Below are 65,841 nucleotides of genomic sequence, written 5' to 3' on the forward strand. Positions count from 1 at the left end.
TGTCCAAATACTTGTTCACAAAATCTGGATTATATCCAATAACAGGAGTTATTTTCATATTATTTTTTGACATGACATAAATGTCAATAAAAAATATGAAAATAACTCCTGTAATTGGAGATAATCCAGATTTTGTGAACAAGTATTTGGACACACTAAAAATATTGTAATTTTCGATGACTCCACGAAGGAATATGATTTCAAAATATATGAAGGAAAACGAACGAGATAGAATATGAACGAAATGTGAAGATTAAAGTTTATTACGAGCACTTAAGTGGCATGAACAAAAACGAAAACAAAAAGTTTTATGACTCGCGACTCTATATTTACGAGTAAGTAAGTCTTAAGAATTTTTATGTTTGGTTTTGTCATCGCACAAAATTATATTTGTCATCACAAAATTATAAGACCAACTGTAAAAAACATAACCTTACTGCCATAATTTGAAAGACTACGATATCGCTCACTCCTTTCAAGAACGTCATAAATCAAAATTCGTCAATTTTCAGCCGTGCATGTTTTCGGAATGCCCAGAAAATGTACTATATCCCATCAAAAGAGGCATATTTTGAACATAATATTTACCCGCTACAGGGCAAAAAATGTTGTTATTGCATTTTGAAGAAAAGGTATTGTTTAGACCTTTAACCTCAGAGACAAAACAATCATGTCTGATAACGTAAAGGCGTCAAAAGAGGATAAAAGCGAAGTCCCGTTTGAACTGTGTTGAACCCGACTGTGCTAGTCTGGAAGTTGGAAGTTGGCCATCCACAATGACGAGGAGCTCAACAAGCTGCCCTCCAGCGTGACGACCATCGCTCAAGAAGGCGTCCTGCCCAACACCTTGGCCATTTTCCAGCCCATAGGATCAAGAGGAAGGCGTTTTAATTTGTCATCTTTTCCCCGCTCCAGACTCGACGGCCCGAGACCGATTGACGACGTTTTAATCCATTTATTTTTTGTATATCATTATCATCATCATCCTATTATTATTATTATTATCTATGTCTTTATAAGCGCCCTTGAGGTAGTATTTTACGAAAATGGCGCTATACAAATTATCCAAATTATTATTATTATTATTATTATTATTATTTAATTATTTTTTTAAATATCCTAAATATTTTTCAAATGGAGAAAAATTCTTCAGGTTTTACCTAAAAAGATCTGTTGCACAGTAAAAAGTTCAATAAATGACTTGATATTTATTTTTAATACATTGTGTTATATTTTAAAACTTTAAAAACGTTCTGAAAAATCAAGTTTTTTGATTTATGACGTTCTTGAAAGGAGTGAGCGATTTGTCATCACAAAATTATAAGACCAACTGTAACGAGCATAACCTTACCGCGATAATTTGAAAGAATACGATACGTTAAGCGTGATCGTGAAGGTTGTTGTCAGTAAGAAAAGAGTGGGACTGAATAAATTTGATTTATTGTCGCAAAACTGAAACGTTGGAAAATAAACATTTTGAACCTAACAAAAAGTGTGTATCTATTAGGTTACGCGCACTGTACAGAATGAAGAACATTTTGAGAGTGTCCAAATACTTGTTCGCAAAACTTGTACTTTTCATCTCACCAATAGATGTCTCTAGTGAAGTTCTAGTGATTCAATAATGATGTCTCAAAATTGGTTCATATATATATGTAGAACTTCCAAGAATTTGAGTAGTGTGGTTGTCAATAATAGGTAGAATTGGTGAATGTTACACGTGTGTAAAGTGATCACTTAAACCAGCCTATGACTGTCGTCAGCCCCGTAAATGCCCAGACTTCCATATTCTTCTTCATCTTTGATGACACGTCAAAAAATAATACTAATCAATTATGGCTATGTGGTCAATGAAATCATTCAAACTTTAAAGTGCATCCCAAGAACTAAAATATGAACCGTTTAAGGCAGCTGTTTTAACGGATCGTTGTCCATACAAATAAAGTTTATTTACAAAACAAACCAAAAAAATAACTAACTGAACGCTCTCGACTTTTGTTCTTGTTTAAACTTCATCTTCGGTTCCATACAGAAAACAACGCACGACCGATGAATGGATAATAGTTGATGAAGTATGTAGTCGACGAGCCTACTAGTTATTCGTGACCTGGTCCCGCGCTAAGAATGACAGTAACATTCATTCATCAGACGCCAGTTAACAGACAATAACAATATTGTTTCCAATTCATGACAGACGACCAATAAACCTCGAGGGTCAAGGTTTGACAAACACCATACCAAAGTATACAACATATGACGATCACAACGCATTGCATTCGGAGAAAAGGTGAGTAATTGAAGTATGTATGTACTAAACACGTATGATAGATGTGTGAAAAGAAAAGAATGCAAGGCTGATATAAGCATTATATCAATAAATTTAAGAAAGGTGTGTTTAGATGTGTATTTTTAAGATGAGAATTGCGGTTTATTATTTACCTTACTTATTATGTACAAGGTTTATAGATCATCAAGTGGATTTCGATTTTAGACAGGAGGGATAATCTAGTGTGTGTTAATCAGGAACATATCAGCGCCAGCGTTTGCTAATTGCTGGTAGGAAACTACGTCAAACTCCTCATGACAAGCCGGACTGTTGACTGTCTTCAACAGATCTTCCGCTCCACTAGATAATTTGGACACGTGGAACGAATGAGTGAGGAGAAAAGGGTTACAAAAAATATGAGGCGAATGTAGTTGGAAACAGGAGCAGAGAAAAAGCGAGGAAAACTTACCATGATCAAATATATCAAATACATGAAAGTGTTCAAAACAGGAGTCAAAATAACCGGCAAGCTTGTATGAGATGCATGAACGAAGAGGCGAAGAATTTTTGCAAAGACAGGTGGTGTAGCGTTCTTTTCTCTCTGCCTAGCCTGCGGGGAAGCGGCGTGACAGTTAGTTAGTCGCACAAATTGACAATTAGAAACATTGACTTGTTTTCAGAAGGATATGATAAATATCGGTATATTTCTACTACAGCGAAAGAATGTAATGAATACATTATTATCATAAACATATGCACGCTGGTGCATGCTTCATATTCTCTTAGTAGAAAAAACGAGTCACGCGTCGTGACTTTGGGTCCAATTATAGACCCATATCACTCATTCCCAGTTGCGTAAATTCCCGGAGAGTTTCTCATTTCCTGCGAAGAGATTTTTTTTTTTAGCTAGCGGGTCGGCGACAAGCAAATGCCTGTGTATCTAAACACAAGTCGTCCTGCGAGCGACGCGTTGTCGGGGCGACGCAGTGTTTATTTATAAAGTTGGAGACAAGGGAATCATTATGATTCATATAGCGTCTGCAATAGGTTTTGATAGCACTTGAAGAGTCTAAGCCTGTGGTATATTGCAGATTTTACACGCACAATAAGATAAAAACAGGAAGTGGTGATGAACAAGCGTAGACATTCAATATTGACGAATACATTAAAAAGTTAATGAGTCATTATATTCACAATTACAGGGGAGCCGATCAAACCCCTAGCTTCTCACATACCAAAATCTTGAATATCACAAAATATCAATAATATCTTGAATATAACATATCTTAAAAATCACGAAACACAAAACTTCAAATAAAGCCAGAATGATAAAAAAAGAGTATGATAGAATAAGGACCGTAGTCCATTTGATCTTCACATTCGTTTGATAATGCCCTAACAAGGCGAAACAATTGTCACAATATAATTTTTTATGTGTTTTTTGTTAATAAAATACAACTAAGTAGACTCAAAAAATCTGTGTTTGATTTAAAATTAATACATAAATTAAAATGGAGTTCTACAAATTAAACGCAAAGTCAATAAATAAAAAAAGAGGTTGAAAATTACAATTTACTCACAAAATGTATGAAAGGAACCTACACATTAAGATGATATTACTCCACGAATTTTCATTTATCACCCAAACTAATTTCCGGTAGGCAGAATTTTCATATAAATACGATGGACTCTGAAAAATCCTAGCGAGTGTTTTCGCCTAGAATTTTCACTCATGAATCACATGAAATTATAGTTACTTCAAATACAAAGAGTAAATCCATTCACGAGTAGGCATAGGCTATGAAACTTGAAACGAAAGTTGAAGCCTGAGTAGGGTCATAAGCGGTGTTGCATAACCGTAGCTAGATTTAGTTTTTACAGTAGGGTCATAACCGTAGATTTAGATTTAACAGTAGGGTCATAACCGTAGCTAGATTTCAGAGTCACCTAGACGTTAGGTAATTTAAAAAAAAAATGGAACAAAATTCATATCAAGAAATTCAATAATATCTTTTCATAAACATAGACCACGCCTGAACAATCCAATATCGGATTTTTTCTTTTAAAAATATCGGGAACACATGTCTGTCTTCTCGATTTATTTTTACATACTACAATCAGCTTCGGTAATCAATTATTCTTGTGTGTATGTGTGTATCTCAAATGGGCTAGGTATCAAGGTACCCCTGCCACAGTCGAACCCGCCTAGGATCATTTAGTAACAAATGAACACCCAGATACATGTTCCCTGGCATAATTAGTCACCAAATCATGTTGGAATGGCTCGGAAATATAAATTGGTTCTCCGTAAATGATTCGAGAACCATGCAGAGAGGGAAATAAATAAACGAAACATTTTACATGCACAGAAGATGAACGAGTTGAAAAAATATACGTCAACGCTAATTACGGGGGGCGAACGTTAGCTGAAAGTCTGGTACTCGGTACTTAATACTCGCAGTATCATTCTAAAACCGCATATTTGCAAACACATATTTCAAACTGTTGATATACCGAGAGTGCTGTTTGACAATTTCCACGGCATGCGGCGAGAAACTGGGAATACAAAAATCTAAGTAAAAAATGTCGATAAATTAATTGCTAAATCGAACACAGTTTTTTTTTAGTCTATTTTGTCGTATTTAATTGTTAAAAAACGCATAAAAATCAATATTGTGACAATTGTTTCGTCTAGTAATGGCATTTTCAAACGAATGTGAAGATTAAATGGACTGACGGTTCGTTTAAAAATGCAATAACTAGGCGAAACAATTGTCACAATATTAATTTGTATGTAACAATTAGTACATAAATTAAAATGGAGTTCTACTAATTAAACGCCAAATCAATAAATAAAAAAATCAATATTCAAATTCAATATCATTTCTATATTCGGTGATATTTAGCACATCTCACGCGGGGCCGATCGAGCGTTAGTTAGTGAGTGACACGGGACTGAAAAACTCGCCTCCCGCATGAGATGTGTTGATCTCTAGTATTTCAATGTTTTCAGCGCAAATTTGAGATTATGCACAATAATGCAACGCATTTTTACCTTCATACATGAATTCATTAGTTCTGATTCAGAGAATTACACCTGACGTATCCGGTATGACTAGACAACGCCGGAAAAGACGATAATGCGATGAGATTTTCAAAGCGAGCGTATTGTCGCGTGAAGTAAGAAATATAATTTGTGAAGTCGAAAAACAAAAAGACTACTTATAAAAAAGATCAAACGGATAGTACATTAAAATTCTAAAATTATTATTATTTATTCTACGACACACTGGATTATTGGACTTCCTACGGATGATATATAATTATTATAGGTGTCTCAACTTTAGACAAAAACATATTTCTTTTTTTTTATATGAAGGAAGATGGAAATCTGAGCATCTTCATTTAAAAAACGATAGATGTTTCATCTCATGTTGGGACACCTATAATAAAATCAAAATACTAAAATTTCGTTTATAAATAGTTTTAAAAGTATTTATTGTTTTGATAACAGGATAATCCAATTTGTAATTCCTGGCCGTACAACACTGAACACTGTAAAAATTTAACGTACAACACTATTTAGGAATACATCTTTTAAAAATATACATTGTAAGAATCTAAAACCGAGGATTTCAAGACGTTTTTTCATGTGATGAATTTTATCTTTCAGAAGATAAAAATTAATAAGGCAATTTGCCTTGATGCTCAGGTACATATCCTAGATACAGGACTATAATCATCCATTATCCATTATCGATATAAGAATTTGTGTTTATTGCGAGAGATGTCAAAAGGGATTAAAACATAACCAGTTAACAAAAAAAACGTTTGAGATGTTTGATACGATGTTTTTTTGGCAACAATCGACCCAACAATCAGGTCTAGTTAGTAGTAGTTGCAGTGGATGTTGATACAACACAGTCGCCATGCCATCGGCCATCCACGATAGTCGGGCGCGAGTGCATTGGCCGGTATGTAAACAATATTAATAGTGAGGTCCACTCACGACCATTGCCAGCGGAAATGTAATGTAAAATGTATGTACATATTTATCCTATGCACTCAAAGCACGGAAATAAGCCGCAAAGCAACTAATCGAACAGAGGCTTAATACTCGTCGGCCGTCCAACTAAGTAACTTGCATTTAGTGGGTACTTACACATACTATATATATATGTGTCGCTCACTTTCAAAATCCGCCAGATCCAATTTTATAAGATTTTCAAATAAATATTCTTTCGGAATGCCAATTGTGGGTTTTATTGTTTAAAATATTTATATACTTTAACCCCTCCTAGGAAATACTTAAAAACAACGTTATATTTAAAATTCAGCAATATTCATGAAACTTGCCTCCTGACCCATATCGGTCAATCAGAGAGTCAAAAAATATGACAAAAATTAAGATGACGTCATTATCGGTTTGTGTCTCATGTTCTTTTTAAATACTAAAAAAAAAAAAAATGGGAAAATTCTCTATTTCATAATATTTTATCTAAAGATAGACAATTATTTGAAACATAAATGCTACCCGGAGAATTTTGCATTTTTTGTCATATCGACTTACATGGATATGGCGGATTTTGAAAGTAAGCGACACATATATAAATATGGTTTGTATGTGATATACAATTAAGAAAAGCATATTTCATTTTAATTTCAGCATAAAACAAGTGAAATGGGAAAACAAACAACCTGAATGGATCACATTCTTTGCTTCTCTTCATCCACACACTGCTCAAGACACTGGACCGGAAGACTAGATGAAAACGATGTTATTGTCATATTTAAACAGAGCGACGCATCTGATACCCATTCGGGGTAACATTTTATCAAATAACTAGCTGTACCCGGCCACGTATTATTGTGCCTAAGTGTGATCAAATGGAAAAGAAGAAAAATATAAAACACACATCTCTTATATGTTTCATTTCGCAATGGTTATATAGCAATAAGAATATCAAAAAAAAAATAAACAATGCAATCGAAACATTAAAAATGCTAAGTGACACCAGCTGTCAAGAAGCATGCTGACCGCCGTGAGCAATGTTTAGTATTGCTGTAATGTACAACAGATGGCGCTGCCATTACGAAAAATAACGTCTTTTTACCTGTCGCAGGTATGTAAAAATACGCGCGTAGGTACTCGAATGAAACGCTGTGTCAAAACTTCAAAGCAGTCGGTAAATTACTTCAAGAAATTTAAGATTAAAAGAAACGAGCACTTACATTTTTATTTATGTAGATTTAAATGACAATACAATACAAGTAGAATCAAGAGTGGGACGAACCACTACACTACGGAGTAGAACACAAATTATTACATAATAATCCTCAATCTTCTCATAACTTTATTGATTGATGGATGGACCTTTATTTATTGATAGATTATATCGTCAATATACAAGCAGAATGCACTAAGTCAAGAGAACATGTTTCGAGATAATCGATTATTTAAGATTCGTTACTAGTAACATTACGACTTTAATAAAGAACTGGCAGCCGACAGCAAAACCTGGAGGCAGTTAGTGGACTTCATACGCTCCACATAGGAAACGGATAAGATTGATAATAATACTTTTTAAATATATTTTTAATAACCTTTTTTTGTACATACTCGTATTGATTTGTACATTCTATCAGAATAAAGAAACAAAAATTACAACATATACAGGTGACTGGCGTTAAAAACATAAATTTGAAAAAAAAGAATTTGAAAAACATGCGTTTTGCATGTATACAAATGACATTCATCCCTAAAATAGGGTTTGTTGACTGATAAAAACAAGTTCTCATTTTAAGCAGTTTTTAAATGAATGGCAGCGCCATCTGTTGACAGTAGAATCAATACACGTGAAACTAAATATTGCTGATGGCAGACAGGGTGTTTTGTGATAGCTGCTAAAATATTGTTAACCCACAAGCATTATAAAATTCAACGTAACAAAATTTATGCTCTCTTTTTTTACATTTAACTAGACAGAGCCGTAGCAACGCTTTTTATTAATTTTCCAGCTGGCTTTAAAATGATATCATTAATTCAGTAGTCACTTAGTGGTAATATCTATCTATTTTTAATTTAAGTTTTAATTGATAAATACCACTATTTCTTACAATCTATTGTGACACGTTTTTCGATGGATTCCGCATCATTTTCAAACATCGTAAACGTGTTTCGATGCGAAATGCATCGAAAAACGTGTCTTATAGATTTTAAGAAATAGTGGTATTTACCAAGTAAAACATAAATTCAAAACAGATAGATATTAAAACAAAGCGACTGCTGAATCAATTGATGAAATAATTCTAAAGATAGCTAGAAAATGAATAAAAGCGCATCGCTATAGCTCAGTCCGGTTAAATGGAAAAGAAGAGAGCATACATTTTGTTACGTTTAATCTCATAATGCTTGTGTTTTACAATATTTTTGCTACAAAATGATTTAAAGAAACAGAAAACGTTAACGTGCAATTGCACGACATTGTATTCGGAGAAGAAAAAATCTAATTGCGGCTTCTCGTTTTATTATCAAGACCGATAATCCGTTGATTAATGGCCAGTAGCACACCTATATGGGGCGAGCAACAGACAAGAGTCACACTCAAGAAAGCTGCTCTCCGCGCCTTGAGAATTTCACCCCAAGTCAGTCACAGTTAAGAACAGAATTTCCGTGTCAAAGACTCGAAACTTGTTATTAAAACACGCGATAAATCTTCCGCAGAATCCGGATAAAAATATCCATACGTATAGTTTACGACCAGAAGAAAAAAAAGCTAATCGCTTAATAATATTCGTCCGTGAACTTGCCACTTATAGAAAGACCGTTATACGTTTGGGGGTCGGACACCGCTTTAAAATACCAGAGCATCTTCAGTTAGCTTATATTTCTACTTCAATATATATTTATTTTTTAAATGTTGATTAAATTAATTTAAATGTCACCTATTGTTTTTTTTTTTTATTTAAAAGAGAATCAATCAATTCTACATTATAACCATTATTCAACGCAATCTGTTTCATCGTATTAAGCTCGGTGTAAAAGTTATATTTGGATAGTGAGAAATTCACTTAGCGAAGTCCTAACATTACTGACATTTTTGTAAAAAAACACAAAAGTAAAAATGACTAACCACAAAGTAAATGCTACCAAACCTTCTTTATTATTAATTTGAATATTAATTGTAAATATTTGGGCATTCTATCGTTAAAAAAAATATATAAAAAATGGCATCTTATATATATCAGTCTCTTTTGTATAGGTATCCATTTGAATTATTTTCACATTTTTTTATATATTCTTATATCTATTTTTAAGCATTATCCTCAGGGCTTTTTTTTTAATTTTACAGAACAGTTACATCAATCAAGTTATTCACATAAATAAGTACTTGTACTATTTCAATTACAAAATTCCACATTTGTAAATTTGTAAAAATACCTGGAAGAGGGACGGGAGGGAGGAAAAGGGAAAGATCAAAGCTCAAGTCAAAGACAGATTATACGAAACGAGGGACACACTACGATATCAATGTCGACGTACAATGTTAGTGATCTCAGCGCTGACAATGTCGAGTTGAACATCAAAATCTTCATATTCATCGTTGACCAATTTTGATGAACGATAAATATAGAAACATTGTTAAGAGTTTGTTGTACTCTAGGTAAGCGCTAAGGTGTCAGTTAGCCTGGTGATTCTACCGGGAACTCTAAAACATATTTGTCTCATACTTTCAAAATCTGCCAGATCCAATTTCATAAGATTTTAAAATAAATACTCTATCGGAATGCCAATTATGGGTTTTATTGTTTAAAATATTTATATAGGTACTTGAAAAACCCTGCTAAAAATACTTAAAAATAGCGTTGTATTTCGAATTCCGCTATATTCATGGAACTTGCCTTCTGACCCATATCGGCCAATCAGAGAGCGGGGATAGGTCAAAAATTAAGATGACGTCATTATCGATTAGTATCTCGTGTTTTTTTTTTTAACAGTGAAAAAAAATCTTTAAAAATGTTAAAATTCTCTATTTCATAATATTTTATCCAAAGATAGACAAATCTTTTAAACATAAATGTCACCCGGAGAATTTAACATTTTTTGAAAAATCGACTTATATGGATCTGGCGGATTTTGAAAGTAAGCGACACATATACGTTCCAGCAATTCTGGTAAGTCAATGTGCGAGATGAGCAATTAATAAAAGATGGTCACATCTGCTGATTTTCTGCAATCATCCAGAGAGTTCATCTTAAAGAAGATCGCAGAGTCTATACCATCTGAGTGTGGCTTAAAATTCTAAAACATCTATGGTTAAGATACTTTTCAAAAGTCTCTGATTATTAAAACAGAAATTATATACTCCAAAGTATGACGAAAAAATCTTGCATTGAGTGAATCGTGAATAGAGCTAGCACCTCGTTATTTCGAGTCACGGTCTGAATCCAATTCATAGTTTACCTACAAAAATATGCATCTGTTTCACGCTAAGTGTTAATCAGATGCTGTCAAACTAGAGAAGAACTGATTGAGAGATCTGGCGATGAATAATTTTGATGTGGTTGGAACATAATTTAACAAAATTCATACATAACATAAGCTTAGTACTATTTACAAAATAATATCTTTAAACTAACTATTGAGGGTTGGCGTGACGTAGGGCCGAATTGCATGCATGCAATTATCTTCATAAATCAAAATGTAAATGTAAGTTATTTACCGATTGGTTTGAAATTTTAATACATTTTCATTCAATAAGGAGAATTTTTATACATCTATGACAGGTGAAATTATGTTTTTTTACCTCCATGCCAGCGCCATCTACTGAATATAACAGCAACGCACGCAATACTAGACATTGCTCATGCCGGACCCGTGCTTCTTGACAGCTGCTGTCAATCAGCATTGTCAATGTTTTCGATTGCATTGATGTTACATAGATTTTTGATATTTTCATTGTTACACAAGCATCGTGAAATGAAACATTTTAGTGTGATTTCTATTTTCTTTCTTCACCATTTAATTATACTGAGCCACATCAACGCGTGGCCAAGTCCAGCTTGTTAACAGTATAAAATAATAACAATTTAACAATATCAATAATCATAATATATTAAGACCTGAAGATGGAAGCATAGCATCCGAAACTAATCGTTATAAAAAAAATGAACTCATGAAAATATGAAGAAAAAAAAATGTGGTAAAAACAAATGTTTTTCTTTTACAATTTCATCATGTCTTGCCACTAAGTGAATGCCGAAACAATAAATAAAATATTAGTAATTTATTAATCAGTTTTAAAATACGTTTGTAGATATAAATAAAACGAGATTACGTCTTAATCATATTGTTAGTTTTGAATTGTATATACTATACTCTTATATTTTTCTATTATTATATTGTCTACGTACTCACACAATACATAAGTATCTGAATGATCGATTTGAGTGTCAATCGAGATTAGTAGATTGCAAACACGTAATTCAAAGTAATTGTAAGAATGTATATATTATATTTACCTTAATTTATGCAATAGTATCATTCGGAATTGCATAAGTGTATACAGAAATGTTTATTTTGTTGTCATTAAAACGTCTAAATCTAAAAAAAAAATACGTTAGCTGTGAGGTTTGCTGTTATCTTAAATGATGCTTATTTCCAACATAATGCTGAAAATAGGAACTTGTAGGGAATGAAATTGTCGACAATTTTAGTTATAATTTTATTTTCTCTCTAATATCGATTTTTTTCGAATTGTAAAAGGGAGGTGAAATATAATGATTATTTTTTAGATCTGGGTAGTTACATTTTCATCGATTTTATGATACTTGACGACTGGAGTAACACAGATTACGATATATATTTTTATTTTATTCGAACTTTATTTTCAATTAGGATTTCATACGGGATTTCAAATAAAATGCGTTAAAAAAATTACAAACCAAAAGCATCCAGCACAAATATGAAACATAATTATTTTTAAATTCGAAATAAAGGCAACAAACACTTTTTTCATCAATTAACGTGAGATTCAATTTCATATGATAATAAAAATAACAAAAACACATATAAGTGGGTTAGAGTTCTAAATATTATTCAGAATATATTAAAACGCATAAAAATATACAACAGCATTATTATTCAAGAATAAATAGTTTTATTTCAATAAAATCGCCAATTAGTAACTTAATATAAACAAGAGTAATGGAATTTTTGCCTTCCGATAAAAACCGCTACAAAGCGCATCAAATAAATTAAAATTCCGGAAAATACAGCTATATTTTATTACTTACAGAACTATCCAAATTTGCTAATAATATTCAGAAAACCGTTAAAATTGAATATTTTTCTCAATAGCGAATCGAATAAACATGCAGGCAAATATTTTTAAGTATTATATCGGCGAATAAATCATTTCTGATTTGTGTGAATTTCTATTTATTTTTGTATTTTTTAAACCGTGATTTTAGCTTTATCAAATAGATCCTCGCAGGGGTAGGAGGATGGAACGCCACACTCTTCTATCATAAATACACTTCTCGCTCCCTTCACATCTATGCGGCTGTCCAAACTCAAAACACAGTAAGGGACATTTTTTTGTTGTACGTTTTTTTGCATTTTTGGACTGAGTAGATTCTACTAAGTCCAAAAAAGCAAAAAAAAACGTACTACAAAAAAATGTCCCTTACTGTGTTTTAAGTTTGGACAGCCGTATACATCTAGTCAAACATACCCTCCGATTGAGCAGACTTTTGACACCATTTAAATACATTGTAATAACAATAAATAAAGGTTCTAAGAGGAGAAAAATAGGAGCAAAAAAATACATTCATGAATACATCATATTAAAATGAAATTTTGTGAAATTGGAATAAGCATAATTTTAGTAATAAAAATTCGTTATATTTCATCTTCGGTAAAACACAATGTATTATTACAAAAATATCCCAAAAATAAGATAGTAATATGATATTTATCTGGTGCAGGGGCGCGTAGGATATTATCCAATCAAAGCTAAATCGACGGAGCAAACGAAAAACGATTTCAAGTTCCATAGTCGTATAGTATAATGTGCTCGCGCCCATTATCATTATATGTATCACCAAATAGGAGCAGTAAACCATATCTCGGAACCTGTTTTCGATATCCATGTCGGCTATTACAATATTGGGAGGTTCACTCGTGTCCGTATGTACTCTACAATAATTCCGCGGGATGTGGGCGACCGGGGACTGGGACGAGAGAGAGATAATAGTAGACCTAGGAAGGCGGGGCACTGAACAGTGAAAATAACATTTAAAAACATAAATATTTTTCAAATTATTTGCCAAATGCAAAATAAATTCAAGAAAGATTCATATTCATTTGTTCTGGGTGTTTGCGATGTATTTTTTTACATTAACTTTCCGTATACTTACTATCCTACCTGCAGACAAGACAGTAGAGGCTTTGCGGGTTATTTGTTTTTAAAATAAAGGAAAAAGACACAAAGAAAAAAACGAAACTAATATATAAGAATAACTTTAAAATGGAAAAAAAATGAGTTTTCCTAGTAAAATCCTGTGTTTAAAAAATAACTTAAAATATGAAGTACCCACTTTACTAAATTTTACCTGCAGACAAGACTAATAGAGGCTTTGCGGGTTATTCCTTTAAAAAATCTAAATACCACTATTTCTTAAAATCTATTGTGCGAATACCTAAGCGACTTATACGAAGACATGGGCTGCTCGACGTATGATGAGCTGAAGAGGACTTCCGAAAATAGGCGAGAATGGCGAAAGAGATGTCATCTGTTGCAAACTAATCCGCAGGATTGAGACCAAAGAAGAAGATTGTGACGCGGTTCCGCGTCATTTTAAAATACCGTATGTGAAACTAAATCTAAATTTTAGAGTTGTGTCCTTGGGACGTTGAAAGTTGAAGAGGGGTAGGCGCTGTTTCTTAACTACAAATGGATAGATTTTACCACAAAGTGACTGCCAAATCAATGAATGAAATATAAATAATGTTGATTATATCAGACACTGGATTATTGACTCTACGTATGAGATGTCAATATTATAATCATCTCTTCTTAATATGAAACATCTATCGTATATTTTTATATATAAGAAGGTTGAAGTCTGAGCATCCCACGACTTATGACCTGGAGATCACTTTATATACTTATGTAACGTTCCAAATGTATGAGCATCTCAAGGCTTATGACCTGGCATTTGGAACGTTAGTTCCAAGTCCTGGGCTGTTAAGATTTCTCTCTTCTTTCATACAAAGAGGTACGATAGATGTTTCATATGAGTGAGTTTCATTGAGACAACTATAAAAGTACGTTTACTAGAAAAATTGTTCAGGAAACGGATTTGGGTCATTCCATGGTCGTTAACATCTTTTTTTTTACTACGTTTCACAATAGCAGAGTAAACGAGCGAAACGTTTTCAAAGTCCAAATAACTTAACCCCAGACCACGAGACATGATTCAATGTATCATAATACGAGTCTTTCGTAATATTTACGACCATAAGAAAAACTCACATTTTACCGATACGTTTAATAAAAATATTTGAAAAAATAAGTGCAACTTGCTTTTTGAGAACATTATATAAAATATTCGTTAGTCCTAGGTTCGATTTCCAGGGGGGTCAAATAAACGTAAGTGATTTTTTCACTATAATATTTATTATATATTACCTTGGACTGGTACTAGAGGCGGAGGTCTGATAACCTTTCCTTCATGTGTCAACGAACTAGATAACACTGCGTTTATATGATGCAGTGCCCTATGCACCATTGGGTGCGGATAAGTGTTTGAAGAATGAAGAAGATATAAAATAATAATATGGGTAAAAAATTAAAATACATGCTAATTGGCACTACATTCTTTACATATATTGCCTTGGTGCTCCCCATAGATTGGATATCCGTCGTAAATTATACAAATGTCTTAAAAACAAAGTTCAATATGAACACCTTTTTTTATAAATATGTATTTTTACAAAATGGTTCGACAGTTTTTCGTGAATATCTTAGAAGCTGTTGTATTAGAGAATTTATTTATTTAAAATTAATACCCAGCGCGGGAAATGGTCGCCGGTTGGGTGAGGTTTGGAGAAAAAAAAATAAGAAGAAAAATAATGAAAGGTTCGCATATCAGATAATGAGATCGAGTTGCACTTCAGTTTGAGTAATACGAAGCTCTATAAATAATGCTGATTACTTAAAATAAAGAGACCCGTTTGTTAGAATTCTTGGTAAATAAACATGAACCCCATTCTTTAGTGTTTCAGTGTAAAAAGATACCGCATGTTGATTCCAAGGATTAAATTTCTGATGTAGTATTTATCTTGTGCATAATACGGCATATTATTATAAACTTCTTACCTTTTCAATAAAGGTCCAAACATTAAAAAAAATCTTAATAAAACGCTTAATAAAAAAAACAATAAATAAATATTTAAAAAATTAAATTCTGTCACAAGTTATAATATTGTTCTTTTAGTATTTTCTCATGAACAGGACCTTTGACAAACATAAAATCTGTGCTAATATATTAAAATTAAAAACGTCGTAAATGCTGAGAAATGTGTAACTCTCAATTCTACCGAAATTTGTGATAGGGTCATTAAAACTAATAAATATCAATAAAAAAACAATAAATATTAGCTAGTTATGGTACGAAATATTGAAAAGTCGTTGGTTTGTGGGAGGAATGAGTAGTCAAGGGAGGTTTTTTTTATTATTTAATATATTAACATTTTTATTTATAACATAATACATTTGAAACATTTATAAATATGGAAAACTTTTATATTTCGATTCGCTGTGCCTCTCCAAAAAAGAGACTGAGCTCTTGTGCTTGGAGAGGGACTTACACTCGTAGTTTAATGTTATATAATAAATGGTATAATAGTCTTTTTTATATTTATTTTGAGGTATTTATTTTAATAAATTAAATTAAGGTAGGATGGTTAGATGGCTGAATAAATTCAGTACGCCAGAGGTCTTCAGGTGTTATGCACATATTAACGATTTTAAATTAACATTGTCATTTTTAAGTGCATCTGAGTAGAATTCTGCCAAATACAACAGGCCTTAAGGTCTTATGCAAATATCGAAGATGCAAAAACGGTTTTAAAACTACATTGTCAGTTCTAATTCCATATGAGTACAGTTCTGTCATATATAGAAGATCTTAAGGTTTTTATGAAATTTGGATGAAGTAAAAACGATGATTTGAAGTAAAAACGATGATTAAAAATGATGGTTTTAAAACTACATTTTCAATTCTTGCGTACAATTCTGACGGTTTCTATAAATGCAAAAAATATACAATAAAGTTTTTTTATATTTAAAATACAAAGAATACCTGTAATAGCAAATAAATAAAAATAAAACAATTAAAGATTTTTCACTCTTCATTTAGCTAGATAGTGTTGACGATTTGAGAAATCAGATTGTAAAAGTATTTACATAACTGTTTTCAGATCTTATTGTAAAGAAGTATTTATTTTCTTGACAAAACATATACCAGCCGATAATTGACACCTCCACCCAACCTAAAGTGACAATTCCTTTCGAGCATAATCAAGATAACACTTCACTCAAGTGGCCTACGGAGATAATGAATGCATCATGTCACATTTCCACTAGGATATCTGTCACCTCGAGCACCCCAGTGGAGATTTGACAGACGGCTAAAATAAGTAGACGAGTTTGTCAACGAAGTCATAATATGATTTAACAGTCGACACTAAAAGATGGTTTGATAATCAAGGAAATAATAACTCCACTTAGGAACGCACGAGTGTGTACCAGGAAATCCATTCGTGCATTTTAAAGAATTTCAATTTGATAAAATGCTTCATAGTTAATGACGCGATGCATTTTATCTTTCACTTTTGATAATCGAGTGTTATTACGTTATTTCCAATAAAATGTTGATTAAAATAAGAATTATTAATAAATTTATCGGATATTATGACGATTTAAAGTATTACTATTCAATCTCGCGTTCTGATAAATAAAATGTATCGAAATCAAGTGTATGACATCATGATTTCTTGATAAAATCTACAATCATTTATTATACGTAGAGATATGTATATTTCGTATAAATATAAACAGATTTTATAACAGAATATGCTTTTAAATCTACGCTCCAATTTATTGATTGTAATATTTTCGCAAACCATTTAGTAGATAGTTTGCTAAGAAGAAATAATATCTAAATAAATAATAAAAATAGTTCAGATTGGTGAGTTGCAAAAAGATCCTATGAAAAAACCTCAAAAGCTGGATAAAATTGTGTTGTTAGATAGTTTACTATGAAGAAATAGTATCCAATTAAAATTAGCTCGGATTAGCTAATTACAAAAAAATCCAGAGAAAAGCTTGGCGATGAAAATCGTGTAGTTAGATAGTTTAATAAAATTAGATTAAAAATTAGTTCGGAGTTACGAAAAAATTCTAAGACAAAAGCTGACTAAGTGATAAATCGTATTGTGAGAACTTGTATAAATAAAAATGACGACTGAAAAACCTTACCGTTTACTCTAAAAAACAATGGAAGACAAAATAACTATATCAATTTGTTGAATATTCGAATACAACGTTGTAAATTTATTAAAATATCAAAGCAATCAGTGAATCTAGGATTTTTAAGATTTTTAGCAAACGAATATTTACATTTTTATTTATAAGTACTTATATTATATATGGAAAATGGCAAAGCCATGATGCCAAATCTTTACCTTAATAGTAAAAGAAATAAATATGAAAATAATCATAACCAAAACAAAATACATATACTATCTACATCTACATATTTCGCATATCAGAGGCTGAATTGTGAGTCATGTGATGAAACGAGAAGTGAGAGTTCACTTCACGCTTCGCTATCATATCGGCTTCGGGGATAAGTAACTGGGTAAATTGTAACATATTTACGACAGCTGCATTCAGATGAAATACTGTTACTGCTTACTGGCAACAATTAAATTTCGCGAGTAAGCTCGAGTCAATATTATTACAACGCATAAATCTGTGATTCATGATGTGTACAAAACGTCGAAATGGGTTTAAAAAAAACTTTACTTCGACCCATTTAGTATCTGAGATTTTATGTGTCTACCAGGCAAAGAATTATGGGAACACGAAGAATATAATATACAGTCAAAATTAATATTTTATCGCTTTCAAATAGATGCATATATTACATAAAAATAAGTATTGTTATAATCAAATACGGATGTAATTGAATTCATGTTTTTTTCTGAAATACGATACAATTACTAGTAGTATATTTATAAGTTATATGATTCTTAACTCATTCTAATGATGTATTATGATGTTTAGTCTGAAAAAATCTTAGCAAGGCATATACAAGTATACGTCAATTTTAAGCTTTCGTAAGGACGCGTTTGTTAAGCTTAAGCGATTTTTGCATATATATTTCATTACAGAATTTCCTGTACTTGACGCAGGAAAAAACAGTTGTTAATATTTAGTCTTCGTTGGATTGTTCAATAATTTTCAATTGATATTGAAGAATATTTTTGATGTGTTTAATATGTGGTGCTGGAGGCGTATGCTACACTTCCTTCGATAAAGAAGAAGAAAGATTTTTCAAAATAACCTCAACGTATACAGCGGCCAAAAACAACTCCAGTCTAGTCTCTACTTTGAACCGACCTCGGAAGTTCAAATGAGTGTCGTGTAAATTTCAATTCTCGTCCATGTAATCAACTTGTTGCAAAAGGACAGGCTAAGGGCGTGGGTAGGAACCGCTAAGGCGTGAGTGAAAAGAAAATCTCGAACCGTTCACGTGTTACGACGATGTGACCATGTACACATAATATCGCGAGTCGTTATGATTGTCACATCTCCGGTCACAGGCCATTACGAAAATAGCAACAATAATCACAAAATGCGCACAAATGTTTGTTTTGATTTCGCTCGTCGTCTCGTGGGTGTGCGAAAATTGTCAATAAGGTTAAAATAATAATAATAAAATACGCGCCTAAGCCATATTGGGACCCATTTTACGATTTAATTTATAGTTTTAATCGTAATTCAAAAACAAATGTTATACCATCAAAATAATTATTTAATGGGTCGCCATTTTCATTCAATACTACTTCAAGGGCTCGTTTATTAAACTGTGAAGTAGAAATGTGAGTAAATGAGAAAAATATAAAAAAACACGATTGAACAAATAAAGTTTTAAAATGCTACACAAAGCGATATTACTAAAAAAATCGATGATACAAATATATTTTTTTCTCATAGATTACCTGTAGATTATTATAACGTACCAGCGAAATACTTTTATAAAATACTAATTTTTCTCTATGTGCCATTTGACATTTTAGATGTACCTTTTACCTTTAATATACAGATATGTATTTAAATTTAACACTGCTTGTTGACTAAGTGGGCCGTTATTAAAAATAGGAATCAAGCTGTGCGAAAATGGGAGTCAAACCCTGACTCAAGAGCCAGCGAAATAACCATGAGACCACAACCGAAATTATGGAATGAAGAATTCTAGTCTTGAACTTCATCTTTATTTTGTAAATCACAACATATTGACAGAAATCTATACTTCCTTCTATGTGATATATGCTGAGAATTATGTATTTACTATATAAACACACTGGACTTACAAACGAAAGTATCAATCTAGTTTGTATAAAAGTAATTGATTAACACTATTACATTTTTTAATGAGCTCATTTTATTTATATACCCATATGTTTTTTTTGCATTTAAAAAATATTAATCTCTAAAGAAATACAATCGCTGACCTCGTTTCTTGAGAGAAAAAGATCTTAAAATTCGCGGTCATACCAGGAGATTAGCAAGTCGAGGAGATTTATCGACAACAACAAAAAAGTGTTCCGTTAGCTTTTACAGCGTTTACAACCCCGTCGGCACTCTGTGACGTCTCGGCAGGTTGGTTCACAAGAGGCGGCCAGTCAACTGTAATTGCCATCCAGCAGGACCGCTCCCAGATGCTGACGGGACAGCATAACAAAAGTCGTCGACACCCGATCAGGTGTGACGGTGAAACCGGAATCCGTCCGTGGGTAGGCTGGACGTATATTGTGTATCATTCTGCATTCACGGATGTAGGTACCATACCAGCTGGTTTCCACACAAGGGCAAGGAGGGGGTACGGGTACAGATACAGATGGAAGAACAACATAGACGCGGAAGGTTCTAGAACAGAGATGGCGAACCTGTAACACGCGTGCCATAGGTGGCACGCGAGACGATTTTGCATGGCAAGCGAATTAAGAAAATAAAATAGAAGTGATACATAAAAAAGTTTAGACTTACAGACGAAAGTACTACTGCTTGTATTATATTAAAAGCTAACAGCTATACAACAACAAAAATTTCACTTATAATGAAGCATTAAGGGTTCTACGTGTTTTTTTTATTATTAATAAGTCTATATTTTTATTTCTTTATTTTTGCCATTAATAAGTGGGTACTTAATTATTTTTTTTCGATGTATTAATGCTTTGTTTATATTAAAAATCTTATGTTACACAAACATTAGATGTATTATTATTTCCATGGTATATGGCACGCGACATATTATATTTAAAAAAGGCACTCGGGCTCAAAAAGGTTCGCCATCCCTGTTCTAGAATCTAGACAGAGCCAAAATGTTTTATCGTCGCTGAAAAAATACGTGCGTCATTTTGTCAAATTTCCACGTTCTGGATATTATGACAGATTGCATTGTTTGCGCTAGCAATCGCAATAATGATAAAATATTGACCTTTGTAAATATAATATACGCGTATTTAGATTACGATTAATAATCACCTAAAGAAATGTTCTAGAAAGTTCTGTACACGCTAAAAAGATGATTATTTTTTTAACATTCATTGGCTTACGACCTGTCATTGGCTGGTTTGAATAATTACCTCATACACTGTGTAACATTCACTTTCTATCCACGATTAATAACCGCAAGTTTTCGGAAGTTATTTACAGTTAACTTCCCTATAACGCTGAGATATGTACCGCGTTTATCAATGGGAACGTTGTACGTGGTTAATGTTTTTAAATTGTATTTTAATTTTAAATGACTAATTTAAGTCTTTTTCGCTGGTTAAAATGTAAAAATATAATTAAAAAATTTGACCACATTTAACATTCCCTCTGATAATGCGGTACCTATCTCAACGTTATAAGGGGGTTTACTGTACATACTTGATGTGACAGCACCGTTCATATTGTTCGGTAGAAACTTTATAGGCAACCAAAGTTAGCAAAAACCTTTATGCATGTGAGATTATTTGCCGAAATATTCACATACAAGAAAACGCCTGAAAATATCATTAAAAAACATACTATACTTATTGACACCAGTTGCTTTATTCATAATATTGAGTGTATCCAAATCTCTGTTCACAAATTTTGTTTTGAACAAAGATTTGGACACTCAAAATGTTGTGAAGGCTAAATTCATTAATATTCACCTATTTCTTTACAACTCCTTTCATATTCCTCAAATATTACCTATCATGTCGTAATGTAGGCACAAAATGTTTCACGTTTTGAAATCGGCGCCCACACTCAGAAGTTTAATTTCAATCTGTTTATAGTCTAAACGGATTGAATTGCGTAAAAACGAGCTAATTCCTAACCGTTAGAGGTGGGAAAAATATGATTTTATTTACATTTTTGGCATCCCAACATAAGAAGAAAAATATGGATTTAACAGATAATGATCTCAAATTTAACCACAATAACGTAGAAATCCTAAAAATTATTAATACGAAAAGCCATGAACTGCAACATTTTGAAACAATAGAAATTCATAAAAATATAAATAACAATAAACCCATAATTAACAATATGACAATGACTAAAGCCTCCCCCCTATTGTCTTTATTCCCACTGATAAGAAATAAAAATAAAAATTAAATTATTAAATAAAAATAAGAAACAGCTACTACCCCCTCTTCAACCTTCAACGTCCCAAGGACCCAAGTCTATAATTTGAAATTAGCTTCACATACAGTGTTTGAAAATGATGCGGAATGCATCGAAACACGTGTCACAGTGGATTTTAAGAAATAGTGGTATTTACCAAGTAAAATATTAATTAAAAATGAATTAAAAAAATATATATTTATGGAAGTCTGAGTATTTACAGGGCTTCATTACAGGGATTGATACCACGACACCACTCAATTCAAAGAGTACCACTTCATCGTCTGGCAAATTGCTGGGCGTGTTCTTAGATTCTGATCTCTTTCTTAAGACTCAAATCATCAAAACTAGTACCTACATGTTTTTATCAGCTAATGAAATTTAAAAGCATTCGCAAGAATCTGCTAGTTGATGCTGCCTGTCAATTGATAAATTCGTTTGTAGTATCTAAAATCGATTATTGTAACGGTACATACACGGGTCTACCAAACAAAAAAATAATAATTGATCAAAGTAAAAGGTGCATAAAAAAAATGGAAATCAGATTTTCAGGCGTTTCCCAGTGTGTATAATAATCTGGGTTCGGATATTGCATCTCTGATAAATAAAGGCTTTCTAAATCCAATCATAGATGGCTGTTATGAACTAAATCACGGGACGTCACGAGATTGATCACATTTGTATGACTTTAAAAATTTGAGAAGTGTGGTTGTCAACCATAGGCAGAATGGCGAATGCTACACGTGTGCAGTGGCGTGCACAGAGTTTTTAATCATGGTAGGCAGTAGGGTTGGGTAAAGATAGGGCATAGTAGGCACTAATCGTGTTTCTATATGGAAAGCGAGTAATCCAGAGTATGGTAGGCACTGCTTTTCTGCCTGTATAGAATGCACGCCTGTGCACGAATGTGTAAAGTGATCTCTTAACCAGCCTGTGACAAGTCGTAAGCCCTGTAAATACCCAGACTTCCATATTCTGATATATGAGATATCAAATTAGGCACTGCTTTTCTGCCTGTATAGAATGCACGCCTGTGCACGAATGTGTAAAGTGATCTCTTAACCAGCCTGTGACAAGTCGTAAGCCCTGTAAATACCCAGACTTCCATATTCTGATATATGAGATATCAAATATTTAGCATATCGTAGTCATACAGGAGAAAGTGACCAAGTGCATTTGTTAACAAAAACGTGATCATTGACTATTTGATATCTTACTAGCTTGATATTGTCCTGAAAAAATCCCAAAGGATTTTAAACTTGGAAGTAAATGTAATATATTGACTTGTTAAAAATTACTAACTGCATTGATGTTTATTTTCTTGCCAAGCAAAAGTGACTTAAATGGCCCTCCTGAACATTTTACGTTTTGTCAGTTGGTCACTTTCTCCTGTACGACTACGATATAAGCGTGCTAGATGCTTGAGAGCTCGAGTCGTCCTCGGGAAACTTGATAGTGTAATCTATTATGTATGTGTCGCTAGACCTAATGGCGGAATGAAGGTTCCAACTGCGGCCAAGGGCACTGTCGGTGATTACCGACCACCCCATATGGCGACAGTGAATCACGTGTGTCGCACGGCGCATCGCAAGCGGCGTGCAGCTGAGGACTGCATACATAATGCATCGGTTGCACGTCGATCTACCTAATCCATCGGCGCCAAGACGACCAAAGGGCGATCGCCGCAAACCTTGGAAGTTAAATATGTGCATCCAAAAAATAACTTTACTAACCATACTACTTCTACTACCCACTACCATCACGCCACTTCCCCGCAGGGGCAGGCAGAGAGGATGGAGCGCTACACTCTTCTTTCCTGACGAACACTTCTAGCTTCCTTCACATCCATGCATCTAGTCATACATGCCCTCCGATTACGTAGACTTTTGACACCACCAGATTTTTGACATCACCAGACCAAAGGGCGATCATTGCAAACGTTGGAATCGAAAATATATGACCGTCCAAAAAAAAATTTATAATAATTAAGGAACGATAATCGATAGTCCGCAACTTAATTTTCTTTAAACCCAGGTAACATTTCACGTAATTATTTTTTTTGCTACAAAACACCGTTTTAGTTTTGAAAGTTTTTCTTCGAAATGAGTATATGGTTTTGAAAAGAAAAGAGTCATTGAAAGGTAGAGTTTTAAAAAAAAGATAAAAAATATTTATTCAATATACTTTTATATATTTTTAAATCTACTTCCAATATGTATTATTTAAAAAATGTGTGAGGAAACACGTGTGGCTCCTCACGCAGCCGGTCACGTACTGAATTCTATATTTGCGAGAACCCCTTAATAATAAGGCGAGGGTAGTTGGTAATAGAAACAGAGAGAGAGGAAAGCCGGGGAAATCTTGACACGATCAAGTATTTTGAAATACTTGAAAATGGTCAAGTCAGGAGTCGGAATAATCTCAATACGTCTAACATTGACAAGCCTCACACAACGCATGGAAAATTACATATTTACAGCTGTTGTTAACAGTTTATCATAGAAAATGAAATAAAGGTATCTTGAGTACATCAGATATCAATTAATGATTTTTATCTATTTGAAGATACATAAAAAGTACATAATAACATATAACTTATTTTAATTCTCTTTATTTAGAGAAATTGTATCGATGATAACAATAAAATAAAAAAATAAATAATTGACTAATCGTGTTCAAATGATTGAAGAAGATGTATATCTTCATAAATTGATTCGGCAATCACTTTGTGGTAATATCCATCCATTTCTAATTAGAGTTTTACTTGGTAAATACCACTATTTCATCAAATCTATTGTGAGACGTGTTTCGATGCATTTCGGCATCATTTTCAAACGCCGTGTTTGAAAATGATGCGGAATGCATGAAAACAAGTGTCACAATGGATTTTAAGAAATAGTGGTATTTCCCAAGTAAAACTTAAATTAAAAATTATCATGGTCTAGTGCTTGTGTAGTTACGAATATATACGAATTCCATTTGTGAAAAAATATATGCACACTTATAAAACTCATAAATGTCCAAAAACACATCTACTTTTAAAAAGCAATTCTCTTCGTGTTAACTTAGCATAGGGGAGAAATGATAATATAAGCTGTATCGATTTTACAAAGTAATTCGCCATAACGCAACATTGATCCCATAAATAAGCGATTTTCCAGATATTGTCGTGTTTTTTTCCCCTCCTATTCCGAAAGCCCTCCATTAATATTACAGGAATCCAAATTGCACCTGGGGGAAAAAAGCAGGGAACCGCTACCAAATCATATTATTCCCCGAGCATTATTGATCTTATCCGAGTCATGATAATAAGTACAATACATATGTAGTTCTGTTGCCACAACGGTGCAAACCAAACAATATTACGTATACATTTTGTTCTTTCCACAAAATATTTTAATTCAAAAGTTTTATATTATTTACGTATATAATAATTCCGGTTTTATACCGACAGTTCTTGATGGAACTGCATTTTATATCATAAAATAACAATTACTTATACGGTTTTTTGCCTCACATATTTTAGTTGACCAGTGACCGGGTTTCATCAGCAGTATGGTGATGTCGGTTACGACGAAACCCGGTCATTGGCCGAATAAAATACGTGCGGAATTCTCTCTGCCTACCCCTATGGAGAAGACGGCGTGATGGTTAGTTAGTTGGAGATTATAGTAACAGGTAGATATCAGAAGGATCTCTGGTAGCGCGTTTAGCTACTGTACAAGTCACGGGTTCGATTCCTAGGGGAATGAAAATAAATATTTACTTATGTATTATATGCGATATATACGACATAATATTACTCTAATTATATTGAATATTACCCTTGAACTGTTAGAACACGAAGTGCAGGATAGATCACTTTGATTTATTGTATTTTTTCGTGTTAATACTGCATCGATAGATGTCTATAATATTATTTTTGAAATAATGCAGGAACAAATTGCATCATAATACTGGATACCTAAATAGAATTGGGCTGTTTTTCAATCTCGGTCTATTTTGAACAAAAAAAAAATTGTGGATATACCTTGATATCACAGAAAATCTCTTGAAATACCCATGTAAATACATAATGTACTATGATTCCTAATATTCCATAAAAAAATGAGCAATTTTATCCATTTTAAGCATGGCAAACATAAAAAGTATGTTCGTGATCACACGATTTATATACATTTTCTGAGATGCGGATTCTAATATTTTCACAAATAAACAGTTTTTTTTTCAAATAGGTAGATACCTACTTATATTTTAACTATCATAATAGCCCTCTTTCTTTATTATCAAATTCTATCTCACGCAACAATAAAAAATCAGATATGTCGCCTTTAATTTAATTACACGTGCTATTTATTTATCAAAAAATTCTAAATACAATAATTGATTGAATGATGCAACCAAAAGGGACATACTAGAAATACAAAAATATAAATGAGAAATAGAAATTACTCATCGGGAATATTATATATACGAATGTGACTTATGTATGTAATATGTTTTGAAAAAAAATAAACTTAAGTATGCAAATTCGAAAGCAATGAGTTTCCGATAGAATTTTTTTCTTAAATCCAGGCAAATAACATCGTTATTTGTTTCAAATTCCAAAATTACGTAAAAGACATTTTATGTGGTAACTATAAAAATTATGCATAAAATTCCTTATCAAATCGTCTAGTGCAGATTAAACGAAAAAAGTGCGTGATGCAGAAAATAATTCAAATACAATAGAACAAAATGGAATATTTTATAAAAGATTCCATGATAAACGTCAAATTTAAAGATTAATTTATTTCATAATACATCATATTTTTTATAGGTAATTGCGTAGAATGTATAATAAAAATAAATTAAATATATTTTAAGTACGTTTAATGGTCAAGAAGCCCCCCAAATTATCAACAATAAAAAACAGATGTTCATTAAAAAATAATCCGTTATTTTCAATGTCATTTGAAAATATACAAATACCATAAAATACGTAATAAATTGTATCTTTAATATCTAGAACCATAAAAGTCTATTCAAATAACGATTATAAACAATCACAATGTTAGTAAACTGTCATTTTTGGAAAATAAACTTATATTTCACTTACTTGATGCAGCTCTTGCCGTTTTCGGACAATCCGACGTAAATGTTTGTTGAAGTCATCTTAATTGTTAAGAAATATTAACGATATTTGAAAATTAAGACGAGAATTTTTTATTAATTCACCGAACAATAAACTCGCGAACCACCCGTAAAATCAAACAAAATGCAATGCACGCCGAGAATTTTATTGGTCAGAAATTGTTTTCAAATTTCACCGACAGGGTTCACTACACATGCGCGAAAGTGTTGCTAATACAAAAAAATACTTAAAATTTGTTATTATGCAAATCGTTTTATAAAAATATATCTTTATTTCTTCATTTCACAAAATAGTGGGATTAGTTTATTTTATGTTTATGTTTAGTTGAATTGAAAAATTTTACAATTTGCAACCATTACGTACTATTTACTCTGATAGTCAAACAGGTACCTGTTAATTAAAATAAAAAATCTCAATGTTGTCATATGAATGAATCAAACCTGTCAACAACGAAATCGGCTTGTATTCGTTTGGAGTTTTGTGTAATGCAAAGAAATCTTAATTATTACAGAAATATGTAAAAATATTGGACAATGCTTAATCAAGTGGCCGTGGAGGCATTACATTCAGCCACTTATGTGGAAAACTATCTCGATTGCGTTGAGAATTTACCGGACGATCTTCAAAGGCATTTGACGCGTATGCGAGAGCTAGATGTCAGTTACAGAGGTAAACATACGTTTTATTTACGCATATTTCTTTCATTATTCGCGTGGATTGTTGTTTTTAATACGGTTTTTGTGTTTTAGCGTGTATAAGGGACGTAGAGAATAACCTGAATAGCTGTATGATACCGAAAGATGATCCAAGTACGAATCGCGCCAACAAAAGAGCTCGTGCTTTATTCAGAACACGGCAATCGTTGATTGCCGCCCAAGAATTAGGTGATGAGAAATTACAACTTGTGCAAATTATTCAAGACCTCATCGATAACAAATCTCGGCAACTTGACCAGGATTACAGAACTTTGGGTTAGTACTAAAAAGATTTTCTATTTTTAGACATCGACACAAATTTTGGATATCTTCAATATGCTACGCATGTTTAACTTTTTATAATTCATATTCTTATAAAAATATTTAATCGCTTTATGAAATTGTAATGCAATTCATAATTATTCAAAGCCTCATATTCATATTATATATACCAAAAAAGTAACATGTGAAGTGGCTGTATACTATGGCGTTGCCGCTATAAATTTTTTGGTTAAACTCTTTTCTTTTAATGTTTGAATGATGTGGCTATTTCAAAGAAAAAATAAAAAAAATAGTCATTTATTTTTTACTCTTAAATTCATAAAAAAAATGAGCTGGACGAACTCATAAGAATTATTATATTATTGTTTACCATTTCTTAGATACAAGTGAGATGTATGATATCGGAGAAAATAACTCAAATAAGAGAAGTTTTTTGTGTAATTTAGCTGATTTTATTCAAAATATTTTTTTTATTAATGCCTTTAAAAATGCATAAAAAAATAACATGTCACTTATTCAAACTCAAATTAGTTCACAATTATTTTTTTTTGTGTCAAATGGTGCAATTCCAGATTTAAAATATATGTCAAACAGGACTAAAACAGTAATTTTAAAGTTATTATAATCTATCAGGCCATTCTTATTTACTTATACCTATAGCCACCATTGTCCGCCTGCGTAGTGTAATAGTCAGCTCGCTCGGCTACCATTCTGGAGGTCCCGGGTTCGATTCCCGGGGGGGGTTGATATAAATATAAGTGATTTTTTCACAGTAATTTTTCACTCAATACTACCCTGAAGTGGAGGGCTGGCCAATTTTCCTTCATATGTTAATGATCAAGATAACACTGCGTTTATATGATGCAGTGCCCTATGCACCATCGGGTGCGGATAAGGGTTTGAATGGATGATATGACACCAATGCCACAATTTCAATATATTTTATTATTTATTTATAATAATACTAATAATAATAATAACTCTTTATTCCAGCTTGACTAAGTGGTAGGTGCAATACTTAGTCAGCCCTATATGTTTTACAACATTTTTTTATACAATGAAATTAAAAATAATAAACTAATAAGAGAGTGAAAGAAATAAAAATATGTAAACATAATATGCCAAAAATATATATAGTATGTAATTTATTTATACGGCACAAGGGCCTTTTACAATTTAATATAAAAACAATAAGAACGGTGCGTTTTTATGAAATAATTCACAAAATTATTGATGTATAGTTGAGTAGCTGTTAAGCTGTTCTTTGGATGTTTTATGTAGCAGTTTCTTTCAACTGATTAATTGTATAAGGTCTTTAGTAAACTAAGTTGGATACTCTTTGTTTTATTGTTGCCTAATCTGATATCTTGTTAATTCCAGAATCTCATTATGGCAATGGCAACAGCGTCAAAGAGGATTCCATGTCGGTAGATCCTCCCTCATCAGTGAAGGATTCGTGCAACAATAATTCTGGAGGCAACGGGGGCCTGCAGTCTGGAGGGGCAAACAACGGAGGCTCTGGGAACGCAGCGAGGACCCCCGCCAGCCCCCCACACAATCACGACAGGGACAGGGACAGGGATAAAGACAGAACAGGTTTGTCATAATTATTTATCAATTATTTCTTTTATATTTTTTTACAAAAATGTTAGTAATATAAGTATCTCACTCATTAGCCGAGATCTTTATGTCTACTGGTTACGAGACGTACCCGTCTCTTCGTCAGGACAATCACTACAACAGCACCAAACAACCATAATACTATGTTTTGAATATTGAAAGTATTAACTTTGTGGATCATATTGATATATTATTTTGAGAAATAAAAAGATTTTTTTTTTATCCACTCACATTTTTATTAACCAACTAGTTTCAGCAACAACCTGTTGCCCTCTTCAGGGTTTAATTTATGACTCAAGTCATGGCAACCAGGGCAACAGGTTGTTGCCGAAACTAGTTGGTTAGTAAAAATGTGAGTGTATCAAGAAACAAAGTCTTTTTACTGCTCGAAATAATATAGCCATAATATTAATACTATCCGTCACCACCATAGCACTATTCACACACTTCAAACATTTTTTGTAGTTTTACATATACGATGTACTAATCATTGTGCTATCTTCTTTACTCATGTACCTAACACTTAAAAGCGTCTCTTCAACAGTATGTAAAAGATGCTTTTAAGCGTTTCCCGCAAACAATGTGTCAAGTATCAGTACTCAAATCCCTGATGGAAGAAAATATTTATTTTTATTTTTAAAAAATATTTAGTTCCCTCGTTTACTCATCTTTTTGCTCTTCCCAGGAGAACGGGCATCAAAACGCGCCCGTCGCAGTCGCACCGACGGCATATCAAGTAACGAGAACGACCGCGGCAACGGCCCGTCAGACAGCCGGGGTGGCGGGGAGATGCGGGGGGCGCTGGAGAGGGAGCCCCCTGCGCCGCCGCCCCCTCCCCCGCCACCGCCACCCGACCCCCCGCAGAGGGGCAACCAGAGTACCGGATCTAGTAAGAAAACGGGGGCTGGGAAGTTAGGTTAGAAAGCTTTTTTATATATGATTTGTAAACACCATCCACCCACAAGTTATTTTGTCACGCAAAGATTAGCTACCTCGCAATTCTACCTAGTGATGTGACAAACCCTTTTTACTATAATTATATTAACACATTTCAAACAGGTGGTTTTTACGTCTGCGGACCGCTGGTGCCGGGATTTGATAATTATTTGCATGTTAAGAGATTGGTACATAATATGTATTAATATAAAAACATTAAATATGTAATTCCTTCTTTTCTGACTTTGACATGAGGCCGGCGCAGAAAGTAAAAATACCCTTCCCGTCCTTAAGCATGAATCAACCGAACTGGTAAAAATACTTTCCCGTCTGAAGTGTGTTAAAACATTGTTGTCAGGTGGTTTTTTCATCAATTCTGACCCTAATTAGTATCACAAGTAACCTAATTTATAGTAACCACAAACCCAATTCCGATATGTACAATGTTTTTTGGCATCTCGCGCTTTACCAAAAGTAAGCAAATAGAACGCTTAAAAGCGTCTTTCATTCTCTACGAACAGTATGTAAAAGACTTAAAGCATTTCCCGCTAACAGTGTGTTAAAATATTTATGTACTTCAAGAATCTTATGTCCATTTTTTAAATTCATTTTCTATTTTACCTGATTACAACCATAATTGCCAAATATATGGAAAAAAAAAAGAATCGCACGCTCAATAATCAAATGACCAAATTTAAAATTTGGATAAATAAAGTTACATTTCTTGTAATGCCATGCATCTATAATGAACACAATACATACTTCTGGTTACATAGAAGATGTTGCAAGATATGTGACTCAATTTTTTCTAAATTTCTAATTTGTTTAATTTATTTTAAGGTGTATAATATCCCATAAATGTAATATTTGCTAGCAAATAACACTTAGTAGCATTCAAAGTTCTATTTATTAACCTGTAGAGTGGTACTAACGTACCAGTACTATGCCTCAAAGTACCACTGTGTTGTGATGGACTCTCTTACATAATATTTTAAGGAATATTTACATTAACGTTTTATTCATTTTTGAAACAGCATGTTAATGACATCTATACAATGTTATAAATTGGTATGAAGAGGTTGTGGTTTATATTACTTTAAAATTTGTATGAATAAATTGTAGTTTTGATTACTTTTAAATTAATATGAATAGGTTGTGGTCCCATGGTAGTATCGCAGACTTCTGATCTTAAGATTCGTGATTCGATCCCCCACTCTGCCACAATTTGACTCCTATTATAACGGAAGACATGCTTATTTCAAAATAGCTCACAAAATAAATATTTTTGAATGAAAATAGATTGCGCTTTTTCTGTTAATTTTTTTAGACGAATGGCTAATCCTTTTTTTAACATTTCATTATTTTTTTCATGCACAAGTGCAGCCTAAAACATCACAATTTAAAAAGCCAGCTGTTTTGTGTTTATTTATTATGTTTTTATACATATTTCTTAATATGCAGATCTAGTGTTTATAACTTTTACATATACACTATGTATATATTTCCATTTAAATGTCTCGAGTTCCAATCTTTTATATCCCACTTTTTTTTATCAATAAGAGTAGTACCGATCGTCATGTGATTTTTTTAAATGCTCGATTGATATTAATTTATATACATATATATATATATCAATATATATTTTTAAATGTTATAATAACTATTATGATTCACTGGAAGGAGTTAGTATTACGCCTATATCCACTTATACGATAATAGTTGAGTTTCTCATATATTTTTTTATTATTTGTTTTTATATAATTTGTGGTGTTTCAGGCACGGGGAAGAAAAAGAAACGCAAGGCCCGGCAAACGGTCCAGAGCTCACAGCGCGACGAGACTCCGCCCCCCGAAGATCCAGACCCGATAGATCCGGACGAACCTACCTACTGCCTCTGTGATCAAATCTCCTTCGGCGAGATGATTCTGTGTGACAATGATCTGTGTCCTATCGAGTGGTTCCACTTCTCGTGCGTGTCGCTCACCACCAAGCCCAAGGGCAAGTGGTTCTGCCCCAAGTGCCGCGGAGACCGTCCCAACGTGATGAAGCCCAAGTCCCAGTTCCTCAAGGAGTTGGAGCGATACAATAAGGAAAAGGAAGAGAAGGCGTAGTATTAATTACTCTGTACTTGCATCAGGGTTCCAATTATCTCCTCGCGAAGAACTTGACGGTCCCTACTTATATCCTTAAAAATATTACAATTTCTGGAACATGTGATGTGCTAGAACATAGAGATCATACTGTATTAACACATTTCGGACGAGTGTTTTTACGCCTGCGGATCACTGGCTTGATAATTTTATACGTATAGTTAAGGCCTTTACAAAGAGTGTTACATAAGATTCATATAAAAAACATTAAATAATTCCTTTTTTCTGCCTTTGAAGTGAGGCCGACGCGGAAGGTAAAAATACCCTTCCCATCCTTAATCGTTAATTGACCGAACGGGTAGAAATACCTTTCCTGTCCCAAATGTGTTAACACTTCTGGACAAAACAACATTACAAGCTGAAGCGCATTGATTTTATATTCATTAGCATCCAAATAAATAAGAGAGCTATTTGAAGACATAAATTATTACAATATCTTCATCGATATCTCAACATAGATTAAGAAAAATCTGGAAGTCTGGGTATATACAGGGTTTACGACCTATCATAAGCTGTTTTAAGTGATCACTTTATAAATGTGTAACATTCTTCTCATAATTGACAACCACACTACTTAAACATCAGAAGTTTTATTTATCCTTCAGTTGATACCTTTCACGTGCTAGTTCTCGTCACCATTTGTGGTTGAGTTTTTTTAATTTTATTAGCAGGGGCCTTCTTAAAACATATTTAACATTCTTTCAGAATTATTTTACATACTAAAAGACGCTTGAAAACACGATGTTTAACCCAGATTTGTAAATAATGATATGGGTACACTAAAAATATTGCAAATTTCATTGTTTTTACAACAGTAATACGCTATCGCAGATAAAGTTGTTTTGTTACATCATCAGTATAATTTTATTATTGTTTTATTTGTCCTTACTGTGACAGTTGATACGCTCTCTTAATGACATAAAAATTGTTAATATATATGTGGATATACGTGGACACCATCGAATTCTTTTTTTTTCATTTCATTGAATACTTATTTTCTCATTCATGTATTAATATGTATATACGTTTACACAAATTAGGGAAGTCTTCATATTTTGCAGAGTGGTCTGTAATCTGATCTAAAGAAAAAAAGGTTTTTGAAAAAATCGGAACCCAGTCAATGTAATCTTAAATATTTAATCATGAGTCTATTGTACTCTTATTAAACAAAGATAAAAAATAGATGCATATTTCAAATTGTAAATGAAAACACTTGTTTTTTGCCACTTGAGTTAAATTTATTTTAATGACTAGTTTCGGAAGCTAAAGATGCTTTCATTTTCAGGTCTGAATATAAACTAAAGCATAAATAATTATCTGTACTGTAATGAGGAGGTTGGGGGGGGGGGTAAGTTAGTTAAAATAAATATAACTCAAGTGGTAAAAAATCGAGTGTTTTCATTTACAATTTCATAATGTCTTACCACAAAGTGAATGCCGAAACAATAAATAAAACATATTTAAAATCATACATTAAACTTGTTGAAAATGTATATTTTTTTTTGTTTCTTTTGAGAAAATATAATTTACATATAAATAAAAAATTAAAATAAATTTTATCTCATTCCAACTTTTAATTAAAATAAAAAAATATTAAAAAAAGCAATTCTTTGAATATTTCTTCACTGTAGGGAATTTCTGTTGTTTTGTTTTCATATTACTGCTGTATCTAATTATTTATTTTCAAATGTCCAATACAAATTTAAATTTGTTTATTTTTTTATGATAGATTCCACACAATTGAAAAAATATTCTATGTATATATTGAAAGTATAACCTGAGTGTTTATTTTGGGAATCTTTTTATAACTATCTTGCATCATTTACTCGAACCCATTCCACGAGAAATTCCACCAAGCGACTCCAATAAGACAGATGTCATGTTTATAGGCATTCCGAGATAGTTTTTTTTTTTCAGAATAATCCAATGAACTTGGAATGTTTTCTAAATTTGGAAGCCAATTCCTTCCCTCACCGTCCTAGCTGGAACGGCTTGTCTTATTTCCTTTTGTAAGTGTACATTCTAAGTCAATCAGCGGGACAGTTCATTGCCAATTGCACAAGCCACTCAAGATATAAAATCAAACAAAATACAGGATTAAATAAAATTAATTATACATTTATTATATACTTATTAAATTCTCAATAGATATATGTACATAGTTTCTTTTTGAAACCAGTAAACGATTTCTTTTTCATATAAAGATACAAGTCAAGATGCCATTACTTACCAAATCCCATTTGTAGCTCTATGGAACTAAGTCATCAAATATAGTCTAAACTGCATATGAAATGATGAACTATCTTGTGTGTGAATTAGAGAAGATGTCACTGATTTTATCAATAGCATCTTATCGGAGTGGCTTAGTGAGGCGACGTGTAAATTTTTTGTACCATGTTTATGTGATCACTTTTTTATTTAAACTCAATTTTTTTAAACAATTTCCGCGATGTGCAGATTGAAATGTCTTGAATTTTTTTTAACAATTTATATTTATTAATCTCTAATTAACCAAGTTTATACAGATGTATTATTGTATTGCTGAAAACATTGTTGGGTTTAGTATTTGATTTTTTATTTTTAAAAAAACTTTCAATGAAAAGCTACCACTTTTAGTTTTGTCATGTTCATGGAGAATATATATTTGTACATAATTAAGGTATTTTAATATTTGTTAGATAACTGGAACTCTTTTGTGACCTATATATAATTATTGTATTAGAGTCTGACTAATAATAAAATAAATATTATTGCACATCTAAGTATTTTTATTTTATTATTTTTTTCCACTTTTTCTTTTGATATGTATATGTTGTAATATATACATTATGAAATTTGTGATACTATTTGATTATTTATGATTTAAGGCCCAGTACTCGTTAAGTCGCAACTTCATTTTCTCTAAATCCAGGTAACATTTTACATAATTGATTTTTTTCATAAAACACCCTTTATGCATTGAAAAAACAAGTTTTTCTTCGAAATAATTATATGGTTTTGAAAACCATAAGTGAGTTATTGAAAGGTAAGGAGTTAAATTTTTTATTTATATATACATATTCGAAAAAAAAATCCAAGATACATTTTTGGATATTTTTTTTTTTAAATTGGCATGATCAGACATGTGACCTCTCTGGTGGAATGAAGTCTGTGTTTTTTTTTTTTTTTGAATTACCTAACGTCCAAGTGACTCTGAAATCTAGCTACGGCTTATGCAACACCGTTTATCATGTCCCTACTCAGGCTTCAACTTTAAAAGTTTCATAGCCTATGCCTACTTGTGAGTGGATTTACTCTTTATGTTTAAAGTTACTATAATTTCATGTAATTCATGAGTGAAAATTCTAGGCAAAAACACTCGCCTTTTGAAGTCTGTGTTAGCGAATATCCCCTTAAGTACCTTTGTGAAAAGAAAATTTATGCATGTGTGTGTGTGCATATAAAATCTCTTCTTCAATGAGGCTTCCAATTCCGAAGATAAAATCTGAGGTATCAATACAGCAAATAAAAACAATATTTCGAACACCATGGCTTTAATAAACTGTAACATAGGGTACATTACTAGCTAAAATAGAATGCAATGCATAGTCAATTTACATATTTATAATCAATACAAGAATCATTTTATTCCTGCTGCGTATAGGTACAATTTTTTTTAATGTCTCGTAACATAAAGATTTATTGAATAGAAATAACATTAAATATAAGAGATCATATTTTCTGAAATACAGAGCATTGCCTAGATATTGGTAATACATAATATATATTAGATTTATAAATAATCTCATTGCAGTTATTACTGTAAAAATATTATTCTGCTATTCTGAATACAAGAGAAAACCTACTCCATAAAGAAAAATGAAGGCAAATTCAAGGTGTTTAAAAAATATATGCAAATGCAAATACAACCATAATTCCTGGGTTATTTCATAAAATCTACCATAATATACCCTTTCATTATTATTGCACTTAAGATTTAAAAAGAAATGCAGCCGCCTCAGTTTTGAAAATAATCTGATGCCATTTTCGTTGTAAGAATGGCACCATTGTAAATATAATTCCTCTCATGTCAAACAAACACACGTGCTAGTGCTCCCAGCGTGAAATAAAACTATTTTACCAGAGTCGAAATTGAAACTTATACTAGCGCAAGTTTGACAATAATATCCTATTTATCAACTGCCAGAAAATTTAACGCATCCAAAGTTAAGCTTTTGGTGCAATTCGGTATGTATATGATATATCCGTACCTTCTATCCCCAAATCCATGTCTACTTCAACGTGAATACTGACACCTAACACAGATAATCAGAAAAATATTCCACTAATGATATTGCATACATATATTAATATAATACATAAATATATTATATTAATTCCACGGAAAATACTAAGTATTTTGAATAAATAACAAGATTGAGTGCTTTGTGTGCATTCACCCAAGTGTTCTTATTACCTCAACCACGTATTTTAACATCATTTTCATTATTTCTGCACATTCAGCGTAATTTAAACAAATTATATTGAGTTTGGTGACATTTCATTTATTACAAAAGAAAAACGGAATTCAATATATATTTTTTTAACAATAAAAGCTCTATCAAGCACAGTAATGGCCTCTTATCTGTCTTCCCTAAATATATTTCATTTATACGTACATTACTTTTTTAAGATATAGATGATAATTTTGATTCAGGTTTATTTGTTTATTCTATACATTAAAAATCTTCCACTGCATAGAATGGAAACATTTGCAAACATATTCCTTGTTTTTGTCAGTTGGTTCTTGTTTGTGTTTAGAATTTCGACAAGGGATTACTGTACATCCTTGTTCTCTCCAATTCTAATGATAATGGGTTAAACCCTATATATATATATACAAAGATTTCATGCACTATATATTAAATATGTAAGTACAAATTACATACACACAATGAAAATTTTATTATAATGTCTATACCTCCATGGTATTTGTCACGGGGTTAAATAAATTCATACCCCGAGTGCATTTTGTTCTTGTCTCTTTTCAAACCTTTTATTAATGCATTTTGCATATTTTAACTACGCTATCTGCATGAAATAAAAGAAGAAGTAGGTATATTATGAGAGATGTCCTAATCTTTGTACACAAATACATATTGAAATCAATTTATTGCGGTACTCAACAGAAACAAAGCACTTTGTGGCAAGGGAATATGGAGTTCAAGTATTTATAAAGCTTCAAACCGGTCATTGATTGGTTTTAGTGATCACTTTATACACTATGCGACATTCGCCAGTCTACCCATGAATGATGATCTTCCATACTACTTAATTTTTTAAATATTAAATCTTCAGTTAATACAGATATATAAAAGTACAGTAAATTGTATGAATGTTCATTCTGGAAGAGAATGGTGAATACTATTTAAGATAATCACTCTAACCAGCCAATAACAGGTCGTAAGTCCAATACTTCTTTATTGCCTTCCTACGAGTTCTTCATCTGTGTTAAGTCTCTCTAAATAACTGCATGCATATGTGAAAAACCTTCACATAAAGAGATATGCGGTAGTGTGGTTAAAATGCAAAATACATTTTTAAACTGATAATAATATTCAATGGTTTATAGGTTTTCAATATAATTAAATTTTTTGTGTACACAAGATAATTTTTTTTAATAAAATATGATACATTATATTATTATCACTTAAGAACGCATTAAAATTACATTATCAATTTAGCTGCTTAAAGTATTTTACTAATACGATTCAAAATAACACATGTGCGTCTTACAAAATGAATAAAAATGAACCACCAATATTACTGATAAAAACATCATACTAAATGCTATAATATTATTTTTTGGTTTTTATCATGTTTTAACTAAGTATACGTATTACTTATTTAAATATATCCAGCAGAAAAGGAGCAAACAAAAAATTTACAATTACAAAAAACGAGGATCGCTGGTTTTCTCAAATATATCATTGTACATACATTTGTTTGTACATAATTTATTTTTAAACTTGTGAAAACTCTTTAAAATTTATCAGTAGGAAATATAATGCTTTTACATAAGAATGCGCAACATGGTAATTTGTGGTACAGAGCCATCAAAACAATTTATCGATAATATGTCACAAATTTACAGTCTTAAAAATCTTACTATTAAAAGTCTGCTTCTGCATAAATTAAAATGGCAATATGAATGAATTGGACTAGATAAATATATACTATTAAAATATTTTTAAGGAGTATCTAAAATTAAAACATGTTTTTAAAATATATAATGTAATACGGCAGTGGACAAGACTACACACATAATAATAGTAAAAATCGATGATTTGCTCATTTAAATCAAAATAAAAACAGCCAGCTTATCAGACGCACGAGATACATGCCAAGACTCCCTGGCCATCACAATAGAGCTATACAAGCGACAGTAACCTCAGGAGCCTAAACTAGAATAAAACCCCTTTACCAAATACCGCTAAAGGTGGAGACTGACCGGAGCATTTCGTCGTAACGTAATACAATACGATGCCAGCATCCAGGCAGTCAGTACACCGAGCCGAGCGCTCCATCCATAGTTTTGGATGCTTGGTGATGCTCGCCGTGAGCGATGTTACGACGAAATGCTCCGGTCAGTCTCCACCTTAACACGTATCACATGCGCTGATATATAAAAAATAGACCATAATAACCCATCATTCTGAGTCTCCTTCAATTTGTTTAAAAGAGATATTTTTATTGTGATTATTAATATTATTTGTGTAATATTTCACAGATATCAATAAATATGCTATAATGTATTCCTCACTAGGCGATCCTGTGCTAAGGAAATGCATTTTACATACTTTTTTTTTTAATACAAATATTTTTTATTAAATAGTTTTATTATTCCATTTCAAAGTATTAAGTTTATAATTGTTAATTTTCTTCAACACAAAACAATAGTTAAACATGCAGGTTAAAAAGTTCTTTTTTACTAACAAATGACAAAATCATTTACTGGGATATAAGCATATTGCAAGAACGAAACACAATATATAATAAAATGAATATTTGTAGCACTAAGTTAGTGATTTTCCACTGTAAATTGTAATGAAAATTACTTTAAACTTGATTAAGACTTGACGTTGTATTATTTAATCTTGAGGAAGAAACGGTCGACATCATAACTAATTAATAAGATATATAGTGATTTTAAACAAAGTACTTTTATATAATGTTAAAAAATCAATGAATTATAAACATTTTATAAGATAAAATTACATTTCATCTATAACTCAGTCAAAAATTATATTTCGTAATTATTGTGTTCTTTCTTAGCAGGTCAGTATTGTCCACCCATAGATACATTGATTTAAAAAAAATATATAAATAAACCCCATGTTTGTACTCGTTTGATAAAAATAATAAATAGATAAGTTCAAAAAGATATGTCTTGAAAAACCATTTACATATTTTTATTATTTATTTTACATTAAAACATTTCATAACTTTATTTTTAAAAAATTATATCTAGGATATTATACACTCTATTTAAAGTTTATTAAAATGATAGTAAAATTTAAAATAAAAGCCGTATAATTTAGGCACATTTGCTGAAAATAATCGAATTATTTCATTAGCACAGATTGACATATATTATAATTCAAGATTTAAAAAATCATTTTCAATATTTAAAATTTTCGAAGAAAAATTACAATTTGACTGCAATTGTTCATTCATATTTAATTTATATATTTATACAAGTACCATTTAATATGAGAAAATTAATCATTTTATAAATATTTCAAGTCTTATTTTTTAGTGGTCAATTGTAAGAACAATAAAATCAAACAACACTCAAACATTTAAAAAAAACATCAAAACAAGTGAGAGCTAGATTCTAATATTTTTAACTGCCATTATTGTTTTGCTTATAAATGGTATATAATAAAAAATAAATTGCAAACAGGTGCGTGTAGATACATAAATCGCATGTGAGATGACCCTTAGAAACAGTAGTAAGCAATTCCAAACCTTCAAATAAAAGTACCTTGTTTACACAATTTTTGACGCATCGAATTGTTTGAAAACACAACTTATTTTGCACCTATTTATGCTTATATCAAATTACAAGCAGCTTCTTACTTCATAAGTAGCTTCAGTAAACAAACCACACACACCTGTTTTAAAAATTGCACTATTTCATGTGAAATTAAAATGGATACATTTAAAAAAATATATTAGTTAAAAATACAGAATTTTATAAATGTTTTCGTTGATAAAATAAGAAATCTAGCTTATTGCGGCACATTTAAAAAATCATTTATTAAAAAAATGCTATGAAATGCGCCTAAGTTATTATAAAAGCTGATTTATTAATGTGTGTCCATAAAATAAACATTGGAAGGTTTATATTGGCTAGGCACATCTCATAAGATATGTGTCCATTTATAAGTATCCAAAAGTAACCGTTATTCATTCCTGTATGCACATCAATAAGATTAATATAAAAATTTCTACAAAAAATCAATTTAAACCTTTTAAAAAATGGCACCGTTACTAAGCACTAAATATAATAAGTACAAAAAGCAGGAAAAATAATTTTAGTTTTTTTCTTCGAGTGCACATAGTGGTTACATCTAAAAAGTATATTTCTAAATAAAATTACGTTTAATATTAACTAAGAATATTCATTGGTATATATGCGATATTATTATCAGAGGCATGACCTTTATGTCAAGGGTATCATATCAGGCTTCCTTCTTATTAAATTAAGGGTTAATAAAATAAATATGTTATTCTGTCTCGGTGGCCAATCGATCAAACCCAAACTCCGTGAGGATTCTTGTTGGTCGGGACTGCGTTTTCCAGTTGTCTCGGAGATCCAATAATCCTCCTCGTGCTTCCTGGCTTGCTTGAACCTGTAATTACAGACCAATTAAATTTATAAAAATAAAAATTTATATTTCATAGTGTTGGCTTGATTCGGTAACTTGTCAGTCTTTATTAACACATTGTCGGTCAACCGCTGGACGTGAAATAAAACGCGTTGAAGGGTAATCTGCTACCTGGGTGCTAGGCGACAGTCTGTTGACGTTATTTGAGATGCCTTACCCGGATATATTAGCATTGAATAGGGAATGATACCTCGGAGGGGAAGACTATTTTTTAGAGTTTACAATGCTTCTAAAATTGTGAAATACGGAATACTTCATTAAAAATTATGATAATAATTTATTTTTGATGATCAAATGTCATATATGATTTCATTGAAGATTTCAATCGAAAATATTATTTGGTTTAGAAATTGTGTCAATTTTAAGAAAGTGATATATTTGTGCGCTAATCGCGAAAAACGTCCGCTATAGGCTAGAGTCTATTGTTTGAAGCGCCCGACTACAATGTGTTAACACACAAAACCGTACACAAGGTTAAAATTAAAATGAATTTTGGATGATTTATATAGCGCCATTTTTGTAAAATACTACCTCAAGGGCGCTTATACAGTTATGGATTATGATATGAAAATGATAATAACACATAAAAAAAATAATTAAAGAAAAATGTCTTCTATCAGCTGAGTTTGAAGGGGGGAAAGTGGAGCGGCCGTATTACTGCGCCTTCTTCTCGGTCTTCTTGGGCTGCAGCAAGGTTGCTACATATATATATTCGGACAACTTCGGAGGTGCTACCATAGAAAATTAAGTTTTGTCTAATATAACCTGCAATCCTGTGTACAACTCTGAATGTAAACGCTTTATCAGATCCCTTTTTTTAATTGTAGGAGAGGTTAAAAACGTCATAACTGCTTAATGCTCTTGAACGAAATGATTTTGCGCCCCAATATTTTCCAATTCTTGCTAACCGATCTTAACTTATAAGGTTTTTTTTTACAATAAATGATTATGACACTATATAATAATTTGTAAGATACAATTATTTCATACTGTTATAATTTTCCGTATTAAAAAATTGTTAAACATATAATGTTTTCATTAATTGATTCTGCAGTCTCTTTGTTGTAATATTTTAACATATATTCAAAATTTTCATTTTACTCGGTAAATACCACTATTTATTAAAATCTACTTTGACACTTTGCATAATTTTCAAACGTATACACAATAAATTTATGGGGCACTGCAAAAATTTTAGTATTTTTACCATTATTTTTATAATAAAAAAAAACAGAATAAAATTGTGCTAAGTAATAAAATATTTTAAAAATAATTTAACAAATAATCAAGTGTTACCAAAATAAAAAGTGCATGAGCAGATTTTTTCATGCGTTGAGAAAAATAACTATTTTGAGGTAAAATTTTGTTAAATGCATCTGACAAGTTACTGAACTTAGCCGATATCATACCATCTCAGAATGATGATTTGAATCAATTTGATTCGATAAATAGATTTATGGTGTGTACGAAAATATTCAGTGAGGATATCATCCCCATTCACACCAAAATCACCAATCGACATATTGCCTTTTATTTTCCCATTATAAGGAAACAGGTTTAAATCTCAAAACCATTATGAATCTAACTGTAATTTGAGTCGAGAAACAGTATATATGACATAATTTGTGGTTAGAAATGATTACCTTCCAGCAAATGGCGTATTTCATCAGTAGTTCCGGAGAGGCTCTGAAGGTTGGCTTCCTTCATCTCATTCACCAGTTGCTCCACTTGACGCTTCTTATCCAATATGGCCGCTTCCAGCATACCCACCTGAACAAGCAGTAAAATCAGGAATAAAATCATCAGACAAGAACTCAGAATGGACCAGAGCTAACCAAAAACATACAATCGGTGTAGTTACACTTTTAGAAATATTACAGGAGATGCCATTCAGACGTTGTAGCAACAGAAAAAAAATAAAAAATAAAAAAATGGCGGTATTTTACTCAATTCTACAATGACACTTGCGCCATCTCGCAGCATTTCAACACAAAATTAATTCTGTCTATGTTTCTCCCGATGTAAAAAGTCTTTCCGTACATTTTAAAATACTAAACTTGTTTTTTTTTAAGTGTAATTACGTTTTTGTTGCATCAAATGAGCGATATTATAAACTACTCTCGTCCATTAAATTTTTTCACTACACCCATTGTATCTGATGGAAAAACTTAATCTGGATATGGTCTATTATTATTATTTTTTTATTTTATTTATTTCATAAGTACATAGATACATTCATAGATACATATCGCTCACTCCTTTCAAGAACGTCATAAATCAAAAAACTTGATTTTTCAGTAGAACGTTTTTAAAGTTTAGCAATATAATACAATGTATTAAAAATGAATATCAAGCCACTTATTGAACTTTTTACTGTGCAATAGATCTTTTGAGGTAAAACCTGAATGTTTTTTCTCCATTTGAAAAATATTTAGTATAATTCAAAAAATACTTAAAGAATACCTTTTCTTCAAAATGCAAAAACAACACATTCTGCCCTGTAGCGGGTAAATATTAAGTTAAAAATATGCCGCTTTTGCTGGGATATAGAACATTTTCTGGGCATTCCGAAAACATGCACAACTGGAAATTGACGATTTTTGATTTATGACGTTCTTGAAAGGAGTGAGCGATATTTATTTCATATATACATTTACTATATGTATTACTATACCTCTCTCTTCAATGTATCAGCAGTAAGATGATTCATTTCTGTGGCATGTTTAGCTTGTTGTATCTCACTCTGCAATCTTTCTACTTCGGCCAATAAAGAACGCTCCAACTGTTGCCTAAAAAAACAAACAAATTATTAGTTACATTCATTAAAAGCAAGCAAATTATTAATTCAAAATAAACAATATTTCTTATTCTCCTCGTGACATTTGATGCACATAGATTTTAAATATCTCACCTGGCATCTTGATTCCTGTTGACGGCCCTCTGCTCAAATTGAATGTCATCAACGAGCTTCCTAATTTTATTTTTACACTGCAACAGTTCAGTTTCACAATTGGCAAGCTTCGATCGCACTAGGGTTAGCTCGGATTTTAAGGTTTTCTCTGCTTGTTTTGCTATTTCTGCTTCGTCTTCAATATATGCCAGGGATTGAACCTAAAAATAAATTCACAATCTTTAAAAACTCAATGCAGTGAAACATACAACTCCCACAAACCTTATTATCTGATTACAAGTCCTTGCTCAAATCATGTGATTGTAGGCAAGTCTACGGATGAATTAGTAAGCAGAGCTTACCTGGTCAGTACTTATCCTGAGTTGAGTATCAGTGGAGTTGATCTGCTGCTGAATCATTTCCACTTGGTGCTGCTGTTCTCTACCTTTTGCTTCCCAGAACCCTATCTCAGCATCATACTGAAAATAATACATCTTGATATTATCTTTTGGATGGAAAAAAATTATTTCATGACAAAATTTGTCTGAAATGTGTGAAAAAATTGTACAAGCTCTAAATTTATATGAGACTCACTACTAATATAAAAAACACAATCAATTCATTATAATGGAAATACGTCGCTATTTTACTTTGGTAAGATATTTAATGGAATGCCCTGTAAATTGATCGGAATAAAATCATCTTCGAAATTGAAAAAAAAAAAAATTGCTCGGATGATTAAAGATTGTATTAGTGTTAAGGTATTAGGAAATACAATAATATAAAAAGAAACCAACTGATTACCAAATGTTTGGTGGTATCTTTGATAAAAAAAATAACCATATGAAAAATAAAAATAAAAAAACCATAAAGATACATTTATGTATCATTACAGTAATGTAAAATCACAAAATTTTATGATACTTAAACCTCGTTACACTCATTTTACAAAATTAAACTAGGTTAAGTTAGAAATTAGGTTGAATATTCATAAGAGTAGGATTGATATGACTCAAAATTTTAAATTATTTTGCTCAGTGTTTACTTTTTAAATACAATGAATATCCTCGTTAAATTGTATACCTTGGTGAGGTCAGCCTGCTGATTAGAAAGCTTCTCTCGCTGGTAGTTGACCAGTGACACCAGGTCCCGATACTGCTGACTGTAGGCCACCGCCTCGCTGCTCATGTTCTCCTGGCCAACGGGCGGCGGGCTGCCCAGCCCGGGGCCCCCGGGAGCCCCGCCGGGCTTCACGCTGGCCGGAGGGGGCGAGCGGTACGGGGGAGGAGGGTCTCTATCCACGGAGAATATGTAGAGTTAGCAGAGCGTTTAAATTATTACATTTAAAAAAAAGAGCACACTACATACATATACGGTTTGGTTATGTGTACTAAATACATTTTTTTTTTAAAGGAATAATCCACAAAGCCTCTATTTTAGAGGCTTGTCAGCAGGTAGGATATGGAAGGTAAATCTGAAAAATACATCACAAACACTCCAATTGAAAATAAATCTTGAATTCATTTTGCCATTGGCGAGAACCTGTGATACCAGTTTTGCTGCCATCAGTTTTGCAGAGCATCTACCCAACTAAGCCACAACGCCTGTTTTAACACACTCAGGACGGGAAAGGTATTTTTACCTTCTGCGCCGGCCTCATTTCAAAGTCAGAAAAGAAGGAATTACATATTTAATATTTTTAGATGAATGTTATGTACCAATCTCTTTGTTAAGGTCTTAACTATATGTACATGATTATCAAATCAAATGATCAAATCCCGTCGCCAGCAGTCCACAAGCGTAAAAAACACCCGTTCTAAATGTGTTAAATTAAAAATAAACACACTATGCTTTTGATTTGTTTACTAAATACTCATACTAGTATTATTACAAAAAATTACCTATAAGGCGGTACATCCTTCCTATTCTGATGGACGGGAGATGTTTTACTTTGCGGGACTCCTCTCACGACACCAACCGGATGATTCCCGCTGTGCATGACGCTTCCCATGACCATCGGCTGCACGCTGTTCATAGTGCTGTCTCCGTGCAACTGAGGAGTCACATCTTGCCCGTTGTGGTTCCAACTGTTCCCACTACTGTGGAACACATTGCACAGATAACAATAAACCAACAATATCACAAACAGCAAGTACATAACTAGTATCACTGCCACATAATCTAACCGAATTTTTGTTGACATATCACCCTGATACTTGCATCAGTTAATAAAAAATATAATAATAAATTCGGATAATTTATATAGCGCCATTTTTGTAAAATACTACCTTAAGGGCGCTTCGTCAAGTTAAATCAAATCAATTGCCAGTTCTAATATTGAGAATATTTATCTCCTGGGCTATTATACCACGTCTTCACACCATTTACTAATGAAACCATATTGCACACTGATAAAAGTAGGCCCAAAGTTTCAACCTAGTATAAAACAGTTGACATTAGCCACTTTCATTTGCTAGTTTTAAATTAATGGTTAATCCGTAAATAAAGTTCTACGTTTTCTAAACGTGTGTCGGGTTGTGGTCCCGTGATTAGTGTCGCGAACTTTTGAGTCAGAGTTTCTGGGTTCAAACACAGTCTACCACAATTTGATACCTATTTCTTATAATGAGCTGCCTAGGTTCACATGTATAGTATGAAATTGAAACATTTTTGTAAATAATAAAAACACAAATATTTGTCTTTAAAAAAAAAAATCATTCTTATTCTATTAATTCTCATTTAGGGCAGAATCATATCATAAAATCATGGAAAACAAATAAAACATCAAGAAAACCACTTTAAAAAAATGTTAATAAAAAATAACCTTAAATTCGTTTATCTCAAAAAGGTAATTTTTAAACTTATTATACTCTAAAAGTAAGCATATGAATTAAGTGTGGACTACCCTATCATTTGGAAAATACAGCTAATTAGAAAACACTTAGTTTATCTCAAAATTCAATCACGCTAAACAATAATTCAAATATAAATTACTATGTACTACATTAATGATTTACAATTTTAAAATAACGAACTTTGACTTAGTTTTTCCCTGTTCACAAAATAAAACGATAAATTGTTAGAATCAGACAAATTCGCTAATAGCAGATAAAAGTAATAGCATTAAAGAATACGGGTGAAGACTGAATCGATCCAACTTAACTGACTTGATAGAGAAAAGAGAAATCTATTAGTTTCAACTTCTTCACCTTATCATTCAGGTTTCTATAAAAGATGTGTAATGCATACAAGTAATTGCATACAAATGCTAGTTTGATTTATTTATAAACGTATGACACCAAGTATGGAATAACCACAAAGACTTAACACCATAATCACCTGTGAGTGAGACTTTTCCTTCCATCTTTAGATCTTTCTAATCCATGTGTCGCAAGATCACTACTGCCTCCTGATTGGCTGCTCCCAGATCTAAAATAAAACAAATAAATTACAAAGCAGATCTGGAAATACCTGATTAAAAGAGTGAATTGTTTTTTACTTAAATTTCTAGTTCAACAGAATTTTATATAAGAATAAAACTACAGCTTAAGAGCATTTTCCACACATTTTATTTGACAACCAGTCGAGTTTCATCGTTACTGGCATCATCAGACTAGTGGGAGGCTAGACAAAATTTTACCTTTCATGCAAAACAAGGAAAAATGATTTTTAAAAGCTCTATCTATATAAAATCTAAACATCTGCCTTTTTTGTATAAATAAAATTTTGTTTAGCTCCCCCCCAAATCAAATAAAGTAAAAGTGGAAAAAGATATTTGGTTGTTGCTTTATTATGGCACAAATTAAAAGTCATGAAAATATGCTGGTCCTAAATTTTTTAATAGCATGAATCCACTTTAAACATTTACATAAAATTATTTTTTGACATCTCATCAAAGATGAAGAAGAATATGGAAGTCTGGGCATTTACGGGGCTTACGACCGTCATAGGCTGGTTTAAGTGATCACTTCACACACATGTAACATTCACCAATTCTACCCATTATTGACAACCACACTACTCAAATTTTTGGAAGTTCTATATATATGAACCAATTTAGAAACCTTTTTCATGAATCACTAGAACTTCACTGGAGACATCTATTGGTGAGATGTAAAAAACCTTAATGTTTTACATAAAACCTTAATTTTACACGAAAACAATGTAATGTGTACAGCAAAAATATGTGTGTGATTTAAAAATGATATTAATTACATATATCATTTAACGTTTGAAGTGATTTCAATGTAAATTCTAATCACAAAATTAGTTTTCGAAGTGAATCAAAAAAAATATTTTGATTAATTGATTCTGAAGTCACTTTGTGGTAATATCTATCCATTTTAATTTATTATTAGATTAAAACCAATATTTTTAGCTTTTCCACTTTTTTATTTGACCAGCGACCGGGTTTCGTCGTTACCGACATCATCAGACTGGTCTGATGATGTCGGTAACGACGAAACCCGGTCGCTGGTCAAATAAAAAAGTGGAAAAGCTAAAAATATTGGTTTTAATCTAATAATAAATTAAAAATGCAATTCCATCACGAAGTGTCAGTGGATAATATATATCCATTTTAAATTTGATTTCAAGTTGATACGTGTTTTGATATATTCCGCATCATTTTCAAACACCGTATGTAAAAAGATAAATATTTATAAATCAAAAGTTGATAATTTGACATATTGTAAGTTCATCAGCCAAAATTTTATATTTTACGCAGGTTCTTAATTTCACAATTGGTTTTATTTAGATTTTAGAAAAACGTGTGTAAGATTATGACTATACGCAAATTAGGCATACTTGTGATAAAGTTTTAAGACACTTGAACTACTTTTGTCCGCCCCCGTAATGAAGTGAACTCATCTTACTACCGTGCTGGAGGTCCTAGGTTCGATTCCCAGGGGGGTTAAAATAAATATGGATGGTTTTCACTTTCACATTTTAATATCAGCCTGGACTGGTACCTGAGGTGCAGGGCTGATCACTTTGCCTTCATGCAATGAACAATCAAGATAACACTGCGTCAATATGATGCAATGCCCTATGCACCATAGGGTGTGTAAAGGGTTTTAAAAAAGGAAGAAGAAACTATGACAACTGATTGCATAAACTCAACAAGTTTAGAGTCACGAATAAAAATACAGATAATAACAATATATTGCCTCTGAAAATAGACAAAGCATTTTAGTACATGTACTATTTGCATTGTTAAAAATCTGTTTCCTAACAAAGGGGCCGGTTATCTAAGTTATTATCAATGATTCATAACACTGCAATTTGTATTTAGTAGCTAGCACTGATCTATACAAATTGGCACTTTCACTTCTATAGTCTGTATCAGGGTCTTGTTTACACAAGGCTACAGCAAGATTAAACAATCGAATAAGATGATTGTCAGGTCACTTTAAGAAAAACAAATGAGAAAATAAAACTTGATTTGGATAAAAATTATAATGCCGATGTATCAAATAGTAAAAAAAGTATCGGGATACTGGATATCCATTACAATACATATATTTTAAGTTGTGGACTATAGCAAAAAACCTCGGGTCTTCTCGAAGAATTCAAATAGAAGCTAATATATTGAGTTAGGGTAACTACTTGAGCTTATGGAAATCTGCCGATCAGAGACCATTACTAATCTGCCCATGTCAAAGATTAATAGTAAAGAGAGACATAAAAGAGCCTACTCACGGTGTCAACTTTTAACAATATATTAATAAACATCACTTACCGCGTTGCATTTCCGGGGGGCGATTTCAAGCCTAGATTATTGTAATTATTAGGGGAACCAATACCGCCTTGTTGTTGGTGGTTAGTCTTCGTGTTAATAGAATCGGATCGTTGGAGAATAAACTGTACGTCGTTAGAATACTCTCCCCATTTCATTAGAATCTGGAAACAAAATTAGCATCAATCATCAGAGGAGATAATTTTCTACTCTGACAGCCTTTGTAGGCAATATTCATTATTTTTTAACATACCTTCAGCGGAAATTCATGGGGGGCTAACAGTCTTTCATTGCTTCGCCAGCGTTCGATAAGCGTAAAGCGGCCAACTTTACCAGTGGCATGAGCTAAGGCAAAAACTACATCCTGTAATGGAAAACATTCAACCTTTAATTCGGTCACTTAAATATATTATATAAAGTAAATCTAATAATACAAATAAGTTGTAGGTATTGATGTGTATCATATATTTTTCAACCGCTTATTATCTTGTTTTTATTGCGCACTTTGTAGACTCTTTCTAGATAAAATACAGGGCCACAGCTAAAATAGGGATTTATTATCAGAATGTTACTGGTATGCGATCAAAAACAAATGATTTTATCTTAATGTGACTAATAATAACTATGATATTATATTTATAACGGAAATGTGATGACTTATGATGAAATATTATTGATGTCTATTTGATTAAGAAATGTTAATTATAGTAGTAATTGGAATTAAAGATTTTTTTAACAATTTTTTTATTTTTAAATATTCTGTTAGTTTTCCAGATTTAAAAAAAAGTATATTTATTTTACATATTGTATTGATAACATACCAACATAATATACATACATACTCATTAAAAGACCTAAAAACCTACCATTAAATATAAAAACTACTTGCCTCATAGTATGAAATCGAATAATAATGAAAGCAGGTTATTCGGTTTTATTGTATAATGTTAAAAGCTCCTTTAAAACCAAATGTGGTCTGCAGGTAGCGCAGGAAGGATGAGATGTGAAAATCAATTACATTACAAACACCCAGACCAATTAAAAATTAACATTTAACTGAAATATTATTTGATAAAAAGACAATTCATCTTATTTTTCATCCTCATCCTATTTTTTAGGGAAAGGGTCGATATATTTTTTTTACTGCGGTTTAATAGAATATTCTAAAATTAAAGACAAGAATATGTTTACGGTCAAACTTCCATTTTATGCAGCTGATAGATATGTTATACATAAGTATTTAAATTTATTATTAGATGGAATTACATACATACTAGAAAAGCATTGATATTCTACTGAACTAATGCTTTTGATTACTTATTTTTTAAAGTAAACTAAACACTGCCAATCAGAATATATGCGAGAGGTTTACTGTTAAATATCTGAAATTAACACATTGAATGCAGTTTATAAATAAAATTAATAGGTTGTTTATAATTACTGTCATATTAGATATAGAATATCAATTTGTAATGTTGTATTATGTTAAACATGTGATTTAATCCTAGATCTTAGATCACTAAATGCCCCAAATCATAAATTGAAAGCCAATATTAGATAGCATAATTAAGGAATACTACTGATGTTCCACTAACCTAAAAATAGGATAATGAGAAACAAGACAAGAAAAAATAGGTATGTTATCGTAAGCATAATCAAATCGATATGAAAACAGACCTGGCAGGTTGTTACTTCAGTCACACCGCAAACTATCCTTTGGATTCCTTCTACCCAGACTTTCAGCTCCATCTAATTTCTCAGAAATATTCACTTATGTATGTCACTGGCACATACTAGAAAGCAAGAAAAACATACTTAATATAACAACACAATTTTCCACGATTTTCATTTATAGTTCAAACTTTCTTAGAATAACATAATTACAACTTTTAATAGGATTTAAAAATAAAATGCGATCCCTACAAAGTAAGGCGGATGTAAATATTTAGGATACTCGCAGGAGCCAACAATGTAAACAAAACAAAAAATATTTAACTTTACTAGAAATATTGCAAAATACCGGGTAGGGGTATTTAAGGAAGCTACTAAAATAATGCACAAATTACGTAAAAAACCTCACGGGACAAGGACCGTTTTCAAGTAAAATAAGGTCAAAAGGTAAAGTACCTGCCGAACGCAGGTTACACGACGCTAAACTCGATATAAATACGCTAGTTAATGCGAAGACATAGCATTTTTATCAGAAAAAAATAATATAATCATAAAGACACTTAAAAACGCGCATTTTCACCCGTCGAAACACTGAACACCTTAAATTACACACAGTTATTTTGAGCTTTCTTGTTTGTTAGCAAATGTCACTGGTCGGCCATTTATGGATTTGACGTTTGAATTTATTAGGCCACGTAAACGTTGAACTTGAACTTACATTATATTGAACTCAGATTGAATACTAATTTCATCAACCTTGCTCTTATGATGATTTTATTTCACATAATTATTGATATTTTTAGACTCATTTATGTCGGGACGGATTGGGTAAGTACTTCATGAAATTAGTCACTAAACTCTCGATTACCCGTGAACGCAATAACCGAACCGATGAATAACCGGGGCAGTAATTTGAGCGGCTCCCGTTGGAGTGAATAAAAAAATTGTATACATGATTTATTTATTTATTGCAATTGTAAGAACTTATGTTTTTATTTTTCGATGAATATTGGCGGTTGATTTTGTCCTTTTTTTTAAATGATTTGTATTTTCCAACTCATTATTGCTTTGAATTGGGTCATAGTTTACGACGCAGAAAAGACGCCTAGATTGAAATTATTCGGTAAGGATTTATTAAAAACGTTTCTTATAACTAGTGTAACGCCTTGTAGCAAAAGCAGTAACCAGTGTGGTATGTATATATCGAGACTGAGCATATAAGCTAAACATATAAAGTACGTTATGTGAGGATTATATGTAAAAAAATACTTTTTCCTAGTGAGATTTCAACAGTTACATTCGGTCTATAGCTATAAAAACAACTTCTCTTCTAGACCCTTATCCGCACCCAATGTTGCATAGGGCACTGCATCGTATTGACACAGTGTTATCTTGATTGTTACTTACATTAAGGCAAGTTGATCACTCCTGCGCTTCAGGGACCAGAATAATAGAAACAACAGAAAACAATAATGCTTCCACACATCGTGGTTAGATTAAGGCAGAGTACACCATAGTCGAAGGTATACAGTTTACACCAGCGCTGCGCTAGTAGATCTTCCGCAAGGTATCGGACCAAAGATTATATACTATATCAGACCCTCCCAATACCTTTTGAGATTAGGTCAGAAGATATGTATTAACAATAACATCTTCTAACTCTTATCCACACCTAATGGTGCACAGAGTACTGCATCGTATTAACAGTGTTATTTTGATCATTACTTTTATGAAGGCAAGGTGATCATTCAGGGCCAGTCCAGGGTAATATTAAATTATTACATAGAAATAATTGTAAACATAAAATTATTATTATATTTTATTGTATAAAAAATAAGCAGTATTATTATCAAATTATTTTATTGATACAATAAGTGGTGAGCATCAGATTCATATTTTGATTTCATAAACATTTCACAGATGTGTATTTAAGTACTGAAAAGAAATATTGTGGAAATATTAATAAATATCTTGTGGTGGTGGATTTCCAAATAATAATCTCCATGACGGCGGATGTGCATACTTCTCATTAGTGGGTGGATTAAAAACATTCATCCAAGTGTTAAGATAATATAACATTTCCTCAGCATCAGGAACATTGTCTCCCTCGGAGCAATATTTAAACAAAATGAGACATGGTAATTTTGCCTGCGTACATATTTCTAAAAGCTTTTTAGCAAATCCTCCTCCGTGTATTTCAATCTCCTCTTGATCTCCTTTGCAATGATTTATCCAACCCAGCGTTTTGAAAAAGTCCTGATTTTTAACATAGGTATTATGGAGATATCTGAAAGGAACTGTACTGATACTGTGTCTTTCAGAAGCGAAACTACTAGAAAGAATTATAATCTGTTGAAAGCTGTGTTGTTTTCCTAGTTCTGCAACGTTTGTGAGGAAATCTTTGGAATACCTCTTCACCAAAGGTGATCTCAGTTGTAAAACAGCTATCTTTTTGGATATATTAGCATACAGTTCGCACGAAACCATTAAAGATCCCGAATTTAAGTCGTACGGATCACTTCCAATTATGGGGACAATTGCTGGATGCCATACAGAACCCACTTTTTCCATATCCAGTAATGATATTATTAAATCTGCTGTCAATTGTCCGACATTTCCGACGGACACACATGGAACAATCAGCGTGTATGAATTTAGATTAAAATTCTCTTTTAATTTTAACATTATGACCTTTATAATACGAGCGAGGAAAAAACTTAATACGGAAAATTTGCAATGCTCTAGCAAATTACGACGATATGAAGAAAAATGACAATGCTTAATTTGACGCTAAATCAAAACAAGTGACTTTGCCACAGAAATGCGTAGTGATTACGTGGCTGCCAACTTAAAATTACAATCACAACTTGACAAATCTAAAATATTGTTTTATATACTTGTTTCATTCACTCTCATTATTCATATAGTCGACTGACAGCGACAGAGACCGGAGTAAACTCAGTAAACATTGTGCGGATGGTTCTGAACATAGTCGTAAATGCCTTGAATGGTCATTTGTACCTAATATCATATCTATAATTAAGCCTACTAGCAAACATGCGTTTTACGTTTTAGTTTTTTTTCATAAATCGATACAATTAATCCAAATGCTGTGCATTTTTCATATTTTTTTTTTAAATACATATTCAAAAAAAATCATCATGTATTAAAATCACTTAATATTCAAGCGTTTTCAATTCCGAATGTTCAAAACGCCGGTATACGAGTAGCCTAAGCTGTCAAGAAATGTGACAGATAAGATTCTCTGTGGTCAAGCTGTGATGTCCGAGGCGGAGTTCGCGAACGAAATTGAACTTTAGTACGATGACCAAACCGTGGTCGTTAAATTAAGTCATAATTTAAAGATTTCAAAATGAACTTTTCTATGTTTTACACATCGGTCTCTCAAGCCAAAAGATCGAAATAGTGAATTCCTAAGAATTGATCGCTTACAATATTGGCAGTTAAATCTATTATTGATGCGACACATTCCTTGGTAAATATTGTTCCGAACATTAAATGTTATTTTTTACCTGTAAGAAATTGCTTTGATTCCGTTTTGTTTATTTATATTTTGCTTACTTAAGTTTGTAAATGTGATGTCTTATACCAGGTACCCTTATCATGAACTCTTAAATACAAGATTCGCACTCCGTTTAGACGTTTAGAGCGATCGGCTTCGACAGCAAATATATCTCCATTGAAAAAGTTGCAATTACACATTGCGGTGCATGTTTGCTGTGAAGTGGGTACCTGCCATTATACTGTTTTAATTTTTGTTTTTTTTTTGCAGATGCCGTGATTCATAATAAGCCTTTCATAAAAATTCAAAATTTCGCAATGTTTAACATTTAGAAGTGCTAATAATTCAGAATCGTTATTTGTTACTACTTTACATTTTTGGTAAACGGTCCCATATTCAAGAGCCAAAATGTTTTCAAGTCTAAGAGGCTTTTTAAACAGGAACAAAAGAAAGTTTTTAGTGACCGGTGTTATTATCGGTGGCGGTGCAATGGCAGTCCGGTACGCTCATAACAAATTGAGGGAATGGCAGGAACGAGAAACACGAAACTTCATGGATATGACCCGAAAGAAGAACCATTTTGAGAGCACAGAAAGGACATGCAATCAGACAATATTGTCATTAGCGCCCTCCGTATGTGACGCTATCAATAGAAATCTAGATACACAACACATTCTCGATAGTCTTCGTAATAACCCACCAAACAAAGTAGAACTCTGGAAGGAACTCATAGTTCTGACGTTCGCAAGAGTTTCGTCTATGATTTATGCATTTACCATTTTAGTTCTCACTCTAAGGATACAATTGAATATCATCGGGGGATACCTATACAAAGATTCGACAAATAGTGACTCTTCTCCGGTTATAAATAGTAATCTGCAGCAGAAATATTTGTCTCTTTGCCATTATTTTGTCTCTGGAGGCGTCGAGAAATTATGCAAACAAATTGAAAGCAAAGTACGAACAGTCGTACAACCTTTCCCTCTGGATCAAAAAGTAACGCTTAAAGATATCGAGCAAATATTCTGGTCGATCCAAAACACGCTTCTCAGCGATAACTCCGATCCGTTGAAACAGATGATTTCTTATTTGATTGACGATGCTGAAACTTCCGATGATGAATTGCTCAGGACTTTATTGAATGAGACAATGGATTTGCTAGAAAGTGACGAGGTGATATCGTTAGGTCTCTCCAGTGTGAGCCGCGGGTTCGCTCTGGTGGTAGATCAAATAGCGGAGTTCTTCAATCCTCCGAAACCGGCAAATGGAAAAGCCACCATTGTAGAATTGGGTAGCCAACAAGGTACATCTAACGGGTCTGCCAACAAATCGCAGCCGAATTCTTTCATCAGCGTTAACAAGATAGAATTGACTTTTGTCAAATTGATTCCTATCATCCAAAAGTTGATATCGCAATCTTTGGGTGGTGAACTTACTGGCTTATTGCGCGCTTCTGTGCAGCAGTTGGTTCTGAATGACAAACTGAAGGTCCTAGGAGCCAATATTTATGAAACATTTTGTTGCTAGGAACATCATCTTTAATAATTTATTAAACAGTCATTAAACAGTGAGTGTTCTTACTTATTTTTAAATGGGTATTATTTGTACGGGAATAGGAATAAACAATATTGATTTTTATTATTTATAACTTTGCATCGCGGACAAAATTTGAGACTTTTTTGTGTTTACTTTAAGTTTATACATATTATGAGAAAACCATTATGTGACTCAAAAATACAATAATGGGTATGATTAAAATATTTTTTATTAAAATGTCTTTCATTCCTCCAAGTTACACAATATTGATTTTATATTTATGAATTACAAAAACCAATAACTTCGTAGTATATGTATTGTATGTTAATTAAATTACTAGATTTTACTGTCCACAGAGTTGGAACACGTTTCACAACAAAGTTTTACCAATGTGTTTTATGATATCCGCATGAATTTTATTTTTCTAACAACAATATGTATAATGAAACCTTTTTTATTTTTTTAATAAATTAAATCATTCTTAGAACATACAATACACATAATGTTTTTTTAAAAACTAAAAATCAATTTACCAGCATAATTCAATAGTTAAAATGGCATTCATTTGAACTGACCATAACATATCTAATGAATATTATGTTCTACTTTTTCTTTTTGGTGTAGACCTTGTGGTTTGTTTTTAAGAGGGATTAACCTCCTGCAATGAATATTATCAACAAACAACAAAAAAACATCACAAATTTTAACATATGTACATATATTTTTCATTGTTATAATTCTGTAAAACTTGGTCACTATTAATTTCTTATTCCATGTGTGAAGTATGTATGCAATATGATGTCATTTCAGCGTACTGTTTATCTTGTCATGCTTTGATGTTTGGTTCCTTTTATGTTCAATATGCAATATTTCTTCAAGGTCAACTTTATTTACATACTATGCAAAATGTACCATTTGGATATTGTATGGTTGCATAAATGGGTTAGTGAATTTGTCACAAAAGTTTACTAATCGTGGCATTGTCATTTGTCTTATTTATTTTCATTTATTTATTTTTAGGAAAGGAGGGGATTCCCTTTTACATTCTTATATTATAAAGTAAATATGTACATACATTTGAATAGTGAAATTTTTCAGATTAAATTTTTTTTTTTTAATGAATTTCAGTAGCGTTGTATAATGATAATTATATATTAGTTATGGTAAGGGTGTTGAGTATGATATAAATAAATAATTCTATGTAAATTTAAATAATATATTGGTGATCTGGAACCATTAGTTGACAACTCCTACACATTTTATGGAGAAGTCCTGTGTTCTCGGACAAAAAACATATATATATATATATATATATATATATATATATATATATATATATATATATATATATATATATATATATATATATATATATATATATATATATATATATATATATATATATAAAACTAACCATCACGCCGATTCTCCGCAGGGGTAGGCAGAGAGAATAGAACGCCACACCACTCTGTCTTAGCAAACATTCTTCGCCTCCTCCTTGTTCATGGATCTCCTCATTTTTATAAAGGAATGATAAAATTATTTATTGCGTGTTAATGACCCATCAGCAATAAATATAGGAACTTTTTTTGTCTCGAGTCCGAAGGTTAGTTTAATGTGAAAATCATATATTTATTAAATATTATGATAAATATATGGTTATAGTTCTTTTTTGTGCTCATTTTTTTATTCAAGAGGTTCACCTTATTATGTTGATTTTATCTAATGATTTGAAGATTATTGCCAAGCTTGAAACCAGTTTTTTCTCCACTATTTTTAATGGATAATTGGCAGAAGTTTCAAAACCCGCTCTGCAGTGGGTTATATGAATATTTTGCCTTTTAAATGTATGAACTATTCGGCTGTCCAAACTCAAAACACAGTAAGGGAAATTTTTTTGGTAGTACGTTTTTTTTGCATTTTCGGACTAAGTAGATTCTACTCAGTCCAAAAATGCAAAAAAAACGTACTGCAAAAAAATGTCCCTTACTGTGTTTTAAATTTGGACAGCCGTACTGTTGGAATTCTTATTTTGTAGCTTTGCAAACTGGTTTTATGATGTTAATATGCTAACACATAGGTTACTAAAATAAATGTCAGTAAATTATTAATGATATTTGATGATTAAAAACATTCATATTATTTTTTTCATCTCATCAAAGATGAAGAAGAATATGGAAGTCTGGGCATTTGCGGGGCTGACGACTGTCATAGGCTGGTTTAAGTGATCACTATACACACGTGTAACATTCACCAATTCTACCCATTATTGATAACCACACTAATCAAATTCTTGGAAGTTCTACATATATGAACCAATTTTGAAACATTATTCTTGAATCACTAGAACTTCACTAGAGACACCTATTGGTGAGATGAAAAGAAGCTTTTAATTGAGCAGAAACTTTTTTATTAGTATGTGAGGTCCGGCCTCACTTAGGTTTAAGTGATCACTTAAACCAGCCTATGACGGTCGTCAGCCCTGAAAATGCCCAGACTTCCATATTCTTCTTCATCTTTGATGAGATGTCAAAAAATTGTATGGACTACTGTTGGAATACTTATTTTGTAGCTTTGTAAACTGGTTTTATGATGTTAATATGCTAACACATGGGTTACTGAAATAAATGTCAGTAAATAATTAATGATATTTTTGATAATTGATTAAAAATATTTTTTAAATGAATTATCATGTTTTTCTACTGATAACTGGGTATGCGTGTAAACTGTGAATTACTGATGATTATATGCGAATGCATATATGGACTAATAAATTAAAATATTTATGTTTGCCTGGTGGTAGTTTTGCCTTTTAAGGTGGGACAATCTATAGCTCGCAAATAAATTTTCTTTGAACCCAGGTAACATTTAACGCCATTGAATTTTTTGCTTAAAACATTATTTTGTATTGAAAAAATAAGATCTTCGAAATAAAGACATGCCTTTGAAAAAGAAAAAGTTTACGAAAGTAAGGAGTTAAAAAAATGATAATGAATAATAAGGAGGTTATGGAATACAGATGACATAAGTGAAGATAAAACTGTGTCCGTGTGATGCAGTGCCTTATGCACCACTGGGTACCTACTAATAACTGTTAGAAGAAGACATTTGTGAAAGTTAGATGTTATTTGATTTCCATTGGATGTAATCTATTTTTCAATGCATGCAGTCCTATGTAATGAAAAAAGTCAGTCATGTTCTTCTTTCTAGCTTCATCCCAACTTTTCATCTTTGTAGACTGCTGGGGTCTGCTCTCCTCGTCCTCAGGTTGTAGGTCCTTCTATCATATACAATGTCACCTAGGCCAGCCTTCGAATCATGTCTTTCTGTAGCATCCATAGTATTAAGCATCTATAGTATTAAGGTAATACTATTAAACATAGTATTTTGTCCGCCTCCATAGTGTAATGGTCAGCACGCGCAACTACCGTTCTCGAGGTCCCGGGTTCGATTCCCAGGGGGGTTCAAATAAATATATGTAATTTTTTCACTTTAATATTTATTCAATATTACCCTGGACTGGTACCTGAGCGCAGACATTTCCTTCATGTATTAACGATCAAGATAACACTGCGTTTATATGATGCAGTGCCCTTTGTACCATTGAGGTGCGGATAAGGGTTAAAAAAAATATAAAATAATTAAAGTACTGTTTATAAAATATACTAAATATTTTTCGAATGGAGAAAAAACATTCAGGTTTTACTTAAAAAGATCTGTTGTACAGTAAAAAGTTCAATAAGTGGCTTGATATTTATTTTTAATACATTGTATTATATTTTTAACCTTTACAAAAGATCTCCTGAAAAATCAAGATTTTTGATGTATGACGTTGTTGAAAGCAGTGTGCGATGTAATTTTTAAAAAATGTATCTATGAAAATTAAAATTTTAATTGTGAAAAACGATATACTTAAATAATCAAAAACGTTAACCAATAAAGTTAAATAAAATACAATTTTAACCAGTAAAAGTAAAATTAAAATAAATTAGATTCCCATATTGGAATGAGTTAGTTGCGCTCTCTGTTAGCTAATCAATCTACACCATAAAATTGCAAAAACTGAATAAATTACCGCGATGAGTTTCGTTTACAAGCCTCTCAATACAGTTTTGTTGCGTGTCTAATTTTGAATTTTCTACGTCAAATGTCACTTGTTTTTTTTATTACGCAATCTATTTCCTCAAAGTTTTCATTTTCGTCACCGAGATATTGACCGAAGCTGGCTCATTTGACTATTTATCTCCATCGGCGATTCTCGTTATGTCGCAATGGCGGGCTACCATCTCCAAACATCTAGTTCCCTCGAAGATATTAATGTTCGAAAAGTAAATAACAGTTTTCAGTTCATGGCCATGATGAATTGAAATCCTCGTAATATTTTTGTGTGCACTTATGTTACTCTTGGCTTTTTGAGCATAGCAGTTTAAATTCACACGTGATTCCCATGTGACGCGAGTTGGGTGAGATGCAGATATGTTTTTTTTATTGCTGTGATACGTTAGTAATGTTATTGTCACCCTATACGTAAACGTCAAAAGGGGGCGTACGTTCGCATATACCAAAGCGATAATAATCTTCAAACTATTTTTATTATCATCTTCATATCACTCTGAATTTCAAATGCAATACGATGCATTAAGAAATTCAACTGTGTCGTATATTTTACGTTTAAATATAAGTGTGTTATAAATTTATATAATTGTTAAATATATTTTTTTATGTGGTAGTTCAATATTATTCAAAGTGCTACAAATTCAGTTATAACGTTCAACCACTGGTATATTTTTACAATTTTGGTAAGCTTATTCATTCATTTATATTCATTTGTTGAAATATATCACTTTTTTAAATATAAATATTTATGTTGTTTAAGTAAGAAATGTATTATTTCTCAACAGAGATTGCATTTTTTATAATAAAATATGATCGATCATTGACAGGGCTTACGAGCTAACATTGACTGGTTTAAATGATCACTTTATACACCGCGCAACGTCAACATTTTGATAATTATTCAACATACAAATTGCCAAATTCAATCGATCAGTCCAACTGAGATACGAAACAGTTACGTTACTATATGTGTATAACTTTCAAGAAAATGCAAAGGGTTTTTTTTTAATTTTCAATGAAATTTTGATCTCCTCGTGACATGAAACATGTCCTTCTAATAAGGACATCGATACCATACGAAAGTTAACGTTTTGACAACACAATTTTGATCTAAATTAATGTTAAGTTAAATTTAGATTCTCTACTATAGGTAAAGCGTGACTTCTGCTTAGAATCTCAGCAGAATCCTAGATAATGTAATTTTCCTTCCATACGATAATAACGGCAAAATACATTAGGGTAAGGGTATGCTAAGACGTTTCATAATAATTTTCATTTTCGTCAAAATTCTCCCGTTTTTTTTATGAAAATTGTGTAAATATTCATTATTTTAAAATTCAGATTTTAAAGTATATGGGCGCTTGTGCACTACACGGAATTTTACAGTCCGGTACCCCGGTTAGCATGATAAAACGGATGATTGGCTTGTGCTTTTGGTCGTCTTTCTTCGGATCGGTTCGCTTGATCGGTGCGTGATCACGGTGAGCGTAAATTTGGTCACACTAAACTGTCGTAGTCGCTTTTATTAAAAAAAAAGCACAGACTGCCGGACGGTAAAATTCCGTGTAGTGCACAAGCGCTCTACGTGTTTTGACTCTGTGACTAAATGTTGATTAAGTGTCGATTTTTTTTGTTCCTTTCAGTGGTCGTGTAATTTTTCAATAAGTGTGTCTAAATTTCGCTGATAGAGTTAATTTTTTATGAAACCTTCCACACTAGTTTTAAAATTTGAAGGTTGTATCTTTACAGCATTTATCCTCATAATTTACACACATTTGTCATGGCCAACTAATTGACATTTACCTCTAAACGAACACTCTTCACATCAGACTTGCTTAATTTAGTCTCCAAAACGTTATTGGCGAATCGATGGCGAAAAGATGTCAGAAGTCAATATTGCAATAACATTAAAAAGTTTTTGTCATGATGTTGGTTTATTAGTTAATAAATTTATATAATATGAAAAATCACAAGACTATCGATAACATTCTTATCATTAGAGAACTAAGGGAGATAATAAGGTTTAATCTTTAGATATTTAAATAAAACGAAAAACGTGCTTTTGCATACATCATCAAATTTCCGTCATCGAACGTTTTATGACGTCATATCGGCTGTCCAAACTCAAAACAAAGTAAGGGACATTTTTTTTGTAGTACGTTTTTTTTGCATTTTTGGACTAAGTAGATTCTACTTAATCCAATAATGCAAAAAAAACGTACTACAAAAAAATGTCCCTTACTGTGTTTTAAGTTTGGACAGCCGATGTGGTTTATCGTCTTTGGTTTATAGAGCTGTAATAGTAGTAGTGTGGATTGTTTGTTTACCACTACACTTCCATTTGTGTTTTACAAATATGAGGGGTGGAAGGGTGGTCCATAGACACCAATAAATAGAGCCGCCAAGAATTTAGTAATGTTACCAATATAAAAATAAATCCATCGTTTCTGTGACGTCATTCATTACTAACTTACAAAAACAACGTATTTACGAAGGCGAATTTTCCAAAATAAATGATGAATGAAAATATTGATTATATCCTTTATAAATTGAATATGTTAAATTAGTTATGCCTCCCGTCTGACAATGATCCATTACATGGATAAAAACATTTTTTTTATTAATTCCATTCGATCAATAATATAACGTGGCCTCTTTTTTAATAATCTTATTCTGCCTGATTTTCATTTTCTTAAAATATTATGTTTACTATTGAATGGTCTTATACTGGTCAAATACATGAATGCGGTCAGGTTAGGAGTCGTTATAATAATGTATGAGGAGATGAATGAACGTGGAAGAGACGAAGAATGTTTGCAAAGACAGACTGGTTTGGCGTTCTATTCTCTCTGCCTACCCGTGCGGGGAAGCGGCGTGATGATTAGTTAGTAAGTTTTTAATCAAAGTATTTTGTTTGTTTTAAACCATGCATCTATTTGTGAAGACCTATAATTGGCTTTATGTTAATTGTTTTTTTGAATTACCTAACGTCCAAGTGACTCTGAAATCTAGCTACGGCTTATGCAACACCGTTTATCATGTCCCTACTCAGGCTTCAACTTTATAAGTTTCATAGCCTATGCCTACTTGTGAGTGGATTTACTCTTTATCTTTAAAGCTACTATAATTTCATGTAATTCATGAGTGAAAATTCTAGGTAAAAACACTCGCTACGTTAATTGTTTTGTTTACTGTCGTGCATTTGTAGCTGTTGGTTTTCCAAAATGAAACATTTGTTTACACTAATTCTTATTTGTTTCTCTTTTCCTGTAATCTTTTTGCACTATTTTATCTTGTATAAATCGACCATTTCCTGCAAAACATCATAAACGCTAGTTAGGTAAATAAAGTATAAAAAAATGTTTTCAAAATTACATTGGAATCTCAGTTATAAATAATCCAGTCTCTTTAAAAGTAAAACATAACTAAAATACCAAACGAATAGGGTATTTAAAATATAATATTCCGCATATTTCGCTAATTATAAATACACTTGTGCATATTATACCTATTTTCAATAAGCAATGACGACCGTATATTAATTTAATATTTATTACATGAATATTTTACGCATAAAATACTTAAATTCCTCAAATAATTCATTAAGCTTCAACCATGCTTCGAATTATGGAGGAAAATATAAAATTTTACGAAGTGAGAATTTTATGACATGCATATCGTAGTCATACAGGGGAAAGTGACCAAGTGCATTTTTTACAAAAACGTGATTATTGACTATTAGATATCTTACTAGCTTAATATTGCCCTGAAAAAATCCCAAAGCGATTTTAAACATAGAAGTATAATATATTGACTTGTTAACTGCATTGATGTTTATTTTCTTGTCAAGCAAAAGTGACTTACATGGCCCTCCTGAACATTTTACGTTTTGTTAGTTGGTCACTTTCTCCTGTACGACTACGATATGTACGTAAAAAAATAAGTAACCGGTGACTAACATTAGAAGATTAAAAGTTTTGAGCAATCCAACATCTAAATTTTTATTGACATAGATGGATACAAACACGCGCGTTTTCAACGTGGTGTCCATATTTCAAACAAAGCAAAACAATTTGTGAATAAAATTAATAGGTTATAGATTTTGAACAAACACTTTCATCTTATTTTCAAATTATATTTATATGCTTATTATTTTTACGGTCTGTACTGTAGAATAGACTGACAGAAAGCGTAATATTTTTTAAATTCTTTCGTATTTAGGATAAAATGTGAAAATTAAGGGAAAAAACTAATGATTTCATCGTATACCAATTTTTGAACGTATTTAAAGTATCAATATTTTTATAGTTAATTCGTGAACACCATTGTAACATACGATGTACTAAATGAAAATATTTGGTATTACATACATTCATTTTAATTCCTGCATTTGT

General features: G+C 32.0%; 5 protein-coding genes across 7 annotated transcripts in view; 3 read left to right on the forward strand and 2 right to left on the reverse strand.

Annotated features, from left to right (window-relative positions):
• Nucleotides 1-27,772: 27,772 nt before the first annotated feature.
• LOC148308228 (inhibitor of growth protein 2) lies at nt 27,773-34,643 on the forward strand. Its single transcript, XM_088262152.1, has 5 exons — nt 27,773-28,027; nt 28,108-28,329; nt 29,716-29,931; nt 30,641-30,871; nt 32,668-34,643. The coding sequence occupies exons 1-5, from the start codon at nt 27,892-27,894 to the stop codon at nt 33,000-33,002; spliced, it is 1,140 nt and encodes a 379-aa protein (XP_088118278.1). The 5' UTR covers nt 27,773-27,891; the 3' UTR covers nt 33,003-34,643.
• A 6,071-nt stretch (nt 34,644-40,714) lies between these two features.
• On the reverse strand, nt 40,715-53,138 carry RASSF8 (ras association domain-containing protein 8). Of its 3 annotated transcripts, none has more exons than XM_088262076.1 (12): nt 52,991-53,138; nt 52,279-52,394; nt 50,855-50,965; nt 50,605-50,765; nt 48,204-48,293; nt 46,766-46,963; nt 45,948-46,158; nt 45,227-45,343; nt 44,886-45,085; nt 44,649-44,763; nt 43,618-43,744; nt 40,715-41,938 (listed from the first exon to the last, which is right to left on the reverse strand). In XM_088262076.1, exons 2-12 carry the CDS (start codon nt 52,348-52,350, stop codon nt 41,838-41,840), a joined length of 1,503 nt encoding a protein of 500 aa, XP_088118202.1. In that variant the 5' UTR covers nt 52,351-52,394; nt 52,991-53,138; the 3' UTR covers nt 40,715-41,837. The 3 variants fall into 3 exon arrangements, with proteins under 3 accessions (XP_088118202.1, XP_088118201.1, XP_088118203.1); XM_088262075.1 differs by having other exon boundaries at nt 52,729-53,134; XM_088262077.1 differs by lacking the exon at nt 52,991-53,138 and adding an exon at nt 52,525-52,653.
• A 967-nt stretch (nt 53,139-54,105) lies between these two features.
• Nucleotides 54,106-55,081, reverse strand: LOC148308230 (proteasome assembly chaperone 2). The gene has a single exon (XM_088262079.1). The coding sequence runs from the start codon at nt 54,955-54,957 to the stop codon at nt 54,232-54,234; it is 726 nt and encodes a 241-aa protein (XP_088118205.1). The 5' UTR covers nt 54,958-55,081; the 3' UTR covers nt 54,106-54,231.
• A 454-nt stretch (nt 55,082-55,535) lies between these two features.
• Pex3 (peroxisomal biogenesis factor 3) lies at nt 55,536-57,568 on the forward strand. The gene is made up of 2 exons (XM_088262078.1): nt 55,536-55,768; nt 56,066-57,568. Exon 2 carries the CDS (start codon nt 56,204-56,206, stop codon nt 57,320-57,322), a length of 1,119 nt encoding a protein of 372 aa, XP_088118204.1. The 5' UTR covers nt 55,536-55,768; nt 56,066-56,203; the 3' UTR covers nt 57,323-57,568.
• Nucleotides 57,569-61,560: 3,992 nt separating this feature from the next.
• Nucleotides 61,561-65,841, forward strand: part of FucTA (glycoprotein 3-alpha-L-fucosyltransferase A) — a 39,115-nt gene continuing 34,834 nt past the window's right edge. The window contains exon 1 of the mRNA XM_088262147.1: nt 61,561-61,794. The gene's annotated coding sequence lies outside the window, so the exon portion shown is untranslated. The remainder of the gene's footprint in view (nt 61,795-65,841) is intronic.

The sequence above is a fragment of the Brachycentrus maculatus genome, unplaced genomic scaffold (genome assembly GCF_059751285.1).
Source record: "Brachycentrus maculatus isolate JH-2025_06_01 unplaced genomic scaffold, ASM5975128v1 h1tg000173l, whole genome shotgun sequence".
Lineage (NCBI taxonomy): Eukaryota > Metazoa > Arthropoda > Insecta > Trichoptera > Brachycentridae > Brachycentrus > Brachycentrus maculatus.

What these genes read in the sequence shown, in the direction of transcription:
- LOC148308228 (XM_088262152.1), top strand. Translation starts at nt 27,892, where the DNA reads ATGCTTAATCAAGTGGCCGTGGAGGCATTACATTCAGCCACTTATGTG. An exon ending in CAGGGATAAAGACAGAACAG is followed by an intron (nt 29,932 to 30,640) that starts GTTTGTCATAAT and finishes TGCTCTTCCCAG; the next exon opens with GAGAACGGGCATCAAAACGC. An exon ending in AACGGGGGCTGGGAAGTTAG is followed by an intron (nt 30,872 to 32,667) that starts GTTAGAAAGCTT and finishes GTGGTGTTTCAG; the next exon opens with GCACGGGGAAGAAAAAGAAA.
- RASSF8 (XM_088262076.1), bottom strand. Translation starts at nt 52,350, where the DNA reads ATGGAGCTGAAAGTCTGGGTAGAAGGAATCCAAAGGATAGTTTGCGGT. An exon ending in CCCATGAATTTCCGCTGAAG is followed by an intron (nt 50,766 to 50,854) that starts GTATGTTAAAAA and finishes TTTTGTTTCCAG; the next exon opens with ATTCTAATGAAATGGGGAGA. An exon ending in CTGATACATTGAAGAGAGAG is followed by an intron (nt 43,745 to 44,648) that starts GTATAGTAATAC and finishes CTGCTTGTTCAG; the next exon opens with GTGGGTATGCTGGAAGCGGC.
- LOC148308230 (XM_088262079.1), bottom strand. Translation starts at nt 54,957, where the DNA reads ATGTTAAAATTAAAAGAGAATTTTAATCTAAATTCATACACGCTGATT.
- Pex3 (XM_088262078.1), top strand. Translation starts at nt 56,204, where the DNA reads ATGTTTTCAAGTCTAAGAGGCTTTTTAAACAGGAACAAAAGAAAGTTT.